Source organism: Theobroma cacao, chromosome 9 (genome assembly GCF_000208745.1).
Source record: "Theobroma cacao cultivar B97-61/B2 chromosome 9, Criollo_cocoa_genome_V2, whole genome shotgun sequence".
NCBI classification, from domain to species: domain Eukaryota; kingdom Viridiplantae; phylum Streptophyta; class Magnoliopsida; order Malvales; family Malvaceae; genus Theobroma; species Theobroma cacao.
In genome coordinates this window covers 31,385,030-31,456,333 of record NC_030858.1, presented here as the reverse complement: position 1 = coordinate 31,456,333, position 71,304 = coordinate 31,385,030, and the positions used below count along the sequence as shown (strand labels likewise).

Sequence of the window (71,304 nt, the reverse complement as noted above, 5' to 3'; positions counted from 1 at the left end):
ATAGACCAAAAGGTGATTAAAGGATGCTCATATTAATGACAAAAAAAAATCAAGTGTAAATTTCATGGATTCTAGATTGTAAAGACATTAATAAAATCTAAGGAAAAAGGTGAAAGTCGAAAGGTAGAGAAAAGAGGGAAAAACTAATGACTTTCATTTTATATTCAGCTGGTAAACAGTTATATTATGCTTCAGGTATTTGTACTATTAATGCAACATAATTTCTATATAAAAAACTCTTAGTAAAAAGAGAGTAATCTGATTTTGATAGCATAAAACCCAACTGCAATAAAGTTTTCATAAACTTAACACTTCATTGTTTGGATGCTTGTTTAAGACCATAAAAGGATTTTTGAAGTTTACATAATTTGTACCCTAGTAAACACTCCCTCTTAGGCTCATAACCTTGTGGAATCTCCATATAGACATTCTCAATCAAATCACCATTAAGAAAGCTATTATTGATATCTAGTTGTGATAATGACCAACCATGAACAACAGCCAATGCCAAAAATGTCCTGACAATGGTTTGTTTAACTACAAGACTAAAGGTGTCTTAATAGTCAAAACCTTTTCTCTAGGTGTACCCCTTTGCAACTAATCTTACCTCAAATCTATCAATACTCACATTAGCTTTAATTTTCACCTTATAAACCTACTTGCAGCCAATAGCTTTAAAATCAAAAAGTATAAAAATAATAGTATACGTTTTATTATTATCCAAAGCAACTCATCTTTCATGGCATTCCTCGACTAAACATATTGAACAACTTCTGAAAAAGAGTCAAATTTTGGTACTTGTGTAAGAGTAGTAGTAAAGGCTTTGTGGTTAAGAGACAATCTTGCAAGTGAAAGGTAATTGCAATAATAGATTTAGTGGAAGAAGAAAAATTACAATGGTAAATGTCTAGGTATTTTAGGGGTTTTCTAATCCTAGCACTCTTTTCTAAATTAGTTGGTGAAAATGAAGAAATTAAATAAAGGGAATTGGAGGATTGTAAGGGTTTTGGTATGAAATTATTATAGTCAAAAAATGATGTTGTGTTGAGTAGTAAAGAATGATTAGGAGAAGAAGGATGATTGGTACTCAATGAATGAATAAAAGTTTCATATGGTAAAGAATATGAAGGATGCGAATAGAAAAAAAGTGACAAGGTTGAGAACAAGATGATGATGCAGTATTTTTAAAGGGAAATACACTCTCATTAAAAACATCTTTGGAAAAAAAAAAACACTTGTGAGCCTCAATATCATAAAACTTATATCCCTTAACACCAATAGGATATCCAATGAAAATACATCTTTTAGCTCTAGGTTCAAACTTTTTTCTATTATGTGCAAGAGTACAAGCAAAGCATAATGAATTAAAGACTTTGAAGTATGAATATGTGGGTGGCTTATTGAACAATATTTCAAAAGGTGTCTTATTTTTAAGAAGTGGAGAAGGTACTTTATTAATAATATGAGCTGTTGTTAAAACTGACTTGCCTTAAAAAGAAATAGGTAAGGATGATTGAAAAAGGAAAGCTCTAGCTACATTAAGAATGTGTTGATGTTTTTTCTTTATAGTATCATTCTGTTGAGGTGTATCCACACATGACAATTGATACATAATTCCATTTTCAGAGTAAAATTGAACTAACCTAAATTCACTTCTATTATCTATTTGAATGCATTTAACATTTTTGTTAAACTAATTTTCAATCATTTTACAAAATCTAGGAGCAATTGTTGCAACATTATATTTAAACCTCATAAAAAACAACCAAGTAAGCCTAGAAAAATTATCTACAATGGTTAAAAAGCAATGATAACTTGTCAAAGTTGACGTAAAGTAAGGGCTCCATATGTCCATATAAGCAATTTCAAAAATATTTGGTATTGATTGAACATGTACAGGAAAATGTAGTCTATTTTGTTTTGTAAGAGGACATACATTGCATTGAAAACAATCTTGAAAGACTACATTATTACAAGACTCTTGAATTTGTTTTATTCTTTAAGCAAAAACATGACCTAACATATAGTGCCAAATATCAAAAGTATCACAAAGTTTATCACAAGAAAGTGTATTACAACTAGCTTTAGAAACTGAAGAAGTACTAGAAACAACATTATTTGTTTTTATAAAAACATCATTAGTTCTTAAAGGCATTTGTGCACTAAGAGTTCCTTACATGATATACAAGCTAGCAATGACTCTAGCATGACTAGTCAAAGTCTATGAACTAATATCATGAATTAGACAATAGTTATTAGTAAATACAAAAAAATATTTCTTCTATTGTGTAAATTGACTTACTGACAAAAGGTTAAAATTAAAATAGGGTACAAGTACAATATTATCTAGAACAAGATTTTTGGTTAATTGGACAATTCCTATAGACTAACAATTGCCTTATTTTTATTTGACAACTAGACAAACATGTTGTTTTCTAGTTTTGCTTGATTGAAAAAATATAAGGAACATGCTATATGATTTGTGGCTCCTGTGTCTATAGTCCATGTGTTATCTAATAAGAGTGTTCAAGGTTTTAATGTAAAATTGACAATGGATAAACATGTAGAGTTGGAAATTATACCTGCAAGAGCTGAATTTATAATGGAAAGCTTATCTAGTTGATAATTGGATTTTGATTACTCTTGTCCAGCATTTGTTCCTTTATGTTCAACACTGAGTGCCATAAGTTTATGAACTTGTCCTTTAATAAGAGAAAGTTGTGATACTTGACTGACAACATGACCCTCAACAGATTCTTCAGTATCAGTAGTAATTGTGTTATTGGCTGATGCCACCCCTTTTTTGAAATTTCCCTTCAATTTAGTGAACTTGAATCCCTCTAGAAATCCTATGAGTTTATAACACTTCTCCTTAATATGTTTTTTCTTGTTACAATGGGAACACACCAAATTATTGTTTCTTTTCTTACTCTCCGTAATTGTTGCCATAGCTAAAGTTTCAATTGGTGGTTATGACTACATTAATAATGACCTACACAACTTTTTTCAAAAGCACCAGATTATACGCCTTGTTAAGACTAGGAACCGGTTTCATCAATAACACTTATGACCTTAAGGCTGAATACGACTCATTTACGCCATGCATTAAGGAAATGAAACACACTATCTTTATGATATACATCAACAAATTTCTTATAGCTAGTTTTACACAAAATACATTCACAATATGAAAAAGGTCTATAAATACGCAATTCTTCCCGCAGTGCCTTTAACTCTGTAAAGTAAGCAACTATTGACCTGGTTTCTTAAGTGATAGTACAAAGAGTAAACTGAAGATTATATATTCATGAATCATCTAGTTGACTAAATCTTTCCTTCAAGGACTCCCAAATTTTATAAGCCAAGTTAACATAGAAGACCATAGAAGCTATATCTAAAGTTAAGGATTCCAACGAACACGCAACAATTAAATTGTAGCACCGGGTCCAATAAACATACAACTCACCTGTAGGTTTTGGTTGTTTGATAGTACCATCAATAAATCTGGATTTGTTTTGGATTGAAAAAGCCAAAAAAAAGTATTGGCTCCAAGCTAAATAGTTTATATTTGAAAGTTTAGGGGTTTATCACTACCGATCCATGATAATCAGAATAATGGATATAATAAGGTGAATGTAAATCTTCCATAAGAGAAACTGAGGTTTTTGTTGATGTAGATGACATCTTAGGGCTTCAATTTCAAGAATCAGAATGAAATTAAGAACATGATATTTATGATATCAAGAAAGAGGGATTTTCGAATTACTAGTGAAAGAAAAGGAATTACTACATATATTTTTTTAATCAAAGACAGAAAGATGAAGCCACTATAATACCATGTAAATTTCATGAATTTCATATTGTTAAGACATGAACAAAATTTAAGGAAAATAGTAAAAGTTAAAGAGGTAGAGAGAAAAAGGAAAAACTAATGAACTTCATTTTATATTTTTGTAAACAGTTACATTATGCTTCAAGTATTCATACTAAAATAGTTTTGCCAACTACACGAACTAATAACCAGCTAACCATAGTAAATTAAGTTAATATCACATATCAACCACGTGCTCAAGCTCTTTTCTCTTCTTTACTACTACCTATAGACTTTACTTTACACTGAGAATAAATAAAACTAAAATTTGATAAATATATTAAAACGACACATCTATGCATCAACTTTAACAAGAACATAACTATATGACTAAGGTTTAATTTGTTCCACTAATTAATGATGCACCAATTTAAGATCATTAAAGTTGGCTAGATTTAGACCAGCCTTCTTTCTAATTCATAATTTGTTCTTTTCTTTGGCCAAAAGTTATCCAATTCATAGAATATATTTCCTATATATAATATACAATCTAACTACAAGTTTTGGCCCATTTAAACATAACAACAATTAATAAATAAATTATGGTTTAAAATTATTGTGTTATACTATTAATTTTTTATCTTAAAAAAATCAATAACAATTATTGAATCAAATGTTCAAATACTTATACGCTATTATTATTATTATTGTAATACCAAATGTATTCCTTGGATACTCATACACACTTACACTCACAATTCACAAATAAAATCACAAGGATGCCAATTTTATTCTATATAAGAAAAAAGAATATATAATAAAAAAACACAGTCAAGTTTCTTTCAAAAATAAATAAAGTCAACTATAAAAATTCAAAATATGCAAAAAATTCCTATTAATATTAAAAACTCGTTCAATGTCCTGGTAAATGAGTTAAAAAGTAAAGAAGGCGATCTCGAACCCTCATCCTTATCACTTTCCTCTTCAATGGGATGACTGAAGTTTGAAGGTACAATGGTATCTAGGGCAAAATCATCACTCCAAAAATCAAGATTATTTGGAGCTAGGGTGTCATCTGGTTCTTTTAGGCTCCTGGGTAACCTTTGGCCATGAGTCACATTTATTTTGAATTGCTAACCATTCTTGGATTATTCACCATCATAATCATTGGAGAAAAAATAATTTATCCTTTCCTTCATCAAAGGAACTGCCACTAAGATTAGATAAGGCACCTTGGTCGATGGATTGGCCATTGACCATTTGATGTTATTGTTTTCTAAAGCATCATCATAATCACTAAGCTTGTATGTGGTGAAGTTGTATGTTTGCATTATTGAGTGGTTATTATCAGTATTAAAGACTATATTAACAAAATGAACACAAAGTCCCCTTAGAACAAATCTATTTATAAATTTTAATAGTAGAAAGTTAATTTTGGTTACTACTTAAGAATTGTTAAAATGTAGTGTTGTACAGAGAATAATGAAAACAAGTTAAACAATATTTACGCAGAATAATTAACGTAAGTGGAACAACTACTTTTCACTGAATAACTACTTCATACAAATAGCAGTGAAAGCAACCCAGTATAAGTGGCAGGATTCACAGGTTACTTTCACCTTGGGATGTTTCAGAGAGTTTGGCTTAGTGGCTTAGATATGGAGGTAGTTAAGAGGTTTTCCTCTTAACCTTTTCCTGAAGTACAAATGTTTTTCCCTCTTACCTTTTCAAATACACCTCTTTTCTCTTACCTTGTTCTTTTGTACCTTTTCACGTACATCTTTTTCTCTTAACTTGTTCTCGTATGCCTCTTCCTTTTACCTTCTACTCAAGAATAAATCTTATTATATTATTAATGATAATAAAACCCACTAATTCAATAATTACAAATGTGATTCTAACTATTACTCAACATTAAAGCTCAGTAACGGATACCCAACATTAAAGCCTAATCTAGAGTAATTGTCATTTCTGGCACTTTATATAAAGCTTTCAAAATTCATTTGAAGTATTCTTTTTCTAAAGCTGGTACCACATTCCACTCAAAGTTTTTCTTTCTAAATTCTCTCTTTAATTCTCTTCTACTCAATAATTCTTCACTTATTCTCTTCCACTTGCTATGACACTCAGTACTTGAAGAACTGCTCTAGTCATCCTCTCTGTCGCCTCTAGTATATCCTTTTTACTTGTTTGCAATGCTTCCTCTCTCTTTCATAAAGAACCTTTTTACATTTTGACAACTCCACTTAAGAAGAGTTATTACATTAAGTAAAATTTCACCAGCAAAACTTTGTGTTATTGGAAAAGATAGACAATTCAACTATATAAAGTGAAGGTATTCTGATTATCACCAAATAGTTACTCATTCATTTTTGAATGTAGAAACCATATAATATTCCACAAGAAGACACAAGCAGGAGAGTTATTAATTGGGAACAACAAGGTCCAAAACAACCTGTTTCCCACTTATGTATGATATTTCTATGACTTTAACTCTTCATTACTATATGTATTGAAATTTGACATTTGGAAGGAAAAGAAGTTCATATTCAACTATTAGCTTTATAGTTTATACTTTGGTTGAAATTATATTATACCATTGGTCGCAAGCTTTATCGCTCATTCTTTAGCAATTGTTCATCTTTTTTATTTCAGTTGCAAACTTTACAGTTTATACTTGGGCTATAATGATATTTTGCTATTGATTGTTAGTTTTATTGTTCATTCTTTGACCATAGCTCCTCATTCATATTTTAGTTGCAAGTTTTACCACTTATACAGTAACTGCAAAGATATCTTTTCTATCGGTCGCAAGCTTCACTACTCATTTTTTGACCATAAACTATCATTCATATTTTAGCCCTAGCTTTATCGTTCATAATTTGGCTGTAATGATATTATGCCATTGGCCGCAAGCTTTATTTCTCATTTCTTGGCCATAGCTTATTACTCACAAATTGGTCACGACTTTTAGCTTATATAAAAGGTTGAACTAATCTCCTTGACATCAGGTTAAAAGTTAACCTCTTTAATGTAGAGTTAAGGGGTTCCCCTTTGACCATATATAGTAATATAAAGTGTGAGCAAGTAACATTCATACAAATAGCATCACTCTGATGAGTTTACAAAACTAATAAAAGAGTAGCCAATTATAGAGTTTCATAGAGAGGAGTCGTTATTTTTTATGTTGGAAGAAGTATCTAAGGATGCATCTACTCATCTTCGTAATTCCTTTTCACGATTCTTTAGTAAAATAATCTTAGATGCAATCTCTCCCAACTTCAGTATCATCTTTGCTAGCATCATAAATGAATTGTAACTTTAGTTCCCATTTTTGAAGAAGTATTTACTTATGGAACATTAGCAATCACAAGTCAACTTTAAAATTGTTCTATTATATATGTGTTACACAAGTGTCAGAAGCACTACTAGCAATAGAAGTCTAAATACTAAAAGCCATACGAGTGCAACTTTTAAGCTTAGCTAAGTGTATGTAAAGCTCTTCGAAAGGAAACAATGAAACACAAGAGAAAAAGTTGCCAACAGAAAAAGACTCACGTGATAATCACACTCAAATTTATGCATTATATTATAAGGAATATGAGGAACTTCATCAATCTTGAGAACATCATGCCAAAAATGAGATAAATCCTCATATGCAATATTATATTTATTTCTTTATGCTCATTATTACAAATTTGACTTAGTCACTTTTACGTATTTTTAAAATGTGCTATAAAAAAAAGTAGTCACTTTTTTATAACATTTTTATGCATAACATTATAAAGAATGCAGTACATTAATAAAGTTTTTATATTGCTATGAGAATGTTATTAAAAGATTAAATAGTTACATTCATAAGATTTTACTACATAAAAAAAATATGTTGTCTAAAGAAATATCAAAATTTATTATCGTGGTATAAATTATAAATTTTATTATCATTCTTAATATTTTAAATTATTATTTATTTATTAAAAGGTGCAGCAAAAAAACAAAACAAAACAACAAGACTGATCAAAATTATAAATTTTATTATTATTATTGATTTAATTATTATAAAAAATTGTGCAGTAAAAAAATTTGTGTGCATAATGTCTTGATTACAGCTAGACCTGTCAATATGGGCCAACCCGACCCCAGCTTTTGTGGGCTGAAAAAATATGGGTCGGGTCGAGCCAGCCCATTTTTTATATGGGCTGTGAAATCCTCAACTCAACCCACCCCTTGCTAGCCCATGGGCTGGGCTGGGTCAGCCCATTTTTTTTCAAATAAAAAAATTTATTTTTATAATTTTACTTAATAAATTATCTATTTATAAAATTATTTTATGATTTAATTCATAAATTAAAATTATTAATTTGATAAGTAAAGATTAACTACATTAAAATATATAAAATAAGTAAGATTATTGATAATAATTATTAATTTTATATAGTTAAATATATAAAATTATTAATTTTTTTGACTTATAAGACTGATCCGCCCCAGCCCACTGATTTGGTGAGCTGACCCATTTAGGCTTGGTTTAAATATAGGCCTTTGACAAGTATAATTACAACTCTCTTGTCTTGGTCTCTGTTTTCCTAGTGAAACTGACTCCAGTAGTTCAAAGTCACCCATCTTCAACAATAGCCACTACAAAGCTACCAATGTGGTAGACATAATCAGACTTTAATCAAAGGCTTTACTAAACTGTAGAGGGGTCCACGGGCCTAGTTCACCTCAAGCCAGGCCTTGGACATGTTTTTTAAGTTCGGTTCGATTTTTAATTATTACTAGAATATTACCCATGTGCAACACAAGGACCTTTTTGCACCCCCTCTATTTTGCTTCAACATCTTTTCTCTTTCTCTCTATTTGCCCTTCACGTGGTTCACTCTTACCCTTTTGCACCCCTCTCTTTCTCTCTTTGCTTCAACATCTTTTCTCTTTCACTCTCTGTGCCCTCCAAGCGATTAACTCTAAAAGCTTCAGGCTTCCTTTTAAGTATGTTATAAAAGTCACAACTTTCCACATGACAGTTTATGAGAAAAAAATGTGGCCAAATATCTTCAAATTATATAAGTTATAGATAAAAGTAAAGAAATTTATTTTTTAAAAAAGAAAAGTAAAGAAACTTATAAACAACTAAAGAAATCTCTAGAAAGAAAAAAAAAATCTAACTAAAAGCGATAAGATCAAATGCAGTTCTGAATGGAAGAAGAGAAGTTCATCCAAATTAGATGTGTTGCACACTCAAACAATTAATTGTAATACCGAAGCCTGTAAAAGCCAAACATCAGCTTCCTTTTTTTAAGCTCATAACTTTCTAGTGGTATAGCAATGAAGGTACATATGGAGGCACTGCATAAGGTGTTGAAATTTCCAAAATTGAAAAAGTCAAAAGCTAACACTTTTTTATATTTTTATACCTTTCCAGATGTCAGTCTAAAAGAATAAAAACGTGGCTCAATGTAGAGCCAGATTTGGGTCTTCAAATTATATATGTTATAAATTATTATATTAACAAATAATTTTTTACTTAAATTTTATTTATAAAATATATTTAAATATATAAAAATTATTTTTTATATTGTAATAATAAACTTTCCTTAAATTAATACCTTTTAAGATTTCAAAGTGTTAACTAAGGTTGATCTCATTTATGGTTACCTCTAAGCAGAATACAAGTCTTTGAATTTAATGATCATTAGTTAATCGTTAGTCTATAAGTGACTTGTTCCGAATTTCTATCCACCTTTTCCCTACCATGTTATGTTAATTTGTATTAAAAGATAATGTATTTTTTTAATTTTATTTTTTAGATGATTTAAATTTTAAAATTATTATATTTATAAATTCTTTCTCGAAAGTTATAAATCATTATTTAAGCTGTCATTTAAAATTCTTATTTTTAAATGAATGGGGTTACTATGGTAGAAATTTTAAATGACATCTTGGAGCATAATTCTTATGTCGAAATATAATTAGTTATATTTAAAATCAATCATCTTTAATTACAATCAAATTAAATAATTAGCTTCAATTATAATCCAATTATGCATTAAATATATTAAAAAATATATAATTTAATTAGGAAAAAGTTACTGTCATCCACGAGTCTTATCGAAAATAAACTTACCTCGTTAGTTTGAAACATTATTTATCTCTCTAGAAAAAATAACAAATCTTAAGATTCCATCAGTAGAACTAATATTTGTTCAAAGTGTACTTTGAATATTAAAATACCCACAATTTTTCTCCATTTCCCTAAATTCTTTCCTTTTTTTTTTGTTTTAATCAATTTCATTGTCACTAAACCTTTTTCTTAATCAAATTAATGGTAATTAAGTTAGTCTAACTAATGACAGCATAATACATTGATTCTTTAAGTGCAAAAATAACCATACCTCCAATGCCTTCCACAAATAAAATCAGATACAAAATGCACATTGCCCATCTTCAGCTCATTCACAAAATTCCAAGTACATTCCATAGGAATAAGATGAATTTCATTATATTTTCTACCAAATATAAAAAGACAATAGCAGGAAAAGAAACAGATATAGCCAATACTATTAACTTTCATTATAGCAAACGAATTGAACAGCAAGGCTAGAATTCAAACATATAACAGAGTAATACAAACAGCTTTTCACATATGTTACCACTCAATCTAACAGAAAATTGCACTTTTTTACTCTCAAGCAGTATATCGAGGCATTACCACATTCCACAATATAAAGTAGCATACAGCCTTTACATCTCTCACATCTCATGAACACCTTCCTCCTCCTCATCCTCATATTCAAGTTCCTCATCAGCTGTAGCATCCTGGTACTGCTGATATTCAGATACAAGGTCATTCATGTTGCTCTCAGCCTCAGTGAACTCCATTTCATCCATTCCTTCCCCAGTGTACCAGTGCAAGAAAGCCTTCCTCCTAAACATGGCAGTGAATTGCTCACTCACTCGCCTGAACATCTCCTGAATGGAGGTTGAGTTACCAATGAAAGTTGATGCCATAGACAGGCCCCGAGGAGGAATATCACACACGCTAGACTTCACATTGTTTGGAATCCACTCAACAAAGTATGAAGAGTTCTTGTTTTGAACATTAATCATTTGCTCATCAACCTCTTTGGTGCTCATCTTCCCCCTGAACATGGCTGAGGCTGTGAGGTAGCGACCATGTCGTGGGTCTGCAGCACACATCATGTTCTTAGCATCCCACATCTGCTGGGTGAGTTCTGGGACAGTTAGAGCACGATACTGCTGAGATCCCCTCGAGGTGAGAGGAGCAAACCCAACCATAAAGAAGTGCAGACGAGGGAAAGGAATGAGGTTCACTGCAAGTTTTCGGAGGTCAGAGTTGAGCTGGCCAGGGAATCTAAGGCAGCATGTGACACCACTCATGGTTGCAGAGATCAGATGGTTCAGATCACCAACTGTTACAATCAAGAAAAGAAAGTTACTTCAGCATTAGCCTTAGAGCAATGTAGCATTCAGGAGAAGAGTATAGCACTTCCCACATAAATCTCAATCAATTCTTGCTTAGCCAGTAAGAAGAGGGAATTCAATTTTTATTTAGAAAAAAGGAATAAATTTATATTACTTACCCAATTATTTCAAAAGAACACGCCTAGCCAGCCAATACTATCGCATAGCATTAGTTAGGAACAAAAGACTCACGCTATAACCAAATCTGGGAAAAATACACTAATATGCTTGAATATAGATCACAATAATTCTCCTGTTCCCTTCAATATTATCTGATATTAACACTTATTTCTAAGATGTACATTTACATAATCTTTTAGAATGAAATCCAGACAATAAAACCAGCAATAGAAAACTTTAGGCAAACATTATTAAATAATTCAACTGAAACCAATTCCACAGAGTTATTCTGCAACTCAGTTACTGCTCAAGTTTTAAGCAGAAATTTAATGGAAGTAATACAAGATACCAAACCAACACACGCAATCAATTTTTGTACATTAAAAAGAAATTGTAGGCAATCATACAATATCAAGTCAAACAATTTAAACTTACAGCTAGGAGTAGTTAACTTCAGAGTCCTGAAACAGATATCATACAAAGCCTCATTGTCCAACACCATGCACTCATCAGCATTTTCAACAAGCTGATGAACAGAAAGGGTGGCATTGTATGGCTCCACCACTGTATCTGAAACCTTTGGTGATGGGAAGACAGAGAAAGTGAGCATCATTCTATCAGGGTATTCTTCTCTGATCTTTGAGATCAATAGGGTACCCATCCCGGAACCAGTTCCTCCACCCAGAGAATGGCAAACTTGAAAACCTATTCACACAAACAAATAAATATGTAAATAAAAACCAAAGACCAAATTAAAGAAACAAGATACCCCCAACATCAACACCAAGATCTCCAAAGCAAATTTCATTAGCATTATTATTTTATCCATTGACCAAGATGTTTTAATTACCGCATAAAGAACTTTGAATATGCTAACATAATTCTAATTCAATGTGGACTTCCTTTTCTGTAATTAAATAGACACATAGCCAAAATTTTATAGGTAGAGTATTCGACTGTCGGTCTATAGATTAAAACGTCACTTCAAGTATCAATATTATAAAAAAAAAAAACAGTTAAAATTTTATTGAAAGAAGAATTAAAAAATTATACCTTGCAGACAGTCACAATTCTCAGCTTCCTTTCTAACAACATCAAGAACAGCATCAATAAGCTCAGCTCCTTCAGTGTAATGCCCCTTAGCCCAATTATTCCCAGCTCCAGATTGTCCAAACACGAAGTTATCGGGCCTAAAGATCTGTCCGTAAGGTCCAGTCCTCACACTATCCATAGTCCCCGGCTCGAGATCCATGAGCACGGCGCGTGGGACAAACCTTCCACACGAAGCCTCATTGTAGTAAACATTTACGCGCTCCAATTGCAGATCGGAGTTTCCGGTGTAACGTCCTGTGGGGTCGATGCCGTGCTCGTCGCAGACCACTTCCCAGAACTTGGATCCGATCTGGTTCCCGCACTGCCCACCTTGTACGTGAAGGATTTCCCTCATTTTTGTTTTTGATTTTTTTTTAATTCCTGCGAAAATCAAGAAATGGTCAGTAAAAAAGCATAAAATGATTGAGTAAAAAAATTAGATCTGGGGATTGGGGCTTACAGTGGGCGAGTGCTAGTGGGGATGAATGTCGGAGGATGATAGATAAGAGAGGGAGGGAGTGGAGATTGGGGAGTGGCAGTGGCAGTAAGAAATGAGGATTTATATAATGGAGAACAGAAGGGCAAGGCTGTGAGATCGGACGCTTGATATTGTTTCCCTCCTTTTCCGTTATTGGGCCGTTGGATTTTGTTTCGGTGGGTTTTTCTATTTTTTTGAAAATTTGGGAGGGGTTTAGATTGACGGAAATGTCCTTTTCCCGAGTGACTTATTTACCCTTGAATTGTCATTTGAAAGAGAATAAGCAACAAGGAAGTTTTGGACAAAGCCAAGTTGATTTAGAAATTATTTAATATTTATTTAAGGACATTAAGTTATATTTAGTATATGAATTACTATTCTATAAGGTAAAATCGATCTTAATCCAAATTGGGTTTCTATATATTTTTAAAAAATGAGTAAAAATTTTCATTGAGAATATGTGTGTATATATAAATATTTTTTTACTTTTAAAGGCAAATGATTAAAACTATAATTAAATGAAACTAAATACAACCTTATTTTATTTATAGGACTAATATAAATTAAATCCATACTCGATATTTGCATAAGGTTCCGCCTTTTTATATGTGCAAATGATACGTATATAAATCTTTTGATATACGTAAATGTTTATAATTCAAATATATATACTTGCATATGTATAATATACTTGGTTGACCATAAATCCATAATCTCCATGTCAACTTAACCTCTTATTTCTTGATCAAATTGGGAATTGGTTTGTCACTTTTTAGTAGAACCACATTTGGTATTTGATTTAGCTAGTCAAGTCTGTAAATTACAGATTCACGCTCTAAACCCAAAAGTCATGTCTAATAAGTGATGGAAGGTTTATGTTTATATCAAAATTTATTTCATTTTTTACTGATATGGGATCCATGACATTCTGTCTCACTCAATTGTAAAACACTTTTGGAAGGCTAGTCTCTGATATGCAATCTTAAATTATGAAAATATAATTTAAATAAGTTTATAAATTATGAACTTACAATCTCAATCCAAAACACATGTTTAATAGGTAGTATAAGGTATATGTTTATATGACTAAAACCTATCTGATTTCTTATTAATGTGAGATCTATAACATGTAAAAATAACCTAGCCTGTTTATATGCAAAAATTACTCAATTCTAATTCAAAAGGTAGGGTATTTTTATTCTGTCATTGTATAAAACTTTATTCTTGTTTAAAACTAGAAAGGTAGAAAATTTTTGTCATGATATATTGGATGGAATAGGTAGTAATTTCATTTGTTGGATGAAGAAATGAGGAGAGATATTTGTTCGTTGCATCCACCATGGAGCAAATAAAGACCGATAAGGTGGAGAAGCTTTGCTGTAAGGGCCACATGGCCATGTGACCTGCCAACTATCGTCATGACATTTAGTCACACTTCGCTCTCACTAGCCAGTACCTATGCTTAGTTAAGACTCCCCTGGCCAATTCCTTCACTCGCTCATAACTCAAATTTTGCTTAGGTTTTAGGTAAAGCATATCCTCCTCCCCTCCAACTCATTCCTTTTTACTTATTGCTTCTAAGTTTAGGAGTGTTATTGTCCATAAATCTCAACAAATATGGAAGAAAAATAGTTAGCATGGCAACATAAGAGGCTTATTTTAAAACAAGTTGTCGGTCCACATTTAAGTTAGATTCACTCTAATGTTTATATGTTTATCATATATTTACTATATTAGATAGTAGGTTGTACTCGGATTGGATTTTATCCCACTAAATGAAGCAAAAGCAAACAAATGGTCAGGGCAAATTTGTTGAAAGATCAAAATCAAATGGATGAGCCAGCAATACTCACTTTTTAGAGTGACATTATCACTCATCACCTTGGAGGAAAAGCTTACTCTATATGTTTCTCTTATATTTATCGTTTTATCACGTGATAAGGTCAGTCGATTATTGGCTACGAACATGAATGGCATGTGCCGTAGGCTGCTATAAAAACTTGAGCAAATCAAAAAAACAAAATTGAGGCACATGGTAGTAACAAGCAGGCCAATACCATTTAAAGATTCAATTACTCTATAGACCTTATCTATATAACCATTCTACTGTTATTTAGGAGATGCTCATTTGATACACTTAAATTAGAATAAACTATAACGTGAAATAATAATTACACATTTGACTCGTTTTATTCAAAAATTTATATTCAAATTTTCGTTCTCCGATAAAATTAATTAATTAATTCATTATTACATCATACTTTCGTTTTACACAAAATAAGACCTCAGATGAGTGATGCCTAATTTATCTTCTTTGTTTTTCCAAATGCATAGAAAGTAATGTTGCTTTGTATGATTACTAAAGGGAAAAAAAAGAATATATAAATTAACTTTGTGAATATTTATTTTCCTTTGGGCTTAAAGCAAGTACATTTTTGTGATGTATAATGTTTTATCCCCAGCATAAAAATTATTTAATCAATTTTGTCAAAACCGAAGCTTATCTTAATTTTCTTTATTACTTTGCAGTTAGATGCGAGAGGCTCGGACCAATTATCAGGAAGGGGAAACAAAAAATTTAAAAAGGAAGGTCCAATATCTATCATACTTAGACAACACACTTCACATTAATATTCAAAAGGTATATTTGTCATCTCTATGGGAACATTGTTGCTCCACTAGATGCCACACAGATCCAGCGTACAACTTGATAACATTTGTGTGTTCAGACTGTGAAGATGCATCTAAGAGAAAATAGACAATAGGAAAAGGTTTACTGAGAGGGACAATTCAAACTCTTCTAATAATACATCCAATACTGTGATCGTAAAGTAAAATATGGAGATGCAAGAGATGGACACTTAACTCTCTATTTATAAACACATATGAATATTTATTTCAATAGTATTAAGAAGTGCATAAATCTTATATTTAAAATATGGTATTTGAATCTCTTTTCCTCAAAAAAAAAAAAGTTATATATTGGTTATGAGTAACAATCAATAATATTTAATAATGACTTCACATCACCGTTAGGATCCGTGGCGCAATGGTAGCGCGTCTGACTCCAGATCAGAAGGTTGCGTGTTCGATTCACGTCGGGTTCAAATTCCAGATCCTACCCGGATCTTCCTTTTTCTTATTGTTGACTCTATGGGTATGGGCTGTGGGGAAAGTGTTTTAAAGCTGCTTGACCCAATGTTCTAGCCCAAATAGTTAATCACAGTAAATGCATTTTATAATCGACAGTACCATTAAGCCCCAAGGGCCCATCTAGACTACTATTAGTTTTGGACTCAGGCAGATCTGAGTCCTCTAAGAAATCCCAGCCGTTGAATCACCTAATGAGCAACCTTACAAAACCCTATTTAACATTTTATCGAACCTCCTCCGCCCCCTCTGTTTTTATATCTTTGCAGAAACCCTAAAAACTTCTTTAGCTGCCGCATCCTACTCTCCGCGGTTCACAGAGGTAAGCCCTCCTCCTCTTCACTTTCTCTGTCAAACCCCTTCTGGTTTCTTGGCCGAAAAGCTCTAAGAAATGTACAATACCTCTTTGCAACTATCTGTATTATCATTGGTTGTTTGTCTTCTGTTGTGCCTAACATTATTAACTTATGCATTGATTTAGTTTTATCAGTCCTTGAAATTACATGGGTACTTGCTCAATTTCCATTTTCTTTAAATAATTGCTTATTAGGAAAAAAACTAATGAAAAATGCGTCTTAATTCTTACTTAGATGTGTAGGCTTTATTCAGTAATAAGCTTTATTAAGAGAACCCATTGCTTTGTTATACTCTTTTGTGTTTACGTTGAGTTTATTTTTTCCCCCTAAGACTGTGAGACTAGAACTTGTTTCCTGATTGGTTTTGGGTTGATGTATTTTTTTATTAGAGATGGGTGAGGAAGTTAAGGCTGTGATTCCTGAGTCACTCTTGAAGAAGAGGAAGAGGAATGAAGAATGGGAGCTAGCAAAAAAGCAGGAGCTTGAAGCTGCAAAGAAGAAGAAAGTTGAAAGCCGCAAGCTTATTTACAATAGGGCTAAGCAATATGCAAAGGAGTACGAGGCTCAGGTGAATGTTCTGTTTGGTCTGGATTTATGTTAATTTTTTTTATCAAATCTTGGCACCTTCTGAACTGTATTGTGTGGTCTGTAATCGTCAGGAAAAAGAGTTGATTCAATTGAAGCGGGAGGCTAAGTTGAAAGGAGGATTTTATGTGGATCCAGAAGCTAAGCTTTTGTTTATTGTTCGCATCCGTGGGTATGTGATTATTGTAATGTTACGTTGGTATATGAATCTAAATTCTAAATGGTAACATTTTTGTTTGGATTTTGTGAATGTTGGTGTTTTCAGTATCAATGCCATGCACCCAAGGACAAGAAAGATCTTGCAGCTCTTGCGTTTGAGACAGGTAGCTTACCAAATCTTCTCCAAAACAAAGGCTTATGAAAATTGATTTCCTCTTTTGCTTATGCTTGTCTTGGTGTGTGCGTGAAGTGAAGTTTCATTTGAGAGATGTGTAATGATATTTAGTTGAAAATAATCTTGTTGTTTTATTATTTAAAATTTGGTATTTCCTTGTGCTGGTGTTTGAAGTTTTTGTCCAAAATCAGATTTATAGTGTGTTAGACTTTTCATTAGTGTTGCTCATGTATAGTTTGAAGTTGCTGAAATGTTGAACAGTTGGTCCATTTTAGCATTGTAACTCAAAAAATGAAAGTTCATGCAGTAGCTTCTTAGTCATTGTGAGCATAATGTCAAAGCTTGTATGTTTTGCTAAGATGCTGCTTGGATATGGTACTGCTGGGTTTTCTTTATAGCACTATAAGGGGATGGTGGTCGTTAATTGTATTGGAAACTATTGAATATTTTTGTCAATTAAATAAATAAAAGTGTAACTTAAGTAGTTGTGTTTTGCATCTTACTAAATGCAGATTTTCAATGGTGTTTTTCTTAAAGTGAACAAGGCAACAATGAACATGCTTCACAGGGTTGAACCTTATGTGACTTACGGGTATTTTTCACCTTTTCCTGCTTCCTCACTTTCTCTTTCAACATTTTATGTACTTGCCTCCCTCATTTAATAGTGATGTGTGCTTTTAGTTACCCCAATCTCAAGAGCGTGAGGGAGTTGATTTACAAAAGAGGTTATGGGAAGTTGAACAAGCAGCGTGTTGCTTTGACTGACAATGAAATCATTGAGCAGGTCTTTATTTATATATTTATTTTTTTTGCATTTCCGAGTTATATTTTTGGTGGTGAACATTTATTTAGCATGCTTGCTTTTTTTCTTTTATTTGTCACAGGCTCTGGGAAAGTTTGGCATCATCTCTGTGGAAGATCTTATCCATGAGATCATGACTGTGGGACCTCATTTTAAGGAAGCCAATAACTTCCTCTGGCCATTTAAGCTCAAGGCACCATTGGGTGGTTTGAAGAAGAAGAGAAACCACTATGTTGAGGGAGGAGATGCTGGCAACCGTGAGAACTACATCAATGAGCTAATTAGGAGAATGAATTAAACTTGGCCTTGTTTTTTAATTTAGTAGTTGAGGTATTTTGGCTTATTTGAAAGGTTCTGATCTTAATTTCTTCCGGAAGTTAGAAACAGTTTCTCTTATAAGCATGAAAAATTGCATTGTGATACCATTATTCTACTTTGTGACTGAAGTTTCTCAAAGTTTTGTTGCCTTAAGAAATTTTGTTGCTAATACTTCAGATGGTTATTTAGTACTATAGTTTGCTATTGCCTTGGTGTGGATCATTTGAATCTTGAGTGCAAATCTTGCGTATGAGTTATTTTTAACTTTTGAGGTCCCATATTTACACCTTCAGTACAAATTTTTTGGTTGCTCTACATTAGGCAACATATTTTGTCAGGAATTGAGCTTGCTGTGTTCTAGCAGTTTGGGCCAAAGTGGACTGAGTAGGGTTATGCTGTTTGATGCATGCATTTTTATTCTTATTACTTAGTCGAGGACCATTTCAAATGTTTAAAGGGTTTGCAGATTGATCTAAGTTCAGTCTGTTCCTTTTAAGGTGAATGATTTTAGTGTTTGTTCGCCATTTAATGATTTTTGGGTGATGATGCTAAGGGAGGCTTATTACAACCGTTTTAATCTGAGCTCTCTTCTTTTAAGTCCAGCTCAAGTGTTTTTATGGTTCAATATGAGTAGTTTGGTTAGAAGGTTGGGTTGCCTTTCGACAATATGAAACTGGTTGTTGTTCGTTGGTTTGATTATTAATGAATCACGTAGACCTTATGAACTGATAGGAGGACTGAAAAAAAGATAAGAATTATTCATATAAAACAACATATTTTAGAAGGTTTTTTTTTAGGTCAAAATATTAAAACTTTGTTGTATAGAAAGAAAAAAAAAGGAAGAGAAATCGAATCAAATGAGAGAATTTATTTTCTTTGTAAATCAAAAAAATTAAAAACATGCTTGGTTAGGAGAATGGAAATCATTTTTGAAATAAAATTACATTTGATTCAATGGAATAATTATATTTTGGAATAGTTATTTTAAGAGAAACTTGAATAATTATTATCAAGACTCTTTTTGCTAATGGTTATTTCAAATTATTGAAAATAAAAAAAAATTAATTAGATAAATATATTTTTCTACAATTTAAAAAATTACTTTATAAAAAATAATTAACTTTTTTTCTCTCTCTTCCTCACTCCTCTCTCTAAAGCACAAAAAACACAAAATTTTTTACTTCATTTTCTAAAAAAAAGAAATGAAAATATTTAAATATTATTTTATATATTAATATTATTTAACTATAATAAATATTATAAAGAATATTATTTAATAATATTATTTGAATATAATAAATATAATAAAGAATAATATTTAGTATTATTTAAATTTAATGAAGAATATATTTTGTCTTTTAATTTTAAATATTATTTAATTATAATGAAAGGTTTAATTATCTTCTAATACAAATATTATTAAATTATTATAAAAATATATTTGTATTTTTATGAAAATATTATTTTAATTATAGTAAAAGTTATTTTGATTTTATTACTTAGAATATTTTTATCTTTTAACAAAATAATTTTTAATTTTAATAAAAAGTATTTTTTTTCTCATCATAGTATTTTTGTTTTTTAATTAAAATTTTTTAAATTTTAATAAAAGGTATTTTTATTATTTACTCATTATTTCTTAATTATTCTAAAAATTATTTTTACCAACGAAGTAAGTAATAATAATAATTTTTATTTTATTTTATTCTCATGAATCAATTTACATAATAATTATTATTTTTTTATTCTATTCTCATGAATAGTTATTCTATTCTCACTCTATTTCTTCCGATAAACAAAACATGTTGTAAAGGAAAAGAATAATGTAATTATCTCACAATTTTCGCCTCTCATTCAATAGTCAAAATATTTTAACAGTATTCGTTCATTTTTTTTCATTTTAGTTTAGCTTTTTTATTCAAAATTACAATAACTTAATTTTTTAATTTTGATAATAACTTCAATTTAGTCTCTCCAATATTTTTACATCAAAAATTCTCTTTATACTCAGGTATTTTTTTCATTTTAATCTCTCTGTTCAAAATCGTGAACCCAAGATCTTATGCAAGTACAACAAACTCCTTACCACTAGCTCTAAGCCCTTGCATTTGATTATATGTATTGCTTTTGTTTCGTCTTTTCTTTCTTATTTTTTTTTTCTTTTTTTTTCTTTTTCTTCTCTCTCTCCTCTCATCTTCTTTAAGGATCGACCGCCAGTCACTGGACGTCATCATCGGCGGCCGATCACTAGACACAGGCTGTCAATCAATGGTCCTTAAGGGAAAAGGTCAAAAGAGAGAAAAAAAATAGAAAAAGAAAGAAACAAATAAGAAAGAATAAGATGGACAAAAAGAAAAAACAAACAAGCAATATACTGTTAACCCCACAGTTCTAAACATAGCCTTTTCATATTGTTCCTCTCCTTGTGGATGTCTTTCTCATCTAGGTACAAAGTACCATTGCACAATGATCCAGAGGACAGCTCATTCGTTTCTCCCCGATGACTGTATCAATGTAATAATCGGTCTCCGTCTTTTATGTTTCGACCGATTCTCAGGGTTAGTTCGTAAGCCTGGTGAAGCGTCTGTGCTCTTAGTTATGTCAACCTTGCTTTCACCCTTGGTAAAACTTTTATCTCCTCGTTTGAATTCCAATAATTTAATGTTTCTGTAACTTGGAATGCCAATCCATGCATTTTCAGGGATGGGGCATCTCGAGTGCTATCTTAGATGGAAACTCCCGCTGAAGAAGTACGGAATCATACCAAAATACAGCTTTCTCCATGGCGTCTCTTCATGTCAAATAGCATTGTTGCCTGACATTTCCTTCAGCAAGTTGGAAGAAAGGAAGCATAGTTATAAAGAATTCACCAAGCTTTAGCTTTTGCAGAGAAGGTTTGATCATTGATGGAGAAACTAAGCCCCACGAAAACAGATGACCAATTTTGCAAAGACATGGGAAGTAAGGCAAGGGAGTTTTGGCAGAGTGTTTTTTAGAACCGCATGGAAAATCAGATTACAGATGAGTTAACTTGAAGCCAACCCATTGGAGAAGGCGTCATTGGCCAATTCTAGTCGATCTTTGGTGGCCTAATTCATGAATGGAAATGGAGGGAGGGGTGGTATCTGCTAGTTAATTGGAAACAACGATCGCATATCTTAACCGTCGTAGCCATGCCTTGTATTCAAGTTAATTTAGATTAGTTTTCCCTAATTTTACATTGAATTATTTTTTGACTAATAAGTCCAACTACCTTTACCTTGAGTCAAGCTCAATTTACTATAAGGTTTATTTTACATTTAGTACCTACATTATAGTAAAATTATAGATTTGATACCTGAAAAAAAAAAATCACAATTAGATAAATGAAAGTTAGAAAAAATTACAAAGAGTGACCAGCCAATTTGAGGCACATCAACGATCGATAAACCTCACGATTTACTCTGTCTTTAATTTTTTTTTCAAATTTTGGAACTTATTCTTTTTCTTTTATCAGTTTTCTGTTTTTGGATATTTCCTATTTTCTAGAATTTTTATTTTCTTTTTTTTTGAACTTTTTTACTTTCATCTAGAAATTTTTAATTTTGTTCTAATTTTAGAAATTTTATAATTCAAAAATAAAAATTAAGAAAAGAAAAGACAAGGTGGATTTTGATTTTATTGGTTATTTTTTCATCCTATCATCTATTTGACTAAATATGTTAATCAAAAGTGTAAAATATTTAATGAAACTAAATCTCAAATACATAATTATAAAAAAATTTTAAACTTCGACTACCAAAATTGATAGTTTACTATGGTACGGTAATCAAATGTATAATTAGCCCTTTATCTTAGTGCAGCAAAATTTTTAAAATTAAGTTGTAGTTTTGTATTGAATTTTGGGCGGATCACCGCCACAACCCCACAGCTGCAGTCTGATCCAGCGGATGATACGTCTCCATTTATCGAACTTTGGGTCTAGATCTTCGCATTCAGAAAGCATCCATCGCCAGCCCAGGCAAAAGCTTTTTCTAGCGTTGTAGAGGTCTATGAAATCTCCGGATCTAGTACAAAAACCCTGACCCGCCCGAAAATGGTGGGCCCTCCAAAGAAACACTTCCTCGCCTTCCTCCTCCTTCTCTCCCTCTGCATCATCCTCCTCCTCCTTTGCTCACCCCACCCAAACACCATCTCTACCCAAACCTTTCCTCTAAATGCCCACTCCATCCTCAACACCCCAACCTTTTCTCTCACCATCAAAGTCCTCACTTTTAACCGCCTCAACTCCCTCACCCGCTGCCTCACCTCTCTTTCCAAAGCCTACTACCTTCCGGACCACCCCGTCCACCTCCACATATTCATCGACCATTTCCCAAACCAATCCAAATCTGGCATCGATCCCAAACTTCAGGACTCGCTTGGAATTCTGCAATTTGTTGATGGGTTTGAGTGGAAATGGGGTCAGAAGATCGTTCATTACAGAACCACCAATGTGGGTCTTCAGGCACAATGGTTAGAAGCCTGGTGGCCAACTTCTGATAATGAGTTTGCCTTTGTTGTGGAAGATGATTTGGAGCTTTCACCGTTGTTTTTTAAGTATTTGAGAGCTTTGATTCTGAACTATTATTACAATGCTTCCAATTTTAGTCCTTTTGTCTATGGGGCTTCTCTTCAGCGCCCAAGGTTTGTTCCAGGTACCATTTTTTCTGGGTTTCCTTTGCTCGTTTGATAGTTTTAGTGGTATTTTTTTTCCCTTTCTTAGTTGAGAAACGATTCATATTTTGCAAAAAAAAAAAAAAAAGAAAGTTTATTGGTTGATGGTCAATTTTGAGGTTCCCATTTATTTGAATTGTATATGAATTAATACAGCAATGATTGGATTGATATGAATTGAAAAGAAGATAAATTGGACTCTCTAGTTGAAGCTTTGTCATAAGTGTGGCTTCTATAATGAAATTGTTCATTAGAAGTTTGGACTTTGGATTAAAAAGCATGCAATATTTTTTAAAAGATTTAAAAATTTAAAAATCATAATCGTTTTAGGTAACAAAATACGCTATTTTATTTTATATTGACTAATTATACTATAAACTGATATTACATTTTGTCATTTATTCATTGTTGGAAAATTATTCTTTTGCTTTTTGTTTTTTGCTCAAAATTTGTATTCTTATTCTTTATTCTTTTGCTTTATAATTTTTTTTTAAAAAAAGCAAAAAACAAATACTGAAAACAAGTAAGAAAAGTAATAACCTAACAGAGAAGATGGCCACTTCTCTTGGAAATCACTAGAGAAATTAGTCCTTTGCTTTTAAAGTGCATTGGCTTCCCAATTCCCATGTTTGTCCATATTTTCACAACTGACTATGTGGCTGTTATCTGATTTAATAAGATTATATTGTTTCGAAAACCACATTATTGTTTTTCAAATCAAGCCATTTCTCACTCAAGCCTCTAAAATGCCTTTTTAATCATGGTAAGAGCTTGACAAGGTGGAATGCATTCAACAAGCTGATTGAAGGGCTGTATTAGTAACGTTTCCTTCTGACTGCTTTACTTATATAGTTTATTCATCTTTCCCCATTTGGTTGGTGGCTGAGTTCCACACTGCTGAAGATCTCTGTAATATTATAGCCTGGCTTTTGTATGATTGTTGCATGGTTGATTGGTTTTCGCTGCTTTACTTGTAAGTTGTAACTGTAGTGAGCATGCGTAATTCTTTCTGATGGAAATCGTGTAATCCATCTCTGTGCTTATCATTTTGTTACCATCCATGGGAAGATTTTTGAGTCAGCAACCATTAATATATTATCTAAAATCGTTTTTTTGTGAATTTTCATTGTTCCTCCATTTATTTGCTTGCTAACTCCAGGTAAACATGGAAACAAGATGCTACTAGATAGCACCTCAGGACTTTTCCTGTACCAACTGGTTGGCACCTGGGGTCAGCTTCTCTTTCCAAAGCCTTGGAAAGAGTTCAGGTTGTGGTACGATGATCACAAAGCCAAAGGGATCAAGCCATTTCTTGAGGGGATGGTAATTTATGCTGCTTTAGCTCTTTCTTTTATTTTTCCTTGTTCATATATTTGGGCTTTATTTTCAATCTAATAAAATCTACAAGCTATGTACAGGTTACCACAGGATGGTACAAAAAGATGGGAGAAAAAATATGGACTCCTTGGTTCATTAAATTTATTCACTCTCGTGGCTATTTTAATATCTACACTAAATTTCCGGATGAGAAATCACTTAGTGTCTCCCACAGGGATGTCGGTGTTAACTATGGAAAAACAGCAGGGCCAGACTCTCAACTATTGGATGTAAATTCTCTTGATTCCAATTCTCTGGAAATGAAATCTTTGAGTACTATGAAGTGGTATGATTTCTGTTTCAGGGAAGTAGTTCCAGGAAGAGTTGTAAGGAACTTGAATGATCTTGGGTCTATTCTTCCTTCTGTGCAGACCAGTGGAACTGTTTTGCTTGTCAGCCTATTTGCGGCATCAGAAGCAGTCACTAGAAACCTTCTTTGCCACTTTGAGAGGCTAAATATTTGGAATTACATTTTCATTGGTCCTGCTACTGACTTTCTGTTTGATCTTGCTCAAAGAGGACATCCTGTTATTGATGCAGACCAATTTCTCAACAATATCAGAGCATATAAATCAATGGGAATTCAAGATTTGAAAGCTAGGTTTAAGAATGACATTCTGTTGAAGGCTTATGTTGTCAAAAAATGTCTAGAGTTCAGTTATAACGCTTGGGTAGTGGATGGAAACATGGTTCTTGTCAATAATGATCTGTTTCTTAAGTCTATTGATTCCACATACAACTTCTATGCAGGGGAGAGCTTGGACCTTTTCTTTGTCAAGAACTCACCTTCAGCTCACAAAATTTTGGCTGATGATTTTCTATATGATGTTGCAGCTCTGCTGGATAAAAACTCACTACCTACAGATAGCAGAAAGTTTGTATCTGTAATGGCAAAGTTACTGGAAAAAAAGGGATTTAGAGTTAAGCGTATTGATGAGAAAAGCTTTGGCGAGAAAATTGGTAACCCAAATCTCAATCGAACCTTGGAGACTGATAAAAGGGTGGTTTATTGGTCTAGAGAGTCAGATATAGATTCCATTCAGATGCGGCTTCAAGAATTGAGTCTATGGGTCATAGATAATGACTCTTCCTGCACAGCTGTAGTTTGTCACAAGTCATAGCAGTCACAGCAATTTTCAAACTTCCGTCTGATTCTAACTTTATTGTACTTAGTGCGAGACAGGTCATTGAAGCGCAAGGTATGGTAAACGCTAACCATGGCTTTTGACAGAGTGTGAGGCACTAGCATTGAAACAGAAGAAATTTCATGTATCCTCTCTTTAGTGCTGAGATGCGCATTGCAAGCAATCGGGAATCCAAGTATGGCAGCACATTTGACCACTTTTTGATGTCTGTGCTAGGAATGATAATGCTAAAAGAGTTCTAGGAGATTGTTCATAGATAATCTCTTGGCTAAAGGAGGCGGCGGATCAAGTCAGAGGTGATAGGAATCTCACTGTATGCATGAATCTCCGAAACCGAGCAAGCTGAGTTTGAGGTCAAGCATGGAGGCCAAGGCTTTGGAATTTTGCTGGAATTGTGAGTTTCTCTAAATTCATTGAGGCAATTTTATTAGCAGCAATGCTAGAGACATTCTTAAAACTATGTAATCATTTTATTCCTTTTTTCTCTTATGGAAGTGAAATCATAATTACAGCTTCTGATGTAATTATTGCTGTTCCTCAGCAGTTTGAAATCAGAGACGGTAATTTGAGATAAAAGAGGTGAGTTTTATGGAATTGGAGAGGATGATCTCTTATGATGTAGTTCAAAATCACATGTGCAAAACAAAAATGAAAATACACTTACCTTGAGAAGGATGCCTAAAAGAGGCATAAAATGGTTGACACCACGAGCATGGCCTGCACTTACAAAGATAGTGGATGAGGAGAGTGATAAAGGGAAAGGATACTGCTCTTTACCCGAAGATAAATTCTTTTTCGGGACAATTTCAAGTCTGCCTTTGTGTGTAGTCCTTGCTCACAAAAGACAACAGAAGGAAGAAATACAGGAGGAACAAAAAGAATTGCATCAGACCATGACAAAACCAAGTGAGCCAAAATTGAAGCCATTGAATTTGAATGTGGAAAAAAACACTACAAAATATGAAAAAAAAAAAAGAAAAAGAAAAAAGCATGTTATATAAGCTAAATATTTTTGTTCACATTCAAATCCAATGGATTCAAAATTTTCTCTAACCTTGTCTTTGCTTATGTTTTGATGCTATCTCTCCTGTTCCTCATTTATTCCATCCCTTGTTCTCTTGTTCCTCATTTCATTCCTCTTGCTTAGTGCCATGCTTCAACTCACACCTGTCCTTTTAGCCCACAACCGCTTTCATTCCAAGAAAAGAAATCAAGTGCTTGTCTTTCCTCTCCAACACTTTGCAGCTAATTTATGGACAAAAATTACGCGGTGAGAGGAAAATCTCACCGATGAATTTGATTGGCTAGAAACCTTTCTTGTTCTTCTTTGCTTGTTACCACGAAACCCCCTTTGGTCATTCTTTATATTGTTGAACGTTTACTAAGAAACTTTCACGCAATAGACGATCAAGGAAGTAAGAATCACATAAATTTAATACATATAAAAACAAAATGCACAAGTTTCCATGCGTTCGAGGGATCGCTTAAAAAGTTTTGCAATACCCTTTAACGGAGGCCTCGGTGTGGCGGCTAAACCCATAGTCTTTCTTCCGTGAATTGCTGCCTTCCTTCTTGTTTCGTGTTAAACTAGTCTGCTCTTTCCTTGTTGCTCCTTGTCAATCCGTATCACAGTCTCTTTCTCATTTATTACCTTGCTCCTTTCATTCCTTCACCACCTTACCTATCATACTCTGAGCACGCAGAACTTAGACTCTTATAATTTAATTCCAATCCTTCTTTTTAGTATTTATTTGAATATCCTTTTTAACTCTTTTTTTTTTTTGATAAATATAGAGGACAGAGAATATATAAATTATCATCTTAATGAGAAATTTTTTTTTTCAAGGCTGCAAAAATAAGAAAATACTGGTTCTTGAGAATTTGGAAAAACAGAAGGAATAGGAAATGTTGGGGTTGATGGAGGGTGGGTCCAACATGTCAAATTTGATGTGAAGACAAACTTATGTGCATATATTAATGTACTTCACTATAATAAACTAAATTGCAGAAATTATATTATATTGGATGAATATTCAAAGGAATTTACATGGCATGAACAATCAAGGTTAGATTCCCTAAAGTGCAATTATTTTTGTAAGAAAAAAAATTCTCTGAATTTATAATTTTATTAAATAAACATGAATAAATATTGTGTATTAATATAGAGTGCTTTTCATAAATGGGCCCCAAGCATAAGGCGTTTTTTAGAATGATCCTCTTTATAATTTTAACTGTTTTTATCCAAGAGAAAAAAAATTAGACAAAATTATCCTTAATAAAACCGACCCATTCGCTAGGCTCCGCACCTCAACCTGAAACCTATTAATGGGTCAAGTGTACCCTTTATGTGGACCACAACTCTTCGGTTTCATCGAGAAACCGTACATATCCTCAGAAGCAAGTCTGCAAAAGCATTCCTCGACAGTTCAACTTCCGAGCATTTTTGCAGTAGTAGGAGCCTTTAGGAGTGGTTATTATTCGCACAAAGGTAGTTCACATATTGAGTAGTGTGAGGAAGTTGACATTACGCTAAGAAAGGTATAATATTTTTTTTATGAATTTTTTTATTTTATTTTGAACCATGTGGAGGTTTTTGACAAAATGGTTATCGTTCATGTTTAGGGTTAAGGTTTTTGAGTATAAACCTATACATATTGCACGTTCATATTGATATTTTTGTTGTTTGAAATTTTTGAATATAAACATGAAGGTGGTATTGTTGGTGTTTAGGGGTGAAAAGGTGACCGGTCATGCGTGACTGGTTGATATATATGTATTAAGAATTCAGTTGAGGGTTTAGATATTGCGTGAGTGAGAGCGTACTTAGATGGTTGGCACATTTTGCGTGAGTGGATTTTGGCATGGGGTCACGTTGGGGTTGCGTGATTGAAAAAGGATTCAACTTAGTGTGACTGATTGATAGGTTATTACGTGACTGGTTTCTATGTTATCAGTTAGTGTGTGTGTGATTTGATTAGTTGTTCTTAGAATTGCGTGACTTGTGTGATTTAATGTTAGTAATTGCGTGACTATTGTTGTAAAAAATTGCACGAGTGTCATAACTGCTTGAAATTTATCTGCATGGGTTCATTCTATATTATTTTTGGTCAACTGTAATGCTTTAATGTGTATATGTTGATTTACTTAATAATCCATGCTCCACACTTGGATTAATTATTCTGTTTCAGGGATGTCTAAAAACAGTTAAAAATATTGTTATGATTATTTATTTTTTGAGTGAGCTTATGAGGAGGGTCATTTCTCAAAAAATCCTCTAGTTTTTTTGTTAATCTACAATGATGGTATTGACATGACTAAAATGGGAATGTTATCTATTTTATGTTGCAGTTGGCCAGCATAGGAATAGAGTAGGAAAACGTGGAGTCCTTGCTTTGTGTGCCGAAGCACTAGTGGGGGTTCAATGCGGGCATTAACATCCACTGTAAGTGGTCGCATCTGCACGTGATATGTGATATGCTGTGTCAAGTGAACGAGCTGAAAAACTTTAAGAGAACATGCTTCGAGCACATGATGTATGTCGAATCAAACAAAGGTTGTTGTCGCTAGTCGAGAACATCGTCGAGTGGAATGCATTCCCATAGGGCACATACGCGTGAAGTTTGACCGTAGATTACTTACTGAGGGGTTTCGAACCTCCTGCTGCGGGAGAAGTGGAGAAAAAGCGCTACCACCTAAAAAACAAGAGGTGAACTGCACAAGTAATCCACGGTCAAACTCCAAACATATGTGTAAGCTTAAAAAACTCTGAACAAAAGCCTCAAAACAACACATGAATTGCACAAGTCATGCACCACCACTCTCGCTTCAACAGGTAACGCAATATATAAAAACCAGTCACGCACTGCCTAAAAAACTACTGAACAAAAGCATCAAAGCAATACATGAATTGCACAAGTAATCTACGGTTAGACTCCACACATATGCGCAAGCCTAAAAAACTACTGAACAAAAGTCTCAAAATAACACATGAATTGCACAAGTCACGCGTCACCACTCTCGCTTCAACAGGTAACGTAATATATAAAAACCAGTCACGCATGCCTAAAAAACTACTGAAAAAAAGCCTCAAAGTAACACATGAATTGCACAAGTAATCCATAGTCAAACTCCACACATATGCGCAAGCCTAAAAAACTACTGAACAAAAGCCTCAAAACAATACATGAATTGCACAAGTTACGCGCCGCCACTCTCGCTTCAACAGGTAACGCAATATATAAAAACCAGTCACGCACTGCCTAAAAAACTACTGAACAAAAGCCTCAAAGCAACAGATGAATTGCACAAGTAATCCACGGTCAGACTCCATACATATGTGCAAGCCTAAAAAACTACTGAACAAAAACCTCAAAATAACACATGAATTGCACAAGTCACGCGCCACCACTCTCGCTTCAACAGGTAACGCAATATATAAAAACCAGTCACGCACTGCCTAAAAAACTACTGAACAAAAGCCTAAAAGCAACACATAAATTGCACAAATCAGTCACGCACCGTCATGCTCGCAACACCTAAGAATAAGTCACCCAATGAATAATAAGCCTCTAAACAATAGGTGAATTGCACTAGTCACGCACCATTAGTCTCGCAATACCTAATAATAAGTCAATCGATGCCTAATATCCACTCACGTTATGCCAACTTAAACAGTCACGTACTGGCCCAACGTCACGCAATACATAACACCACGTCACCATAGGTACTCTATTCTATATACATATAAACCACTCACGCAATGTCTCAACAGAAGATATGCATAGCACAATTCACGCACCGCGTATAACCCATTCTCCCAATACCTAATAATAAGTCACCCAATACCTAATAATAAGTCACCTAATACTTAATAATAAGTCACCCAATGCCTAACATCCACTCACGAAGTTATTCAGCATAATATAACTTAAACGAAGAAAATAACTCAACAAAATATGTGCTCAATGAAAATTTAAAAATTGCTATAATTTTATTCAAATTTTATTAAAAAGACCCCCCCCCCGAGAAATACAAAGAGATGATATAAAAAAAATGAACCGTAGTTCATTTCTTCATAAGCTCATCTACTTTGAACTCTATCTTGGCGAGAATATTTTCGTTACTCAAGATGATAGCCTCCAAGTCAAAAGTCCTTTGCATCAGGTTGTCGATGAGGACTTGAATCTCTTGCTGGAATATGTGCAACTGTTCCCTCACACTCAAAGGCACCTCCTCCTCTTCGGAGGCTGCCTCTTTCCCTTTCTCGACTCTTGAATCTTTAGAGGTCATTTTTCAATTATTTGAGATTGATTAAGATAATTGAATTTGATTCAAATGGTTAATGGTTCCCTTTATTTATAGGTATGAAAGTTGACTCTTCGTTTTCTACAACCATATCAGTGCAATGAAGGAGGGCTGAATTGGTTATTAAGTACTTGTTCGGCCTGCCCTTTCATCCTATCTACCTCTTAAAAGTAAAAGTCAGGCCAAACATCATTTTTCAAGAAATTCTCAACAAAAAGCAGCTTAAAGGTTTTCTCTCTTTTTCACTAATCAAAAAGGATTTTAATGTTACATCTTTTCTCTTTTCCAAGAAATTCGTTATCATTTTCGCTTTTCTCTTTTTTTTTTTTTTAATTTAGGTATCATGGTAAACCAACCAAAATCTAATACTATTGCTACTATACAAGTCTGAAATTATATATAAACTTCAAGAATTACATTAGAGCTTATTAGGTTATTGAAGATAATCAGTAGAGAATCACCTTCAGCATTAGGTAGCTAAAGTCACGCAATGCCTACAAATAGATCACACAATGCTCAACAAATATTCAATCACGTAACGTCTGTCATGCAACGCTAACAATATTCAGTCACGTAATGCCTATAAAGAACTCACGCAATGCTCAACAAATATTCAGTCAGATAATATTCAGTCACGTAGTAACTATCACGCAACGCTCAATATATATTCAGTCACGTAATGCCTATAAAGAGCTCACGCAATGCTCAACAAATATTTAGGCACTTAATGCCAAATAAACAGGTAACGATTCCTAATATCCAGTCACATACCTTAATATCTAGTGACTCAATGCCTAACAAATATTCACGCATCGCCTATAAACTGATTGATTTCGCTACCCCCAGCCAGATTTAAGTTTCCAAACTCATATAATTTACCAATCAACTTTTTCGTTCTATGAATAACCCTAAATAAACGTAAAAACCCATAACAAATACCTTGATGTCATCTCTGCACTTTGAGATCGTAAGAAAGTTGGCTGCCGATATAAACTTCGATGGCGTAGGAGAGCTGGACGGAGGGATAGCTAAATCTAAATGGAGATTTAATTTTGAAATTTTAAGCTGAATAGCGAGAGAGCAAAAAGAAAGAAACTCAGACGCCCCGTCATTTGAATTAATTGGATTAAAGAGTATTGTTGTCAAGTCGTGTCAAAAAATGACTAAAAAAGTCATTTTTTAAATCACCTTTTTATGAAAGTCATTTTTCACAATTTTCTCATTGATATATATCAGCCAAAATAAATTACAAAATCTTATATGTTAATACAAAGAAGAATATTTAAGTCAATTTTTGGCTCTAAATAAATTAACATAACTCAACCTAATAAACTAAACTAAATATAGCTCAATCGCAGTTAAAAGAAAATTTAATTTTAATAGACTAATTAATTAATTAATTTTACAAACTATTTACACTACCTTGATTTTTCTTTTTTGGCCTCCCATTTTTGGCATTTAATTTTCCCTTTCCACCTTTTGCCAGTTGGCAGTTGCAGGCCAGAACTGGGGAGATGTAGGAGCTCCTGCGGTGTCAAATAATGCTGAACAGTGTGGAACCTAGTCCCATCGGGCTTTGGCCGACAGTAACTGCGATCAGAACTCTCCATCTCTGCCCCAGTGAAACAACCTTACAGCATCGAATCTGGCCGCCGGGTGTGGCCATGCCGACCGTAAACTCTCCCTCCTCCCTCCGCTCGTCTCTCTCTCTCCCTGACAATACGCAGAAAAGAATAATGTGATACGTTAATAATGCCCATACAAATCACAAAAAACAAAAAATGATAACCGAGTTCGCCAGGACTTACTTTTCAACTAAGGTAGATTAAGAGAGATGGATAGATTTCCATGCACACCTAAAAATTCCTTAACAAGAGAACAAAGAACTGCTGAAGCTCTCCTTCAATAAAAATCTCATCAGATGAACAGCCAAACTAAATCTTAAAATGATCACAACAAAATTTAACTGTACTCAGCAAGCCAGAGAGCTGGATCCAATTTCTCCAGTCTTTGTCCAGCCACAAAAGCATGTACTTGGTCCTGGATATGAACCCAACTACAGCCAGGGTTCTTCCTTGCTCCCCTCAATTTCATCAGTTCCCTAATCCTGTTTGCGTCATCCCATTTCCCTGCTTCAGCAAACAGGTTTGAAAGAATTGTATAGTATCCACTATCCTGGGGCTTTAACTTGAACAAATTCTCAGCAGCCCAACACCCTAGCTCAACATTTCCGAAGATTCTGCATGCTCCAAGTAAAGCACCCCAAATATTAGCATCTGGGGTAATGGGCAGGCTTTTAATAAGTTCAGCTGCTTCTTGCAGTAGGCCAGCCCGGCCAAGTAGATCGACCATACATGCATAGTGCATATGTGTTGGCTTAATTTTCTGAGCCTTCATTTCTTCGAAGTATTCCCTCCCTTTCTCTACTAATCCTCCATGGCTACAAGCTGATAGAATTGCAATATATGAAACTGAATCATATTCAATGCCATCTTTCCTCATTGCTTCAAAAAGGCTGATGGCTATATTTAATTGACCTAGCATTCCATAACCTAATATCATAGCATTCCATGACACTATGTCCTTGCATTGAATCTGGTCAAAGACCTTACTAGCTAAGTCAATTCGTCCACATTTAACATAGAAGTCCAAAAGGGAGTTAGCAACAAAGAGATGAGTATGAGCATGCTTTCTTACTGCCAGTCCATGAATCTCTTTCCCTTGCTTGAAAGCAGCTTGATTTGCACAGGCCGAAATAACACCCATGAATGAAACTACATCATGGTTGATGCTGATGAGCCCCATTTCTGAGAATAAACTCACAGATTTTGACCAATCACTAGTTTGAGAATAGCTTACAATCAAAATATTGTAAGAGACTACATCCTTAAGGGAGTTCTTAAAGACATTTTCAGCAAGATTTAAGTATCCACATTTTGCATACATGTCTGTCAGAGCATTGGAAACAAACAGATCAAAGTTGGACCCCAGACGAACTGTCCTACCATGAATTTCTTTTCCATTTTGAAGAAACCCTACTCGTCCACAAGCTGGAAGAACATTTGTTAAGGTAATAGAATCTGGAAACTCACCATGAGTTTGCATTTCTCTTAGTAGTGCTATAGCTTCTAATTCAAGCCTATTTTGAGCAAAATTGGCAACCATGGCATTCCATGAAACAACATTTCTCACCTTCATTTTCTGAAACACATTTGAAGCTGCACTTGAATGACCTGATTTTGCATACATATCAATCAATGAGTTCGAAATGAAAACATCATGTTCAATAGCAATTCTCAAACTGAAACCATGAATCTCCTTTGCTAAATTGAAATATTCTAATTCAACCAGCACCGGTATCATACTTGAAATAGTGATGGAATCAGGTGTCAGCCCTACCTTCATCATTAACCTAAACATATCCAACGCATCCTTATTAAGTCCCACGTAAGCTAGACTAGTAATTCTGGCATTCCAAGAAACCACATTCTTTTCCACCATTTCATCAAAAACTCGCTCCGAGTCCTTCGCATTCCTACATTTCCCATATGCATCAACCAATGCATTCCCAATACCAACCTCAAATTCTAAACCAACCTTAACAACAGTCCCATGAATCTGCCTCACCAACCCGTCATCTCCAACCCCTCCACAAACAGGCAACAAACTGACAAAAGTAACCGTGTTGGGCCTAATCCCAGAATTCAAATTCATCTGGGAGAACAAATTAAGCGCCTCCAAGTAACTGCCATTAATGGAAACAACCCCAAGAACCGTATTCCACGACACAACATCTCTGTCACGCATTTCATCAAACACTTTCCTCGCTTCGTTCAAACCCCCAAAATTACCATGAAACAACAAAAGGGTATTCCCTAATAGAATATCTGAACCAAACCCAGTTTTAATAACAGTCCCATGAATCTCCAAACCCTTTTGAAAACAAAAGGCATCGGCACAGGCCTTGAGAATAAAAGGAAAAGTATGATCATCCGGTTTTATTCCGGTTCGAAGCATTGTATTATAAATATGAAATTGAAATCCGTCGTGATAAATTCTAGCAACGGACAAAGCACGGATGAAGGTATTCCATAAGAAGGGTGTTTGAGAATACGGAAGAGTTTGTTGGAATAAAAGGTGACAATTCGAAGGGGAATTGAAGGTGGCGTAGCGGAGAATGAGAGCGGCGGAGAGAGGAACATTGGTGGGGAGGACGCCATGGAGAATGGCTAAGGCGTGAGTTTGTTTGATGTGTAGAAAAGAGTTGGATTTGGAGCAGAGTGAGAGTAGAGTTTTGGTTAGGTTACAGTGACACGGTTTTACGTGCATGCTTTTGTTGTAAATTTGTATTAGCTTGAATATTGCTGCTTTCGTGAAAATAATACGGGGAATTTCAAGTTGTTTAGAATATCTCAGTATATAAATATAATTTCATAAATTATCATCGACTAAATAAATAGTAATTAACACAATATTGAAATGGAAATTTATTAGTATTATATACAATATAGATGCCATTATTTGAATTAATGATAGCATTTAAAGACTGGAATCCAAATTTTTTTTAAATTAAAATAAAAATATAATAAATAATTATTAACATAATATTTAAAAAAGTTCATAAATTATTTAAAAATTTTTAAATAAATTTTTATTTAACCTTCAATCAAGTTTTTATATTTTTATTTTTTATTTTAAATAAAATAAATTTTTATGTTAAGTAAAAATAAATTTTTATAACTAACGATTTTATATTTATTTTAAACAAAATAAATGTTTAGTTATGATTATCAATCATTAGTCAAAACATGTCTTATTATTTTATAACACTTGATGTTGACATGATGACACTTGACAAGTTGATATAGCATAGTTACATGATTACGTTTTATTTTTTATGTTAATGTCATATTAATATTATATAATTATAAAATAATAAATAATGTTTTGATTACTGAAAATTGATGAATTATTAATTATAAAAATCTATTTAATACAAATTAACAGTACAACAACTTGATGTAAAAGAGAAATAAAAATTTATTTAAATTTTTTAATAGTTCAAGACTTTATAAATCATTATTATACCATATGTATTCGTACAAGTATAAACTTAAAAGTCTGTACATGGCTTGAAACCAAGGATTAAGCTGATGGTGCAGGGCATAGGCCGCTTGCGAATCCAGCCCAAACAATAGTTTGAGATGCTTAGACAATGCATTTGGACTTGCAAAAGTTAATATGAACAGGTAATGCTACCAAGCAATTTCAGAGTTTTCCATCAAAGTTAACTTCTTAGTAAAAGCAGCAGTTTTCTTTATTCTTTTTTTTTTTTTGGGTTCCTTTTCGACTCAATTTTTTCAGATCAATATTTCAACTCCATTACAATTCCAAACTAAGTCGAAAGTCACTTTATTCTATCAATCAATATATAGAAATATTAAAAAAAAAAAGAAAAAGAAACTAATGCTAATGCTTGTTCCTAACAGTTAAGATGCCTTTCTACTATTTGAGAAATATGTAGGGTCTGGAATGCCACTTAAGGCAACCATTAACCTGAGGGGAAAAACTTAAAAAGAGAAGAAGATATAATAACTAAAGAGGTACAATAATCTTTCCCATTTTCAACTACCCTAACCCCGCAATCGTTTTAATAACCACTTTTTTCTTAACCTCTCATCCAATTTCACAAACATCATGGCTCTCTTCTCATCAAAAGAAAGGTACTCACATGCATCGATTATAAGATCGTCATCGAACTCAGGAATACTCTGCACCATTTGAAACAGTTCATCCAAGCATACCGCCTTACTTTCTGTCAATGCATCAGCAATCCTACCAATATTTGCTGCCATATCACTCATCATCTCTAACATTACATCACTAGTACGCCTCCTCTTTAATGCCTCCTTGGCATGCGAAGAAGAAGAAGGTCTGGCTCTTGTCTGCTGAGATGAAACTTGCATGTCATCATCAGTATTATCATGGCCCATTTCTTCGTCAACCACGACTTGTACTGGGGCGTCCACAGGTTCTTCATTATTTTGAATAGGATTTACAACTCTATCACCTGCTTCAGACCAGTGTCCGACTGCCAGCTCATTGCCAACAATAATATTTAACTCACTGAAATTATCAATACACCGTCCTCGTATGCGGCTTACATCAGGATTTCTCTGGAAAAATTTGCAGATCAATTGAGAAGAGTGAAATGAAAACAACACATGCATATAAAGCAACTCAGCCACAGGAGTTGTTATTAGCCGTTCAGAATTCTACATATATGCATAATACTTTACAAGTTTTCTTTTTTTTTAAAAAAAAAGGAGAAACTTTTTGCCAGAAATCATTCAATTTGACATTTCCAAGAAACTGGAAAGTAAAATATCATGATCAACGAGGCAGTTGCATACTAAACTTGAATGGCATGTAAACTTGACTGATCCATGAATAGGTTTTAAAAGTTCTCTTTAATCAGTTTAATGAACTGTACCTTGATGCACTCTCTCCATTCCGAGTCATTAGCAATAACCATCTTTTGTCCCTCATCCCATTCAAATCCACGTTGAGAGAGGAGTTCTTTCACAAGCCTGTATTGTTTCTTCCAGGTCCTGAGCCTGTTTCCAATATTTTCTGTTGTCAAGTCCAATGAAAACTTTTTGTTTAGAACAGAAAGAGCAGCTCTAAATGCCACAGGCTTAAAACTTTTCTGATGCTTATTTCCAATAGTCACTTGCTGCACCAGCTGTTCTGTCAAGCACTGGTCCATCTCATCTGTCCATAATATGTACTTCCCTTTGTCTTTTGCAACATCACTCTGTCCGTAAAACAACTCCTCAGTATCTGCAGCTTCATTATTCGCAGTCAAATTTACATCATCATTAGAACTATTTAGTGAACTTTCGGGCAGATCATCACAACCAAAGATGGCAAATAGCTCGTAGTAGTTTCTGATGACACGTCCTCGAAAAGACCTAGCATCAGGAGTAATCTGTTCCAAAAGAAGAACAAAGACCAAAATAAAAGAAAAGGCTCAAACAGTATATTATAAAGGGAATCATTATCCAAATTTACCAGAATGTCCTTTACCTTAATATATCGATTCCATGCAGAATCATTTGCAATGACCATATTTTGTGTTTTATCCCATTCAAATTCACTGTGATGCAGAAGCTCTTTCAGAATCTCATACTGTTTCTTCCACGTTTTGAGACGATTCCTTATATGCTCTCTTGTCAAATCAAGCTGAAACCTTTTACTCAAAGCTGATACAGCTGCCTCATAAGCTAGAGGTCTTAATTTGTTGTCTAATTTACTCTTATTCCCAAGTTTGACTTGCTCCACCAGAACCTTGCTGAGGTATTGGTCCATCTCATATGTCCACATCATGTTCTTTGCTTGATCTTTCACCTTGACACCATTCTGCAAAGGGGAGATATCAACACCCTCTGCAACCTCATTGTCGCTGCCAAAGATTGTGCACAAGTTATCATAGTTCTCAATAACTCTTCCACGGTATATCCTGGCATCAGGGTGAGCCTGTTAATGAAGCAGGAAAATTAGCCAGATGATAAGGACAATAGATGTTGCACTACAGTAGGAGTAAAACAATCCAACTCAATTAAGGCGCATTAATTGATTGTTCAAAGAACATTAGATGGATGCACATGCACAAGCAAACCAATTTACATGCATAAACTCATATGCATGTACACACCAAGCATGAACATGGGCACGAACTCACAGACACTGCTGGGATGCATGAGTGAGGTAGGAGTAGGACACATTAACATATAGATATTTTATGTTTATTTCAGTCCATGTTCTGTTAATTTATCATAAAATATAAATATCAAGCGCTGCAAAATTTTTGTTTCTTTTTTCAATATCAAAGGTGTAAGGCATTCATACATATGGCATAAATCTTTTATTCTTTGACAGAAATATTCAAAGTCAAACCTAAGAAAAAAGGCATAACATAAACTAGCCCAAAAATAAAAGGAGACTTTAAATGAGTTGAGAAGCCCATTAAAATGTAAGAAAAAGGAAGCTCAACCCAAATGAATAATGTTCTTTGCAATTGCCAGTAAGATAGGTAGAAATCCAGAAGAGGAGAATAAATTGAACCAGAGGAAGCAGACGGGATGTTTCTCAAATGGAAATAAGAAGCTTGTACAACAAGAAATGAAGCCTAATCCAAAGAAAGGCTTATTCCTCTCCTCTCGAGTTAGGGTGCAAAATGCATTGACCAGCGAAGAGACTCTTTTATTGTCAATGCCATCAAATGGTTTGCTCTTAATTTTCCTCCATTCTTAAAGTGCATTTTTTAGATTAAACTGAACTCAAATTCTTTGACAAAAAGACAATTCTTGTCAAATTCTGCATTGGTTCGCATTGCATTTTACTTGATACTCCAATTTTGTTGTCTCTAGCAGATATTCTGCTTATTCTATACAAAACCAAGATTTGCCATGTGAATACATCCACGTAAAGACAAACATGACTAAAACTGCAGTTTTCTACTATGACACATCATGCTAACATCTAATAAAATAAGAATGGCTACAGCTACAAGCCTAAGTTGAAGAGAGTAACCTAAATAAAAGGAAAAATAAGTTTCATTAATGAGTTGGAGGAAAAAGGAAGAACTAGAAAAGAAAATGAATGGAAACAAGGAGAATAAGAGAAATGGTAGAACATTTAATGTTTTTTTTTTTTAATAAGAAAAAGACAAATTGATATGCAGAATATTGTTAGCTTTGAAGTAACTTGCAAATGTTTTTCACTCTATCGTACACATTCTACAAGCTCAGTTCAAATCCAAGTTAAATTCTTGTTTAACCTAGATTGTTAAGACCATAAGCACGATTGAGCTTCTACAGTACTCTACATCCCAATAGAGATCTGACAATAATTTTATGCCCTAAGATTCTACATTAGGTTCTGAAGACTCTTGGATTGGAGATTAATAGAACTGCAAGATCAAAATCAGAAGTTTAAGAACCATTCTTTTGATTAAGACTATCTAAAACTAAAGCAAATATGTTAGAAGCTAAAGAGATTACATTCCACATACTTAAGTGATACTGACTACTGTTTGGTGAAAGAAATTCTTACTTTAGCGGAAACCACATAGATTTGGTGACTGCCACCAAAAAGGGTTTTGAGAAGAATGTAGTCCTGAACTTTGGCATTTTCTCAAGAAATGGAAGCTACCAAGAATGAAAAACCACACACTCAGAACCAGCGCCACACAATTTTTTGTTTTTGTTTTTTTATCATTTCACCAGGTAACAACCCTAGCCATCTTAATCATACTTCAAGCACATTTGACTCATTTTTTATACAATTATTTCAAGTTCTAAAGAAGAACCCAACTGCAGGTATACTAAGAATTCAATGAGGAAGTAAGTAACTTTTAACAACTAAAAAGCAATTCTCATCCGCCATTAATAATGGAATACTTAACAAAAATAGAAAATTTACTAAATTAACATTTTTATTCATAATAATAGTCCGTATAAAATTAATCTGCAGGCTCATTTTCTAGCTGCACTGTCCTCACCCCCAAACACCAACACTCCTGCACAAATGCATGCAGGGTAGAAAAACATGGCAAAATAGCAGGAAGACAGCACCTGATAGTGAAGAAAACTATGGGACAGCAAGACCAGAGTAGGTGTGCACAAATAAAATAAGGATTTCTCTGCAGCAGAAGAGTGATAGTGGCCTTCTGACAGAGTGAACCTGATGACTCTTGTGGTCATTGAGAAACAGCACATCTCATTAGGATTATTTCAGAATTATTAAATCAGGTGGCAGAAATTCGGCATAACCCAGAATGTGGAGGAATGTTGTACATAAAACATAAAGAAGAGAGCAGCATACTCTTACCAGCATAGAGTAGCAGAGCATACACACTTAATTCTCTTAGCAGTTTTGTAGAAAAAGGTAAACAAAATGAAATGCTATCAGCAAAACTTTTTTAACCTGTTATTCTCTTTCATGAAGCATGTTTGACATGGTTTAATTATGTGCTAACTGCTAGTATGGAATAATGCTACTTAAGAAATAGGTTATAGAAATAGTATGGACATCATTTCCCTTTCCACCCCAAAACTACAATTGATTGTTACTTACATAAAGTAGCAGTGACAATGACATGGCAGCCTTGGTCAGGAAGAACAATATTCTATTAAACTCCTCGCATGAAAGAAGAGCTCAAGTCTTGATACATGATTAACCAACTGTGGTCCACAATTTATATATCAGCCTAAAAACCTCAAATTTACCAATAAATTATTTAAATTCTGTAAAATAAACATTTCTCTAGTTTAATTCTTCTCTCAACTCACTTCTTAACACAGTCTAATGCCCCAGGCCCAAACACCACTAGCCTAACAACTTTTCATACCTATACTACATGACCCTCAAAACCTTAAGCTCAAGTTACTAGTAGTGATTGACTTGAACCTTTATTAATGTCTCATCATTTACGTTCATATCCAATGTTTTTTTGTTTTTTTTTTTTGAAAGGCAGTATTTATTATTCACAAGTGATCTCGCAAGAAGAGACTACAAAAGGCACTTCAGGTATGCCATGCAAAAGAGTCGCAGATTACAAACATTCAGTGGTATCCAAACATTCAGAATGGCATAAAACCATTACACAATTTGTTTAGAATGTGATCTGAATTAAAGTCAATGACAAAAAAGTAATCATCTTGCCTTCACTCTCTGTTATTTCTCTCCTCACAATCCACGATTTTTATTCTTTTTCCTCATCTAAAGAGTTTTCAAATGTTGGTAATTTCAAAAATAAAAAAAATCATGTCTATACACATGTAATTTTTGTCTAGTAAATGAAAAGCCTTTTACAGTGTCATCAACAAGGGTCGTTGCAAAACCATATATTAGAATTTATAACACATTTGAAGAAATTAGGCTTTAGAACCTGGAATCAACTGCTAATTAATTTATTAAAAGTTTTATGATATTAGAACATCCCAGATAAAATCTTTTCTTTTCCAACTGACATTGCAGCTTTGAAAGAACTCAGTTCCATGTGCTTGTAATAGTCCTAAGGTATCTCATGTGTAAAATTTTTTGTTATACTGGACATACCTTGACATAGGTGGTCCATACTGAGCCATCTGCAATGATCATCTTCCGTGTTTTGTCCCATTTGAAACCAGGATGAGAAAACAGTTGCTTTAAAACAACATACTGTTTCTTCCAAGTTCTAAGCCTATTCCTAATGTGATCTTTTGTCAATTCAAGCCCAATTTTTTCATTTAAGGTTGAAAGAGCAGCATCATATGCCTCCCGCTGTAAGGTACCGTCCAGTTTATACCCCTCCTTCACTTTCTCCACAAGACTCTTACCTAGGTAGTAATCCATTTCAACAGTCCACCTCAAGTTTTTTATGTGGTTGTCATCACTCTGAATGTCAGATGAACTGGCAGTGTCTAGACCATCTATGTTGGCTGCAGACTGCATATGAGTTACTGCACCATTTTCCAAACAGCCTGCTATATCTTGATCATTGCCAATAATAATACATAACTCATCATAATTGTCAATCGTTCTTCCCTGGAACTGCCTAGCATCAGGTTGTGCCTGAGAGACACAAAAGACCATCACATTATTCACAGCCAAGTACATAATAGTATTTGCAAAATCCTGGATGTGATATTACGTAACTGCCTCAAAGTGCATGAAAAATACCTTGATGTAATCATTCCATACAGAAGCATCTGCAACAACCATCCTTTGTTTCTCATCCCACTGAAATCCTTTTTGAGCAAGAAGCTCCTTTAAGATCCCAAACTGTTTCTTCCATGTTTTTAGCCGATTTCTTAGATGTTCTTCTGTCAAATCAAACCCAAATTTTTTGTTTATAACAGTTAGGGCGACTATGTATGCCGCAGGCTTCAAAGCATTGTCGGTCTTGTTACCCTTCTTCACTTGCTCAGCTAGTATCTTGGCAAGGCAAGAGTCCATTTCGCTTGACCACTGGAAGTAACTTCCCTTTTCTTGAGCATTGGAACGACACCTCTGATATGACTTGCAATACATTTCTGCAAATTCAAGCACACACAATAACACCATATAACAACATAACCATGATTGACAGGAAACTCAGTAGCAGTATACAACAGGGTTGTAATTGAGCTAAGTCAAGTCAATACAGTACAAAATTCAAGCTCTAATATAAACTCAATGGTCGAGCCTGATCAAGTTTGATTTCTCAAACTCAAGCTCAACTCAATTTGGCTTGATTAATTTAAAAATAGATTCATACAATTTTATTTATACACATATTATATAGTTGAATATATTTAAGATATTAAAGAATAAAGAAACTTGATTAGACTTGTAAGCCACTCGAGCCAAATGTTAAAATACTTGAACTCAGCTCGAATGACTACTAAAGCTCAACTCAGCAGTGAACGAGTCATTTATGGCTCGACTAGTTTACACCCCTAGAACTATGGAACACTGACAACATAGTCCACTCCCTCAAGCCATATTTTACATATTTGAATTTTGAATCAAAGTTGATGGTCTGTAAAATCAAAGGTAAAAACAGATTATTCATTTTCATTATTTCATATTCCCAAATAAATAAATAAACGGATACACACAAAGTAAAACTCCCCAACAAACAAGTCAAAGAAAGGGAAAAAATTCAGCAACTGGAAAATGCTCTGTAATTAGCAGCGATAAAAATCAAAGGTAAATTCTTGGTTTTATAAGACCTTCAGCCTCCAATTATTGCGTCTTTTAGGAGTCGAATTAAATTTTTTTTTCCCATTCTTGCAAGCGTAATTAACTCCAAAATTTGAGATTTTCTAACCTCCCTATAAAAATTTAAACTAAATTAAGGAGGAGGGAAAAGAGAAGCGTGATCGAATGACGTTACCTGCAATTGGTTCAGGTGTCTATTTCTTCCTCCGCCGCTTCTTTTCACGGCAATGGCGAAATTCTCATATTAAACAAGAATCATTAGTTATTTTTGTTAATAAAATGTTGCCGGGGTTTTCCTTCTTTTTTTTTTTTTTTTTTTGTTTACTTTGAAATATACCATGTAATAATTTTTTAAAAACAAAATAGGAAGAAATAATTATGTATTTACTATTTTACCCCATGATTGTAGTTTGAGCAATAATGCTAGTATTGAAATTTATAGACTAAATAGTCAAATAAGCCCCTAAACTGTATAAAAAAATTAATAAAGCTTTTTATCTTTTTATTGCATTCAATTAAATCTTTTAATTTTTATTTTGTAACAAATAAGCTACTCTCATTAACGGTTGATTAACTTTTTTAGTTATAATTGGCACTTTTATATTATATGATTCATTTACCATGAGACAAGTTAACATATCATTTTGATGATGTCACTAAATCATCTTCAAAATCTAAAATCAAATAAATCTTTCAAAGAAAGATTAAGCACAAACTGTTTTGATTTAAATTTTTAAACCAACAAATTAAGGAATAAAGTAATTAGTTTTTTTAATCAGCAATATTTAATCTCATGCCATTTGCCAGTTAGTAGTAACATTATCAAAATGACATTTGAACTTGATTAACGAAAGTTAATCAACAATTAATGAGAAAGGTTTATTTGATTAAAAAAAATTAAAGACTTAATTGAAAGCAAAAAATATATAGAAGCTTAATTGACTTTTTAGTATAGTTTAAGAACTTATTTAAATATTTAGTCAAATTTATATATGTACCAAAAATATTTACTATTTATTCACGTGAATATTTAAATAACAATTCACAATTTAAAGAATTAACTTAATTTGATATTATTAAAATTAGGAAACACCAATAAATATTCATAAAAATTTTAATTAAATATATAACAATGATTACAAAAACAACAACAATATAATAAAACTCTAATGTCCTTAATGTTAAAAAAAAAAAAAACAAAGTTTTGTCGACATTGATATGGACTCTTATGTTATATATTTATACATATTGTCACATTTATTGCACATGAATATTTGTATTATTATATTCAAATATTTAGTTTAATGATCATTGTATTGTTCTCTTATTTAATAAATCATATTTCTTAATATAAAAAAATTGTCATTAATATTTTTAAACTTTTATATGAAACCCACGATTCAGCAAGTTTTCAACCTTTTGCCAAATACTATGGATTTGTAAGATGGTATGTGTACCAAGTACAATATCCTCTCGCATACACGAATTAAAATAATCGAAATCCTATTATGTTACTATTAAAATAATGGACCTTATTAAAGTAGTGACCATTAATGTACATAATGGGTCGGGTTAGATGCAACAATAAGACCTTGTAGCCCATTTTTGGATGTGTCTAATCCTAAATTCGCTGTGTTACAAAAATTGCGTCAACTTCACTACAATAGTTTTTATAATAATTCTTTATGAAACTAACTTTTTTTTTTTATTAATTTCTTCCGTGAGGAGGTAGAATCCATTAATTTTTATTAATCATTTTAAAACAAATTAAAATATTTAGATGAAAAATAAATATTCAAAACAACAGAAAGAACTATTTTTTTCCTAATAAACAATGAACTATATGTAAAAGTGATCAGTAATGCACTAATATGTGTTCATTATAAAACTCAAAACTTGAACTTCATTGAGTTTTTTATTTTAATTTGAATTTATAAAAGTATTTGAATGATTTAAATTTAATTTAAATAAACTCGTTTATTGTCATTTTAAATGCGAAATACAAAGCTCAATTCAAATTTAAAGTTGTTTTATAATTCAATTTCCATTACAATTACTTCACTAGTAACTTAACTTATTTGGACGATTGAGGTTACCTATTTATTTACAAAAAAGAGTATTTATTATCTAATATAATATTTTTTTTCTAAATCTTACTTTGTATTTACTATTTGAATTAAAAACAAATAAAATGATGCGGGAATGAGATGATTTTTTTCGAATCTTTTAAATTTCATTTATGAAAGTTTGAACTTTTGGCACAATATTAACATTTTAATATAAATCATTATATTGTTATGTGATGATAGTTTGAATTTGAAAAGATTCGGTGCACCTCTAAACGAAAGGATTAGGAGTCGTTGAATCCAACGAACTTGACATGCAATAATTAATTTACAAATCCAATTTGAATATTTTGATTAAACATTTGGAATAAAAAAATGATTTGATTCAGACAACCAAAAAAAACCTCGAATCAATCAAAAACGAAAAACCGGTCGTCCCCAATAGAAACCTGATCCAAAACCGACAAAATCCGCCGATTGACTCCGGATTCTCTCTTTGTTGTTTTTTTTAATATTGATAATTCGAGAACAAACAAAAACCCAATGTAAATCATATGTCCACGCTTGGCTTTGACTAAGATCCAATATGATACCATCGCCAATACGGCTAGAGCGATTTGAAAGTGATAAAATAGAAACAATAATAATAATAATAATATAGGAAGTAAATAATAGCATTATCGATTTCAAGAAGAAAATTTTTGTAAAGATATGTTAAGATTGAAGTAAAATGAAGTAAAATATTTCTAAATCAAATATTACAATGTGATTTTTAAAAAATTTTAATTAATATTTATATATATAAAATGTTATAATATTATTAAATAAATAATTAAGGGTTTTGATTAAAAAAAGAGGGTGTTCTTTTTTTTTTTGGGCCAAGAACATGGAATGAATCTGCTGTCGTTTTGAGTTTTGACTAGAAAACAAAGGAAAAAGCTATTTCGGTAGTTTGGGACCCAATGCTACTTTGTCAACTAGGGAAGCAATCACACTCATTCTCGAAATTTCCACCGGCCAAGCCTCCCCTGCCTGCTATTTTATTTTCTTCTTCTTCTTCTTCTTATTTTCTCTGTTTTAAAATTGTTTCAATTTATTTGCTTTGGAAAAACTAGTAGGAATGTGTGGGGGAGGAGTGAGGAGATAGCATAATGAAAATAATAAATAATAATTGATGGGTGGATGGGTCATTCCCTCTTTTATAAATGTTTCTTCTGTTTGATACGCCGCGTGGCGTGGGTCCATTTCAAAAGGAGTTTTGGGTTTGAAGCATAAGCATCATATTCAACAATTCCCAATTCATTTATCTCCATAAACGGAAAATATTTATCATTCCCATTTCACCCTACACTTTAACAAGCCTTTTGCCCCTTAAGGTGCGAATTTTCCTTCATTCCACCGAGGACAATGAGTGAATTGGGTCGATTTGTCCTGTTTTTGTGTTAGATAATTTGTCAGTAATGTTTGTATTTTAGTTTTTTACTATCTCATAACAAAGAGCAAACAAGTTGTTGATATTCAAACACACAAAATATTTATTTTAAAAGACTTTTAATTTTTTATTTTTACATATTTACAAAATAACATTTTATAATTAAATGATAATGAGTGCATCCAATATAAATTTTTTTAAAAATTATTTTCATTTTAATATAACATTATATGATTAATATGATGGTTTTTACTAAATTGACAAAGGATTTTATTTTTAAATAGTAATCTTAAGTTTAAAAAGTGTCAAACAATTGTTAGTAGAAATGAAAATAATAATTAATATGATGATTTATAGTGAATTAATGAAGATGCTTTCGTAAATGTAATTTTAAATCTTTAGCAAGTGGTGATAATTTTTAGTAAATTAGTTTCTATGTCACCTGATTTAACAAGTTAGTTGCTTTTTTATTTTTTAAAATTTTAATTATAGTATTGACAAATCTATGGAATGTTGGATACATAACCGGATTATAAAAATAAATAAATGATTCTTAATTATTGTAATTAAGTTTATTTTTTATTTGAAATTAATTTTTAATTTTTTTCAACTTAATATGACACCATTTAGAAAAAATATAATAAAAATTTTGAATTCAAATAACTATTTTTTTAATAAAAGTGATTCAATAGAATTAAAAAAACTCTTATGCAAATATGGATAAATCCTAATATTATTAATTTATCATTACAATTAAAAATAATAAGCAATAAAAATTATTCAAAATAATAATTTTAAAATATCATAAATCAAGATATCTATTTTTACCAACAAAAAAATTTACATGTATTTTGATTTTATATATTATAAATATTAAGAATTAAATGCATATATATAATATAATATATATATATATTTGACATAAGAAATGAAAAATAAAATTTAATAGGTAATTAAAAGCAATGAGACAATGGACAGGGTCAATCTGAGGATCCGGTGAATTAAAAACATTAGATACTGTCGAATTTCTTACCATTTTCTTTGACGAAAACAAAAACTAAACATAAAAAAGGAAAGAGGAAGTCGTCAGTCCACAGAGGGCGGCTTTTTCTTTCTCTTCTCCTCTTCTTTTTGCCTTCCCTTTTCAAAAAGCAGGACAACAACCCAAAAAAAAAAAAAATTCCTGCATATTCTCTTTATTTTTCATCTTTAACTATTTGTATTAATTTCTTCAGATAATTCAAAACCTTTCCTTCCATTGCAACCTAGCTGATCCGACAATCTCATTTTGCTATTCCATTTTTCCCTTTTCTTTTTTCTTTTTCACATATTTTTCATGATCTGTAAGTTCCAATTCTCCCTTTTTTTCCCTTCATTGTTTACTTTTCCCTTTTTCTTTTCCCTTAAATTAGGGTTTCCTATAACCAAACACTATCTGTTTTTATTTTCTTTTCTTATGCCCCCTGCTTTGCATGTTTGTCTTGTGGTATTTTATTTTGTTTAGACGTTAGAGAATTTTCTGATAGTTTTCTGATTTTGATCTATACTTCATTTTTTAATTTTTTTGTTCATATTAGCAAAAATTGAGTGAAAACATTGTTTTATTTTATTTCTGCTTAGCGTACCTAACTACAAATTATCTGATTCAAATTGTTTTTTTTTTTTTTTGAGTTAGATGTTTGGTAACTAATTTAGATAATTAATATACCTAATTGAAGTGCTTAGGTTGGTTAATACTGACCCACATTTTGGTTTAAGCTGTTTACAGTTTTTTTTTGTATTTAAATAATTAATTCTTTTATTCTAACTTAAAATCCTTTTTCAGCACCCGAAAAATAAACCCCCTCTTTTTGGTGATCTGACAGAGTTTAGTTTCAGAACAATGACGAGGGTAAGTCGAGAATTTGGTGATACTATGCAAAAGGAAGCAGTTCCAGCAGTATCAGCTGATGTAATATTTGCGTCTAGTCGGTTCCCCAATTACAAAATTGGGGCAAATAATCAGATTCTGGATGCCAAAGAAGATCCTAAAGTTTTGTCCATGAAGGAGGTTGTTGCGCGTGAGACCGCGCTGTTACTGGAGCAGCAGAAACGCCTCTCTGTTCGTGACCTTGCTAGTAAATTCGAGAAGGGCTTAGCTGCTGCTGCTAAGTTGTCTGAAGAGGTCAAATTCATTTGAAGTTCATTTATTTATGCGTTGCGGTTTTTTTAGAAAGATTGCTAAAGACATTTCTTTAAATTCCCTAAAATTAGATTGGCTTATTTAGCCTTATGAAGAATCCTAGGAATTGAAGATAGTTTGATGCAAACTACTTATAAGTTATAAGTTGCTTTTTATTTTAATTTGATAATAAAAGGTTAGCAGCAGTAGCCCAGTTATGTGAGTAAGTGGCATTCAGATTAATTGAATACTAAATTTTTCATTATGGTTTGTTATCATTTTGTTTATGCATCTTGGAGGAGAATTACTGGATTGAAGAAATAGGTTGGGTTAGTGAGTAGTCTGTTCATGCGAATGATTCTTCTATTTTTCTCTGTTGTTTCTGTTCGCAATTGAGAAGCATCACGACTATTATTAATTTGTAACCAATACGGTATTGTCTTGTAAACAAATTTTAAGCTAGTCATTTATTGGATTCAGGCTAGACTCAGAGAGGCAGCTTCACTGGAGAAACATGTCCTTTTGAAGAAGCTTAGAGATGCCCTGGAATCTTTAAAAGGACGTGTGGCTGGAAGAAACAAGGATGATGTAGCGGAAGCTATTGCCATGGTTAGCGCTCTACATTTTGCTTCTACCATTGAATTTATTACCTACAGCAGTGATATGCCAGACCTATTTAGTATAGTTTTGAAAGTAAAATGCTATTTAAAATGCATTGCTAGGGTTTTACTTTAATAAAACTTTTCTATTAATCTTGGTGCATAGAGAACTAATTTTCACGGTGAAGGATGAGGAGAAAATGTATGCCGTAACTTTAAGGGCATGATTGCCTATTGTTGCCTCAGTTGGCACTTTTTGGTGCATGGATGATATTATTGTTGTGTCAATTGTTCCATACTGTAATCATTGGTAAAGTGCTAGGGAAGCAGTTTAATTTGCCCTTAAATATGATATGCTGTATACATCCCTGCCTTCTAGTAAGGAAGGATTTGGTTTTAGAAATAACATGGCATGTTGGTCTTCTGCCTTATGTAATAATATTGTAAGTCTTATTGTTATCATTTATAGCATGGTTAGTTATGAAGCCAACTTTTCTGGGACAAAACTGTTCATTTTGTTTGAATATATTAGCTTTGAGAATGTCTTTCCCCCAGCTTTTGGGTGGAAAAGAAATGGATAAAGAGAAAAAACAAAAGGAAAAAAAATCCGTCAATGATGTTTCTTTTGATCCCTGGGTTATATCTTTTCTCCTTTGCAGTGTTTCATCTAGAATTATCTATCTGGATTCTTGGTTAATGTATATTGCCTGCTAACTTTCAAGTGAGGCAATAATAACATTTGAATTATGGTTGCTTCCCCAGGTGGAAGCTTTGGCAGTTCAACTGACTCAAAGAGAAGGAGAGTTGATTCAAGAAAAGGCAGAAGTGAAGAAACTAGCAAATTTCCTTAAGCAGGTAATATAACTTATGATTAATGCTGGATGATGTGTCATCCCTTTTTCTGGATTTCACAATAAGTTTGTTTGGTGATGTATATTTGTAGCATCAATATATCTGAAAATGCTGAACAATTAAATGCATTATAGGTTATATATATATGTGGTGCTTCCATAAGTGTGTTTTTGGTTTGAGATTTACTGTAATAGCTTATACATTGTTTTGATTAACATTTAGAAAGTCCGAATGTATTATCTTCACTGAGCCAGTGATTTTTTACAGTCTTTTCTCCTGAGCTTTTAGAATTTCTTGTTAAGGTACCTTTACAGATTATTTTGGCTGAATAGGACAGGGGCCTTTTGGTCAGTTATTATTTTCAGTGGAAGAATGCCTTTTTCTTTATTGAAGTAGTGATGTTTTGGCTGGGGTGACGTAGGTTATGGTTTTCTGAAGTTCCCTTGTATATTTTGGAATTGCAGTGTGAGGATATTCTAGTAATGTTTTGAATAAGAAAATAGTTGAGGAACGGTTGTCTTTCTTTTTCTAATCATAGTAAAATTTGATCATTTTAAAAGTGCGGCATTATTTTAGAGCACTTGTTTTTATGACACCTGCCAGAACTTTAATCTTTTTTCTCCTCCTTTTAAATTTGTATATTCACTGATATGATGGTGGTATAAATGCTCAGTTTGCTGCTTTCTTATTATACTGGCCAGACTTTTATTTTCCTTGCCTGCTTTTTCCTAATTATTAAGCCTCATATAGGCAAGGGATGAAAGGACTTACTTTCTTGGTTCTAAAATGTTTATGTTTCTAATAAGTAATACATCACAATCCCTCGTTATCAAATCTGTTTTCTAGGGAAGGCTGGGGTTTGATTCTTTTTTTCGGAAACAATTTTTCATTCTCAAAACCTAATGTTTTTCCTATGGCAACAGTTTTAAATAGAATTGTTCTCAGGCCACCCCATGCTCTCAAAAATGTTTTTATCTGTTTTCACATGCTTTCATTTTAGTTTTTCAGTTTAAGCTATTCAAATGTAGTTATACCTGAGAATAAAGGCGCCTAACTAGATCCTGTTTTGTTTCGAAAATTTGTTTTAAGAATGAAAGACAGAAAAGAAAACCAAACATTCACTGACCCTGAACAACCTGTAGCATTTTAAAAGGAAGGCTACTCTGATAATTTACTGGGAGTAATCTAGCTATGTTGGGCCTGGATCCTTAAATTATTTGCTTGATTAATATTTTTGTTCTTTTCTCTACTTTGAAGCCTAGAGTATACTAATATCTATGTTACAACTTTACTTTTGCATATTTGTGTCTTTCAAAGGCTTCTGAAGATGCAAAGAAACTTGTTGATGAGGAAAGAGCTTTTGCTCGTGTTGAAATTGAGAGTGCAAGAGCAGCAGTTCAGAGAGTGGAAGAGGCCCTTCAGGAACATGAACAAATGTCTCGAGCTTCAGGCAAACAGGTTTTTGTTTTTTCTGTATTCTGTTTATTGACTTTCAGAGTTTTGTTATGGGAAATTGCATTGTTGACAATCTACCAGCTAAATGCATCTAGCTTTATATTGATATTCTCTCTCTTTCCACATTGCATTAACTGTGAAAAATGCTTAATGCTTAGACATAACTTAATTTTATTATTAATTTTTCTATACAAATTTCATATGTATACTGTTCCTCTGTGAGGCTCTCATGTTCACCATAGCAGTTTCTACTTTCTACATTTTTATTGTGGCAATTTTATCTATATTTTTTAATTTTTTTCTTTAAGAAAAATTATTTTGCTTGGATTTTAGGACCTGGAAGAATTAATGAAGGAGGTTCAAGAGGCAAGACGGATCAAAATGCTGCACCAACCAAGCAAGGTTTATCTCTGATCTGCGATGTGAATTTTTTTTTTCATCATAAGTACAAAAATATTCCTGTAAATTATTTTAAGTCCCTGATAGGCTTATAGCATGCTGCTGTCTCTATTTTCTTATCCATGAAAATTGGTTTGTTTTCTTACATGATGCAAGTTGGATGTTTTGGGAATTCATGATCAATTAGCCTGAAAAGCTCATAATCTTATATAAACTGCTAGGAAGTTAGCATATTTTTGCTCCAATTGTATTTTTTAAAGACATACAACAATATTTTTGGAGTAGTTTCACCATCTCTCTGGAGGTCAGAATGGTTTACAGGGGTTGATGTGATTTTCTGTTCAGTCCCTGTTGCGTAACTCTAATCTTTTGAGGTATATTATAGCTTAAGAGTTAAGTCTGTTAATTCTTATTTTTTTAAGGGGAAAAATCTATCTGTAAAGATGAAAAGAAATAAATTACAAGTGAAAATAGCACTAAATACAAGATGAAGTTGTTTGTTAGAATGTGCATGGTTGATGCATATCTCTTTTTATCTTTTAAATATAATTCAAATGTGTGCTTGTCTGGGCTATGCTAGTGTACTTATATTAGTTGAGGTTTTTGTTGTTGCTGCTCTTACTGTTCTTATTTAAAGATCTGATTACCGAAAGTAAGTCTTAATGTGATGTGATTCCCTCTTCCTGTTCAAATGAAGCAATAAAAGAAAAAAGAAATGGACTTGTGTAACGAACACCATTCTTCTCAAGAAAAAAAAAGGGCAAGTCTGCCTTTTAAAGATATGATCACCAGAAAGCAAGCTTAATATGGCCATGGCCCCCTCTTCCTCCTCTCCAAACAAAAAAAATAAAAGAAAAAGGAAATGGACTTGCTAGTGATGAATATTGTTCTTCTGAACATGAAAATGACTGCTAGAATACCCTCTTTCTTCTGTGGCATTCCTCCACAGCTAGGGTGAGGAAACAATGGAGTTGGATGCATAGTTTTAAATGATGCAATTTGACTTGATCATGTATATTGGAGTCCTACTTTCTAGGGAGAGCAGATTCTCAGGATACCCTTTGGGTCTATATTAATAAAAGTATTAGGTTGAAATGTTGTGTTTTTGAGTTTCCTGTTTGGTCTCTTGCATAGAGTTTTGTAATTTAATAATGGCTTGTTTTTGGCTCCAAAATGAATCAAGCAATGGATGGGCTTGTTTAATATTGAGGTTGTTTGCACAAAAACGCAAATCTTAGCAAGTCTGTTATGTTAATATATGCTTCTACATCGTCTAAAGTATGTATGCTTTTGCAGCATGACAATTTGCAATTGAAACAGTAGATGAGTTCAACTAATATCAATTTGCAGGTCATGGACATGGAACATGAACTTCGAGCATTAAGGATTCAACTTGCAGAGAAGTCTAAGCATTCCATACTGCTTCAAAAGGAGGTTTGGCTTTCACCTTTTAGTTCTGTAGATTTTATTAATAAGTTTCTTTCAGCCATTCTTGTTGCGATAGCTGAATTAATGTTCATAGATTTTTAGCATCTTCTTGGATTTTCCAAAGATTCTTTGTACAATGTTGAGCTACAAATTTTTACATTTCTTTTCCCTTTCCATTCAATTTTGCATATTGGTATTTAATTTGTTGTGGGAATATTGTTTGAAATTGAAAAGTGAGCAAAGTCTATGCATTTTTGGGATAATGCATGGATCTGTAATTCTTGTCGTTTCAATATATTGAAGGCTTCATATGTTTGGGTTCTGATGCATATTTCAAATATTTGAACCAATTTTAGTTAGGGATTTGCTAAAGGGTGCCCTTAGGGCACCTGTTAAGGAGCTTTAATGCACTACTAATTGCCACCAATTTTCTTGGTCAAAAGGAGAGTTACATGAAGGCTAACGGTTCTCCTTAAAAGCTTTATACCTTTTCTTACTTTCTCCATAATACCCTTAAGCATTTTTTCCTCTTTTGTGTCTGTCACTTTTCCAGCTTAAAAAGCTAAGCTGCAAAAAGACTGAAATAACCTTTTTACGCATTGTCTCTATTCCCTCTTAAAATGACACACCATTCACATTTTGCTGATTTCCTATTTCTTTGCTCCTTGGGTAGTTCAATTACTTTTAAAGTGGTCTACCATAACAATGGAAAAAAAAAAATCTCTTCTTTTAATTATCAATTTGATCTTTCTAATTGAGAAATCATATCTCTTTGCAAACTTTTGATAGAAAACTAAGCTTATTCTTCACTAAGAAAGCATTGGCCAACAAAAGGTTCAAGCTTTTCATCAATTTGTCCATTTGTTTATATTCCTATAGGAAGCTCTAGACCTTCATTAGGTGATGATATGACTTCAATAAGTTTTGGTGACTTTTTTAAACCAAATTCTCTTTCTTCAAAATTTTCATGATATTTTTTGTCATTGGGAAATTCATTAAAGTCAAAACTTTTTACTTTTGTACTTTGAGACATTTCTTCATTCATCTGAGATTAACTACTATTAAAAAAGAAAGAAAATTGTTCTAACAATGTTAAACATGTAAGAAGAATTATATAGCAAATTATTCTAACACATAATAACATCCTTGCAAACAACAAATAAAATTATATTTCTAGGAATAGTTATGTTAAACATGTTAAAAAAAAAAAGATTCAGAAGATAAAATATAAAATAAAGAGAAAGTGTTACCCTTTAAGCAATTTGGTTTACTTTAAAAATCATATTCACTGAATATGTAATGCCAATAACATTGGGAGAAGAAGCAGGTAAGATGGTATATACACGAAGGTCTGAATATTTTGTACTATACTAAAGTATATAGAGGCTATATGAGTATCTCCATCTTTACTACTAGCTCTTTGGAGTGTCTTTCTGGGAGGGAGGTATATGCTTGAAAAGTCTATTTCGCTCTTTTTGCGGCTTAGCTTTTTTGGTTGGAAAAGTGGAAGAGATATAAACAATAGGGAAAGATGCTAAAGGGTATTATGGAGAATTTTCCTTAGTATTACATGTTTAACATTGTTAGAATAATTTTTTTTTCTTTCCTAATGGTAGTTCAATCTCGAATGAAGGAGAAATGTCTCAAGTACAAAAGGAAAAAGTTTTGACTCTAAATGAATTTCTCAATGATGAAAAATATTTTGAAAAATTTGAATGAAGAGAATTTGATTTGAATGAGTCTCCAAATATTATTGAAGTCACATAATCACTTAATGAAGCTCTAGATATTCCTATAGTAATAGAAGAAAATGGACAAGTTGATTAAAATTTAATAGAGATCGAGCTTGAACCTTTTGTTAGCCGATGCTTTCTTAGTGAATACGAGGTTTTTGTTTTCTATCAAAATTTTGCAGAGAGATGTGGTTTCACAATTGGAAAAGATTGAATTGATAAAAAAACATGGAGAAGTTAAAAGAGAGATTGTTTTTGCTATTGTTTCGGTAAACCACCTTTGAAGGTAATTGAACTATCCAAGGAGCAAAGAAATAGGAAATCAGCAAAATGTGAATGGGCATGCCTTTTTGGGAGGGAAGGGACGCGATGCTTGAAAAGGCTATTTCAGTCCTTCTGCAGCATAGCTTTTTTGGCTAGAAAAGTGGAATATACAAAAATAGAAAGAGATGCTTAAGGGAATTATGGAGATAGTAAGAAAAGGTAATAAGTCTTTAAGGAGAATGATTAGCTTTCATTCAATTTCTTTTACCAAGAAAATTGGTGGCAGTTGGTAGTGCATTAAAACTCCTTAGGGCATCTGTTAGCAAAACTCTTTTATTTATTTCATTTCAAATACGCAAGGAGAAATAGTACATACTGAGTGCCATTTCTTTTTCTAGTTTGCAGTGGTATACTGGTATTCTTTCTGAAGGATTTTCAATTTAACTGCTCTGATACTTTCTTCGCATAGGCATTTGCTTGGACATGCACTGCTGCATATTAGTATAGTTCTATTGTTTGTGTTGATCAGTGACTTCTTTAACCTTTTGCTTTCCTTAACTGATTTTTGCAGCTAGCAAGAAGCAAGAGAGTTGAGGAAAATTTATCTCATTTATATGAATTAGATGGTGCTGAAACTTTGGGTTCATATTTTCGGATTAAACCTTGCTCTGATTTTGCTCCGGAACTTTCCAGATGTTCAATTCAGTGGTATCGTATTTCATCTGAAGGTGGCAAAAAGGAGCTTATATCAGGTAAGATAGGCATTGATTCTATCCTCTTTATGTTTAAGATTAGGTGGTGGTTGGTAAACCGGGTTTCTTGATGTAAGAAAATATTAATGTCATAACACGCAGATTAGCATTTGTATTTGCTTTCTTATGCTGATTCTTGTTAGTTAATATGTTTAAATCATGATTATTCCCATCAAGCAGTATTTCATTACTTGTCAGCCCATTGTTGGTTAACACTTCCTTTGCCTTAAAGCTAAACATCATTGTGGCTGTAGATAAATATAATTTTGTTAGTTTGTTAATTAAGGTTGGAGGTTAAGCATCCAAAATGTTTATTGCCCATGTTCAAGTATCCCATTAAGTTGTCTGAAATGCAAATGTTATCAAATGGAATAGCATGTTAATTTATGAGGTTAAGCATGCAAAATGTGTATTACTCATGTTCAAGTATCCCATTAAGTGGTCTGAAATGCAAATATTATTAAATGGGATAGCATGTTAATATATGATATTGAAAATTTAATAGTTGTCATATTCAAATCAATTGAATTGGTCCCCCTAATACAGTAATTGTGAACTTTCAAAGATTATGCTTACATTGTCCATTCAGCCCATGGATTCTATATATTTACGGTAAACACAATTTAATATATGTGTGTGTGTTTTCCTGGCAGGCAATATAGTTATAGCTGCTTTAAATTTTACTTTTTTTTTCTTTGTTTTAAAGTAAACAGAAGTTAGCTATGATCGCTAATTCTGTGCTACTTTTTAGTTCAAATCATTTAGGCACTGGGTTTCTATTGCTTAATAAATTTAGCTAGATTTAATTCAGGGCTAGATCCTTTCTGCCTTTTAGAGTTTAGGGTCAAGTTAGCTATATAGAGAATTTGATTACAAAGTCATTGTTTAGACATTATCTATGTTCATGTGATGTTTTATTGATATTTGCATTAATGACTTAGCGTTCATATATACTTCTCACATAAATGAGTCTTGTGAGAACCATAGTATATTTAAAAAAGATTTTATAATGTGGCTGTTTTTGAACAGCTTTGGATCCAATTTTGATGAAAGTTTTGAATCTACAGCTTGAAGTTTGCCAAGTTTTTCCAATGCCTTTAACTCCATGACTAGTTAGATGCTAGAAAGAAGCACACTTAAAGTGTTGTTAGATCAACATGTTAGTGATCTGAGACCTATTAAAAATTATGGGCTTTTGACCTTGTTTTTCTATTGAATAATTGTAGCTTGAACTCTTATCTGAAGATTTGTTTTCTAAGTGAACTACCTTAAGAGGTTCATGCTTGGCATAAACATTTGTAGTAAAAGTATCACAGAACATTTAAGTTGAAATATTTTAGGAATATGGTGGATAATTTAAGAAGAGAGAAGCACCAATGCAGGGTTTGCTTATCCTCTTTTTCCTGGAAAATTTGAATGAACTCAGCTAAACTTGGTATAAGTGGCATGTTTTAGAGGTAAGCAGACTAAACAGTTGAACATACGGGATTCATTATACTGAAACAGTGTGTTAACTGATTACTACGGTACAGCCAATTGTAGGAGAAAGAAACTATGGTATGGATGAATTGACTAATAAGTTAAAGACAATGTTACTTGGCATTGATGAAGTAGACACACTTCTTTTTCTCTGGCATATTTTCTTTGGCAGGCTAGTTTTGGTTAAAAGTAGTTATTTGTAACCAAAAAAGAAAAAAGCTACTAGGAAATGAAATAAGCATTATTCAGATCAAGATGCTAATACTTGACTCTTGTGAGCAACAAATATTCTCTTTCCTTTTGGGATCTGATTTTGTTCATCTGCCTTGCTTTTTCCAGGTGCTAGCAAATCAGTTTATGCTCCAGAGCCTTTTGATGTTGGTCGAATTCTGCAGGCTGAGATTATTTATGATGGCCAGAAAATCATTTTGAAAACTACTGGTGCTATTGATCCAGGTTTGCTATGCTGATGTTTTTATGCCTATTTTTTATTTACTTATGAATTTTTGAAATTTCTATTTCTCATTATTTATTGAAATTTTATAACCTTTGTTTTTTTGTTTGTGAGAGCAGCTGCTGGTTTGGGAAACTATGTGGAGGCACTTGTGCGGAAACATGATGTTGAATTCAATGTATGTTGTCCTACGTCCAAAAATTCACCTATATATGGCTAATTGAACATTTTTATGTTTGGTAAAATTTATAATTCAGAGCAGAGAATTCTAAGTTTCCACTCTGACTTGACTTTTCTTTGTAATTAAGATGTGATGCGATTTCAATCTCATTAACGGTGGTTGCATAGAGAAATGATTTCTTCTCTGTTTATTTTCTTGATCTGGATGTCGCAACGTTCTATGAGTAGTCTCTTATCTTGTTGCTGCTCATTAGGCCATTGAAGATCTTAAATTTTTCCCTTATCCTTGCTAGAATCTTAACAATACATGTACCAAGCAGAACTTCCTGTTAGCATTTTTCTGATGCAAATGTTTGTTGCTTGGTTACCAATAAAGTTGAACTTGCTTGCTGTTACCCTACTGCTCCTTGATCAAATGGGCACTACAATCTTGCTAGCACTCGTTTCATACATGTCTGACAGCACCTGGTTTTGGTCAAAAAGTTAAATGCTGAATAGGTTTTAAAGCTGTGTAGGACATGTTTGATTGACTTATTTTCGTCTCATGAATGTTTTACTGGGTTGAGATGCAGTTGGAAACGTTGAGAATATATTGTATCTGCTACTTATTTCTTCGTTTTGGCTTCTAATGTATCCCTGTACACATGGATGGCTAATAAGTTTCTAGTATCTTCTGTAATGGTTTTAACCACTTATTTCTTTTTATTGGCATCTAATATTATATTATTACTCATTATTTTGTAGGTGGTTGTTACCCAGATGAATGGTGCAGATCATCCATCAGAATCTATTCATGTACTACATGTGGGAAAGATGAGGATGAAACTTTGCAAAGGAAAGACGGCAATTGCTAAAGAATATTATTCCACCGTAATGCAGGTATTAGGGCATGCAAAGTTTCTCATTAATGAAAAGTGCTTTGATGTTTTCTAATGGTAAAAGGGGGAAAAGAGGAATTTTGTGGATTTTGACTAGTTTTGCGTATATCCTGCACATTTTTTCCTTTTTGGCATTTCTTTTATCTGATATTGTTTTAGAAGAATTTGTACAAACTAAGCACTGAAAGAAGGAAAGGGAAAGGGCATAGAATGAGGTCTGCATGCGAACATGTGGATAATGCTCTCTCTCATACTTCTAAGAATCACACATTTATTTAAATAATAACAGATTGATATTGAACATGGTATTTCTGATATATCCAATGTGTTTACTGTCTTGGGTTGGTTATTTCTTATACTTTGTGATTATGGTTTAGCTGTGTGGAGTTAGAGGAGGTGGAAATGCTGCTGCCCAGGCATTGTTTTGGCAAGCAAAGAAAGGGCTTTCAGTTGTATTAGCATTTGAATCAGAGAGAGAAAGAAATGCAGCCATTATGCTTGCCAGGAGATTTGCTTTTGACTGCAATGTAAGTGTTTGTCCAAATTCTGTTTGTATACACCCAATATATATGAGCAGAAACCTTGGAAGTTTTCTCTTCTTTCACTGTTTTTCCCTCTGTTGAATGATTTTGTTTTTCTGCAAATGCCAGATCATGCTGGCCGGCCCGGACGACAGAGCTTCTTTAGAGACCTAATAGAACTCCTTAGGATTCTGTTTTGCTAATTGTAATTATGTTGAGTTGTTATCATATATCATGTATCATAAGTTTGTAATAGTAGGGCATGACACTGTTTGATTCTGTATTGGGTTTCCAATTCCACCAATTTTTTTTTTTTTTTTATGGTTAGTTTGCCTTTCACTTTCCATTATCCTGTCCAACACCAAGGCATTGTTTTTTGTCTGCCTTTTGTATTAATGTAACATTTTCAGACATACATTTGGGGGATTTCGGGAGCTGTCTTATATTTGTTGAATGGTTTATGCATAGCGACAGATGTGTGAGTGATGATTTTGTAATTTGATATAAGCCAATCAACTCGGTTTTCCTTTGAAATTTTCCATAAGAGTTTATTCCCTGCTTCTTATGTGCCATTGGTATCATCCAAACTCATTCTGAGAGTTGGTAGTCATAAAATATTTGTAGGCCTGCTCCTCTTGATGTTGCACTATCATGATTCTATGTTAGGAACCATGTATTCGTTCAAATCCTAAGCATTGTATTCATTAAGTAATATAAAAAGCAAGCTTGCGAATAAAATGAAGATTTGCTCAACCCAAATTCATAAAACCTTAAGATAAAAAAAGAAGTTCGGTGAGATTCTTCCTATTTTTTCATTCAAAACACGTTGCATATGTATATATAATCATGCAACCCTGCCAGAGCTTATACTTGTTTGACTTGTACTATCAAATTGAAAAGTGGTCAAAGTCGGAATCATTTAGTTTAAACTAAGGTTGCCAGATTAGTTGTAATAATCTGGACGTGGGCTTCATCAAAGTATTATTTGGGAATGTAATACGCATGCAATTGGGGACGAGTTTTTGGGTAAATGGAATTGAAGAATTGACTGTCCTGAAAACGATGACACGAAAGACTTATATGGAGAGAGTGAAAAGTTATTTTGATGAAGATATGTTAATTCATAAAAATTATTCACGTCAAAAGCTGTTCTTCTCTTTCGAAAGTCATGTCTTGTGCAAATATTTTGTGTCTCTTTCTGTAAATATGTGTGAAAGATCACAACCTTCGACCAAAAAGTAATTCTAACTGATTTTATTCTGGTTATGGCTTCAGCTTTTAATTACCAAATATTGGGCCATACTCTTATCTTTGTTTTCATCGGCTATCGTAATTAATTAATTAGTGTTTTTAACGCGTCTGTGTGTGATCCATGACCAGAATTTCTGAACATTAAGCTAATCATTTTACACCCATTGCCATTTGATTAGTTGCAGGTAGAAATGGACCCTTCTACCTGAAGGCAGCAATGCCATTTTCTAATGCTGATTTATTATAACAATGAACTTCCATAGCTGGAGCTCTTCTTGTGCATTTTTTTCCAGGTAAATAGCAAACACTTTGTTATTGGTTGAACACGTGGATGACTATGGTGATGCCGTCCTAGCCAAATTTCTATTACACAAAATGGATGGCAGCCGAGAGAGTTAGTCAAACTGGCGGAAGAAGTCATAAATGTGCTTGTTTATGTCGTCTGCTTTTTCCATGTTGATGAAGTGCCCAACCCCTTCCATTACAACTACTTGCTGCAGATGTGGCACATCTTTCTTGAACCCACCGTTGTGAATGTATTCCTTAATGCCCGGCATATGATAAACCAGGTCCTGATCACCCACAATGAACTTAGCTGGTACTTTGATTTCACAACCACCCCATGGTGCCAACAGTTCCCAGTTTCTGTAAAGAGAATTATAGGGTTCATTATCACCCAATCCAAAAATGGGAACCATAAAAAAAACATGAGATACTGCCTAAGGTTTTGGAGATATGGGCAAAATGATTTTATATCAATTAAGAGAATATGATTCCTCTCAACACTCAAATCCAATATGCAATAATACTTTTATGATTTAATTTTTATTTATAAATTAATTGATATATCTCTTCTTTGAAACATACCGGTTAAAGTTTCGGTAATAGTTGATGCCACCGGTGAAGCCTTTCTTGTCAAATTGAGTGACGTAGTAGTTAACTTCTTCCTGTGTCAGCCAAGAGGGCAACGTAATTGGGGTATCTGCTGAATGTCCGAATAGTTTGCCTTTGGGTAACAAAATTGGACCTGGAACCCGGTACGTTAGGAATTCCTTTACAACTCTTTCTGTCCCAATCTCTGCAAACTCAGCTTCAATTTCTCCAGGTTCCTATTAGATTAATATATGTGTAAATATATATCAAGGAGCAATATATATATCAAGTTCACGCAAATACTTGATCAGACGTTAATTCAAGTAATTTACCTGAAATCGACAAATGTAATAATCATTCCCATAGAAAGCTCTCCAGCCATCAATGGGATTCATTTGGCGACCAAGTTGAATATAGGGCACGCTGAGGTTCAACAAAGCTTTCACTTTGTCAGGCCTAAACAAACACAGATACCAAGCCATGGAAGCACCCCAGTCGTGTCCTACCACGAACACCTTCTCTTGGGGAGGAGCCACCGCATCCAGAAGCTCAACCAAATCCCCCACCACGTGGAAGCACGTGTAACTGCTCACCCTATCTGGGCCATCCGTGTCTCCGAAGCCCCGCAGATCAGGGCCACAGCTCGGTAGCCGAGGGAGGACAAAGCGTTGATCTGGTGACGCCAGGAGTACCAGAGCTCGGGGAAGCCATGGAGGAAAAGAATCACTGGGCCTTGCCGTTTTTCTGCTATGTGCATGTTTATGCCATTCACCTTCAGTGTTCTGTGCTCTACCCCTTCCATCCTCCCAGCTCTCAGAACCCTTCTTCTTTTATCTCTAAGTTCTTTGTTGTTATATCTACCTCTTTTAATAGTTGTAATTGGTAAGGGTTGATTGGCTTATACATTGTCTGAACTAAAACTTGCCTGTTTCGATCCGTAGAAAACGATGTGAAGAGTACCTAAATAGTATATCATACAGCAAATATTATTGGAGTTTGGCAAGACACCTAGTTAGCAAATATTAACACGGCAACTGGCAAATTTCGGGAAAATCAAAGCTATCCATCCTCTTTCTCTCTTATGAAGGAATGTAGCATACGGCTCTTTTTCATGTCTGCTTGGCTTTTTCTCCAATTCATTACCTTTGTTGAGACTTTTGATTTGTCAATGCTCAAGGTTGGGGAAATTGATTTAAAGCCGGTTAAGCTATAATAATTTGATAAATTGTTTAGCAAGATAAATTATAAAAACTCTAATTTTGATTAAAATTTATCATAACGGGTACTCATGTTATCTTCAATTACCTAATAAATCAAAACAGAATAAAGTTACTTTTAGTTTATATACGATTTTATATATTAAAAATAAAAAAACTCCATAAAGAAACGAAAAAACTCAAAGTTGTATAGTAATAATAGCATTAAATTTTTTAGTAAAAAGAGAGAAAATTTGTAAATAGTACCTGAATGCAACTTTATATTTTGGGTTTTCCTTTCTTTTAATTTTTATAAAAATAAAAAAATCTTAGATTTTGTTATTCTGTTGCTGAATCTTTTATTTTTTTTTATAATCTTTGTAAAAAGAGATAAAGAAGAGAAAGGTGATTTGCAAAAAGAGGGACAAGAGAGGGAGATTGATTGAGACATAGGGGTATTTTCTGAAAAATTAGTGTGTTTTTAAAGAAAAGAAAAGAAAGCTCCTATCTAGAGCTTTTTTTTTTGTTAATTTTATTCTTTAAAAAAAGTTAATTTTTTTTAAAATTTTTTAAAATCTTGTTTGACTTGACTTTTATTTTTAAGAGATAGATATATTAAAAAAAAAGTAAGGCCAAATAAGCACTTAGCTTAATTTTTAAGTTGGCATCGACTTTAAGAGGATTTGGTAAATTGGGGGAAAAGGCAAGGCAACATTAATATATATTTCACTTGCATTTAGTGTTGCCTTTTGAAATGTCTTATTATGATAAATTTCCTTTTGTTTAGAAAAGAAAAAAACCAATGTATTATCTAGGATGAAAGTTTGCAAGTGATATAAATTGATGTCCAGAGTTTGTAATCTTTTGAGATAAAAAATAATTCCTAACATAATAATTGTAAATTCAATCAATCAAAATGAGGAATTGTGCACGTGAGTTTAAATAAAACCATAACTAATCACACACATACATTCATATATATATATATATTTGGGCAAGATTACTATATAAAACGTTTGGTCTGTATTTTGGCATGTGGGATGAAGAACTGATGTGATAAGAAAGGTGGGGGACCAGCCCTGCAAGGCTTAGCCACCCTCAAATCTCAGCACTATCTGTATGTAACCTAAAAATACAGGATTAATCAAGTTTGGAGTACCATGTTAATTTTATCCAAAAAAAAACACATGAATGGATATGTTAGCTAATTACATGAATGGACAATTTTAAACTTAAGCTACATAATTGTTACACCATTATACTTAACATTTATTCAAAACTTTATAAAATATCTATAAATTCACAAGCCCGTAATGCGTAAATTTATAAAAAAAATATTAAAATATTTGACAATCTAACTACTCACGGAAACTAAACAACCATACATTTGTTTTTTTGTTATCTCTACGTTAATTATGTATAATGCATCAACCATACATTTAAGTTATTCATCTAATTTAACTTTAAATATGAAATTTTTTAAAAAAATTTTTATAGAAGGAGAATTCAAACTTAATTTTTGTAAAGAAGATAAATTAATTTACATATTTTAAAATCAAATAATCAAGTAAGAAAATATTTATATATATTTTTTAACATAATAAATCTTTTACACTTAAATATTTAACTTATTAATAAGCATATCAATAATCTACTTAAAGATTTATATTTTTCAATATAGTCCCTTAACATCTCAATTTTGTTCAATTTAGTCTCTATACTATATATTTTTGTTCAATTTAATACGTATGACATGGTAAAATTTTTTTTAAAAATTTTTTAATCTATCACGTGACATTGACATGTAAGCATGTCAGTGTCACATCAACATTACCATGTTATCGTATAGTGCCACATGGCATTGCTACGTCATCATATCAAAATACCATATCATCACAATGTGTATACGTTAGAGATGACGTTATCTTTTAATGGCAAAATTGGATGTCGTTAAGAAGAGGGACTAAATTGATGTAATTTTCAAAATCAAGAGATTAAATTGCTTCGATTTTGAATAAAAGGATTAAATTGAACAAAATTAAAAAATATAAAAACTGGATATGTCTTTTAGTCATTGATCTATATATTTTAGGGGCATTTTAAAAAATAACCCTTAAAGACAAGATGGTTTCAAAAATAACATTCTTTATAATTTTAACTATTTTTAGCGAAGTTGGACAAAATTACTTTTAATAAAATTACACGCTATGATGTTACATGTCATGGTTAGGTTGTTACATGCCATGTATAAAAATATGTGATAAGTTATGGTTAGATTGTTACACACAATGTACAAAAACATGTGATAAGCCATGGTTAGGTTGTTACAAGCCATGTTGAAAACAAATACTATTGTTACACGTCATGGTTAGGTTGTTACACGCCATGTACAAAAACATGTTACATGCTATGATTAAAAAATATTGTTACACATCATATTGAAAAAAATATTATTATTACACGCCATGTTGAAAAAATATTGTTATTACACGACATATTCAAAAACATTTTGTTACACTTTAACGCTTCAAATGTTGTTGTTACTTACGAACCAAAACTTCAAATCCTCTCAACTTTTTTCATTTTTTTAACAATTTAGCACCGATTAAAGTGTTTTTAACATGTTTTTTGTCATGACGTGCGGGTCCGGGAACCCGGCCGCTAGACGCCGGTGAAAATTAAATGGTTAGGGAGTCGCCACCAATCTTTTTTATCTAGGTGTGATTGGTCACCTATTAACTCGATTCTAATCGATGAAGTCCTAAATTAATTTTAGGCCCGTCGAAAGAATGAAAACTGGTCTACATTTTTAGAGATGGGTTCGGGAATGCGGTTACGCACGGAGAAGGGTTAGCACCTTCGTAGCGCCCGTTCCACGAACGGTACCATTTAATCTTAAGTTATCTTAATATAGCCTTTTCTTAATTTAATCCCTACTTTATTAATTAAATTTTTATTAAATTGACAGACTGAGTTTTTTATTTGGCTTTTCGTATGCACATGATGCGAGCGTAAAATGATGTCATGACTTGTTTATTTTAAATGATGGAGTCGGTAATCTTTTATTGGAAAATTATTCGAAAACCATTCCAACGCTTTGGTGAAGTCTCGAAATTCTCCTCACCTAGAGATATCCCTGGAAGAACTCGTCTCTACGAGCTCCTCGAGGAAATCCCATCATCGGGATTCCCGCGCCATTTGCAAGGTAAATATGGCATGCTATGACAGGATAAAATGATGATATCTACATGCACGCGTTTATTGATTTAGGTGATTTATAATTCACCCAATTATGTGTTTAAAAAATTTTGGATTATTTATTATTTATTATTTTTTTATTTTTTGTTTTTTTCTATTTTTTATTTAGATTCGTATCTTTTAACTAACATTGTTGATTAACATTTAACTTGATTATATAACTTGTCGAATAAATAATTCATTAAATTAATGGTTAACTTAATTTTATTTAATGATATTTATTTGCTAATTAACTAACTACACTAACCTAGATTTAAATGTAATATTATGTAGATTTATTTTTCTTAATATATATTATTATTTTAGCAATGATTATTTGAGTTAATGAGTATTGGAGTGCTGAAGTTGGATTCATCCCGACGCTTCGGTGAAAATCCTTTTGAACTCCGCACCTAAGAAATCCACAAAAAAAAAAGCAACTCTTTGCCCTTTTTTAAGTGAAATTTCATCATCGGGTCACTCAAAATAATCATTGTAATTTTATAACAATTATATTTCATTATACTTACAAGTATCTAATATATTTATACTATAAATATTTCCTTCTATTTAAACCTCTCTCTTTTTTTTTTTGTTATTAATACTATACTTTAAAATATTATCTAAAGTAAATCTTAAGACACTATACTAAATAATTTAGCTTAATTTTATGCCATCTAATTACATATTCAATCAAATAAATTGGACCAAACCCAAGTAACATAATTCATAATGCATTCATAAAAAAAGATTAAATTTTTACCTGATTTGGATTCTAACAATAACCTAAACAATTTGTGTACAGCCCACTAAGCTTTTCAATTAATTGAGCTGTTGAAAGCCCAAAAAAAAAAAATCTCTCTTCCTTAAAAAGAAAGCCCAATGCCGTTTGAACCTTTCTCCATTTTTTTCTTTTTTCTTTTCTTTTTTTTTTCTTTCTCTCTTTCTTTCTCTCCCAGCCGCTCCCCCTTTCTTCTCTCTTTCTTTTTCTTTTCTCTTTCTTCTTTCTTTCTCTTTTTCTCTTTCTTTCTCTCCCAGCCGCTCCCCTTTTCTTTTCTCTTTCTTTTTCTTTTCTCTTTCTTCTTTCTTTCTCTTTCTTTCTTTCTTTCTCTCCTAGCCGCTCCCCCCCTTCTTCTCTTTCTCTTCTTTCTCCTTCTCTTTCTCTTCTTTCTCTTTGCCGGGGCGTCGCACTCTTCTCCTCTTCTCTCTCTCTCTTCTTCTTTTTTTCTTTGCTCTCTTTTTTTTTTTGGTTTTTCTTTTTCTTGCTTGTGGCTAGGTAGCTTCTGGAAGATTTTTTTTTTTTGGTCCCCTTTTTTTGCAGGTTGCAGGTGGTTTTTAAGGAGCCGGGTTGTCCAAAAATTTGGACAACCCGGTGATGGGGTTCTGGCACCCCCTGGAGTTGGTGGCCAGAACCCCCATCACGCGTAGTGGGCAAGGGAAGGGATGGCTGGGCGTACGCCCAGCCATACCCTTTTTTTTTTATTTATATATATATTTTTATTTTTTTATATATTTTATTTGGTTTTATTATAGTTTAAATTTTTTGTTTTAGGTGCCTACATTTTCATAAATCAAAATACAATTTTTTTTTATCTAAAACACCTACTTTGACTAAAAATAAAAAAAATCCTTTGAAAACCTAGGTTTATAAATTTCAAAATTTTGAGTTTATTGGTGTCTAGGTCGCGAATTGATTCAATTAAAAGTTATTTCATACATCTGTGATTATTTCTACCGTTTTCGTTTTATCCAAAATACCTAAAAATCAAATTACCCAAATAGCCACCCACCCAAGCACGTCAAAACCATTGCTTGGTGTCTTGAAAGCGCAAGAAAGAGAAATATGAAAATGTGGGAGAGAGAAATCGAAAGTATAGCAGATGAATGCCGAAGAGAGAAATCGATAAAATTTGAGAGAGTGGGATAGTGAGAGAGAGAAATCCGAAGCATAAATGGGGAGAAATTATGATGAATGGTTTAATTTATTTGAAATAGTTTAAAGGGCATTTTTGTCAAGTCATAGCTAAATATGGTTAAAAACAGTTAAATTTATTTTGATGATTATTTTTAAAATGTCTTTATCAAGAAAGGTCATTTCTCACAATTTTCTCTATATTCTATTTTACAACTTACAAGGCCTACTAATAGTGGTAATTGATAGGAACAAGTAGTAAAGCTTTTTTCGAATAATTTGATAAACCAGCTGCCTCTTCCAAGTTGATATAAGAGATTCGCAAATGGAAGCTTTATAGTCAAAATTGCCCTATAACGTCCAGGGAATCGAAGGGTAAAATTAAACTCGAAATTCTAGACCTTTAAATCGATAGGGTTATCCATAAACCTTTCCGGGTAGAATTGCTCGAGGTTTTCCCAGCTCTCAGTTTAGAATCTCTTCCTGTTGCCCAAATGTCAACTTGGATGTGAGTTTTGGTCTAAACGTTGTAGCCATTTATGTTGAATTCAGAGATGGATTCTCTTGGAAGTAAAAGTGCCCATGGAGGATTGATGTAGTCTCAAGGATTCCTTAACCACCATCTTTAGGTATTGAAGCTGATCGATGCATGTCGCATTCAGAGACCTTTCCTTTCCTTTCTTTTCTTTCCTACGCAGTTTCTGATTTTCATCTTGTGCTTTCTTGATCAATCTTGGCTTTCTAGCAAGCTCTGCCAGAACCCACCTCGCAGTACTCGAAGTAGCATCAAATCCACCCATAAATGCCGGATATATTCTAACAGCAGGTAATTAGTCGAGAGGTTAGCAAAATCGAAGACAAACATGCAATACTCTCCAAGAGACATGGTTAAAACTTTTTAAACTTTTAAGAGGAAATTATGAAGAATAATCTTTCTTGATAAGGACATTTTAAAAATAACCATCAAAATAAATTTAACTATTTTTAGCCATATTTAGCCATGACTTGATAAAAATGCCTTTGAAACTATTTCAAATAAATTAAACCATTCATCACAATTTCTCCTCATTTGTGTTTCTGATATCTCTCTCTCACCATTCTAGTCTCTCAAATTTTATCGATTTCTTTCTTCGACATTCGTCTGCTATGCTTCCGATTTCTCTCTCCATCATTTTCAAATTTCTCTTTCTTGCGCTTTCAAGATACCAAGCAATGGTTTTAATATGCTTGGGTGGGTGGCTATTTGAAAATTTTGATTTTTAGGTATTTTGGATAAAACTAAAACGGTAGAAATGATTATAGATGTTTGAAATACCTTTTAATTGAATCAATTTGGGACCTAGACACCAATAAACTGAAAAAATTGAAATTTATAAACTTAGGTTTTTAAAGGAATTTTTTTTTATTTTTAGTTGAAATAGGTGTTTTAGATAAGAAAATTTATATTTTGATTTATGAAAATATGTTAGAAACACTTTAATCGGTGCCAAATTGTCAAAAAAACAAAAAGTAATGAAGAGAGTTGAAACGATTTGAAGTTTTGGTTCGTAAGTAACAATAATATTTTTTTAACATGACGTGTAACGATAGTATTTTTTTTTCAACATGGTGTGTAACAATCTTTTTTAACAATGGCGTGTAACAACAATATTTTTTTTAACATGACATGTAACAACCTAATCATGACGTGTCATATGTTTTTGTACATGGCGTCTCACATGTTTTTGTACATGGCGTCTCACATGTTTTTGTACATAACGTCTCACATGTTTTTGTACATGACGTGTCACATATTTCTGTACATGGTGTGTAACAACCTAATCATGGTGTGTCACATGTTTTTGCATATGACGTGTAACAAGCTAATTATGGCGTGTAACATATTTTTGTACAGGGCGTGTAACATCATAGCGTGTAATTTCATTAAGGACAATTTTATCCAACTTGATTAAAAATAGTTAAAATTATAAAAAAGGGTTATTTTTAAAAACATCTTATCTTTAAGGGTTATTTTTAAAAATGCCGTAACTTTTAACTTGGAGGTTTCTTGTTTAAATTCTGGAAAGAAGGGTTACCATAAGTTACGCTGGGTAAGATAATTTTATTTACGTAGATACTTGACAAAAAGATTTATTAGCTTAATGTGTAAGAGATTTATTTGGCATGACATGCACTATCATTCCAACTAATGACAGCTGCCCTTTTCGTATACTCTCTCTCTCTCTCTCTATATATATATATATATTGAATTTTATAACCTTGGTCGTTGAAAATCATTGTAATTTTGCCTTTCATAACATAAAGAAAGCATTCATTCTAATTATGTCTTTGCTTGTAATAAAGGTTTGCTTAGTCCCTTCAGCAACTCAAATACTAGATATGA

The 71,304-nt window shown here is 32.8% G+C and overlaps 6 protein-coding genes, 1 long non-coding RNA gene, 1 other non-coding gene and 1 pseudogene across 12 annotated transcripts; 5 read left to right on the top strand and 4 right to left on the bottom strand.

Moving 5' to 3' along the window:
- Positions 10,344-13,055, bottom strand: LOC18590034 (tubulin beta-5 chain). Its single transcript, XM_007015305.2, has 4 exons — positions 12,966-13,055; positions 12,467-12,886; positions 11,849-12,118; positions 10,344-11,241 (listed from the first exon to the last, which is right to left on the bottom strand). Exons 2-4 carry the CDS (start codon positions 12,858-12,860, stop codon positions 10,562-10,564), a joined length of 1,344 nt encoding a protein of 447 aa, XP_007015367.1. The 5' UTR covers positions 12,861-12,886; positions 12,966-13,055; the 3' UTR covers positions 10,344-10,561.
- TRNAW-CCA lies at positions 16,019-16,090 on the top strand. The gene has a single exon. It is a non-coding gene; the product is annotated as a tRNA-Trp (tRNA).
- Positions 16,297-18,750, top strand: LOC18590033 (60S ribosomal protein L7-4). The gene is made up of 7 exons (XM_007015301.2): positions 16,297-16,455; positions 16,879-17,057; positions 17,149-17,246; positions 17,340-17,397; positions 17,921-18,000; positions 18,090-18,192; positions 18,293-18,750. The coding sequence occupies exons 2-7, from the start codon at positions 16,881-16,883 to the stop codon at positions 18,506-18,508; spliced, it is 732 nt and encodes a 243-aa protein (XP_007015363.1). The 5' UTR covers positions 16,297-16,455; positions 16,879-16,880; the 3' UTR covers positions 18,509-18,750.
- On the top strand, positions 20,970-21,797 carry LOC108663364. The gene is made up of 2 exons (XR_001929336.1): positions 20,970-21,150; positions 21,230-21,797. It is a non-coding gene; the product is annotated as an uncharacterized LOC108663364 (long non-coding RNA).
- On the top strand, positions 22,384-26,719 carry LOC18590032. 2 transcript variants are annotated; one of them, XR_001929588.1, is made up of 4 exons: positions 22,384-23,204; positions 24,383-24,546; positions 24,642-25,951; positions 26,008-26,719. XR_001929588.1 is itself a non-coding variant. In XM_007015299.2 (3 exons), exons 1-3 carry the CDS (start codon positions 22,604-22,606, stop codon positions 25,719-25,721), a joined length of 1,845 nt encoding a protein of 614 aa, XP_007015361.2. In that variant the 5' UTR covers positions 22,384-22,603; the 3' UTR covers positions 25,722-26,719. The 2 variants fall into 2 exon arrangements, 1 of the variants encoding a protein (XP_007015361.2); XM_007015299.2 differs by having other exon boundaries at positions 24,642-26,719.
- LOC18590031 (pentatricopeptide repeat-containing protein DOT4, chloroplastic) lies at positions 32,419-35,418 on the bottom strand. Its single transcript, XM_018127240.1, has 2 exons — positions 32,858-35,418; positions 32,419-32,762 (listed from the first exon to the last, which is right to left on the bottom strand). Exon 1 carries the CDS (start codon positions 35,376-35,378, stop codon positions 33,012-33,014), a length of 2,367 nt encoding a protein of 788 aa, XP_017982729.1. The 5' UTR covers positions 35,379-35,418; the 3' UTR covers positions 32,419-32,762; positions 32,858-33,011.
- Positions 36,446-44,108, bottom strand: LOC18590030. Of its 2 annotated transcripts, none has more exons than XM_007015297.2 (6): positions 43,975-44,108; positions 42,777-43,129; positions 42,174-42,668; positions 38,139-38,588; positions 37,543-38,040; positions 36,446-37,225 (listed from the first exon to the last, which is right to left on the bottom strand). In XM_007015297.2, exons 2-6 carry the CDS (start codon positions 43,125-43,127, stop codon positions 36,683-36,685), a joined length of 2,337 nt encoding a protein of 778 aa, XP_007015359.2. In that variant the 5' UTR covers positions 43,128-43,129; positions 43,975-44,108; the 3' UTR covers positions 36,446-36,682. The 2 variants fall into 2 exon arrangements, with proteins under 2 accessions (XP_007015359.2, XP_017982730.1); XM_018127241.1 differs by having other exon boundaries at positions 42,777-43,106.
- LOC18590028 (stomatal closure-related actin-binding protein 1) lies at positions 48,367-61,012 on the top strand. Of its 3 annotated transcripts, none has more exons than XM_007015293.2 (13): positions 48,367-48,640; positions 49,176-49,461; positions 49,939-50,067; positions 50,820-50,912; positions 52,227-52,367; positions 52,698-52,766; positions 54,114-54,197; positions 56,760-56,940; positions 58,759-58,875; positions 58,993-59,051; positions 59,798-59,932; positions 60,309-60,458; positions 60,582-61,012. In XM_007015293.2, the coding sequence occupies exons 2-13, from the start codon at positions 49,180-49,182 to the stop codon at positions 60,624-60,626; spliced, it is 1,485 nt and encodes a 494-aa protein (XP_007015355.2). In that variant the 5' UTR covers positions 48,367-48,640; positions 49,176-49,179; the 3' UTR covers positions 60,627-61,012. The 3 variants fall into 3 exon arrangements, with proteins under 3 accessions (XP_007015355.2, XP_007015354.2, XP_007015356.2); XM_007015292.2 differs by having other exon boundaries at positions 49,163-49,461; XM_007015294.2 differs by having other exon boundaries at positions 49,123-49,461.
- On the bottom strand, positions 61,819-63,514 carry LOC18590027 (annotated as a pseudogene).

Coding starts and splice junctions, on each gene's coding strand:
- LOC18590034 (XM_007015305.2), bottom strand. CDS start 12,860: ATGAGGGAAATCCTTCACGTACAAGGTGGGCAGTGCGGGAACCAGATC. Junction 12,119..12,466: donor GAATTGTGACTGTCTGCAAG/GTATAATTTTTT, acceptor TTGTGTGAATAG/GTTTTCAAGTTTGCCATTCT. Junction 11,242..11,848: donor GAAGTTAACTACTCCTAGCT/GTAAGTTTAAAT, acceptor TGATTGTAACAG/TTGGTGATCTGAACCATCTG.
- LOC18590033 (XM_007015301.2), top strand. CDS start 16,881: ATGGGTGAGGAAGTTAAGGCTGTGATTCCTGAGTCACTCTTGAAGAAG. Junction 17,247..17,339: donor TTTATTGTTCGCATCCGTGG/GTATGTGATTAT, acceptor TGGTGTTTTCAG/TATCAATGCCATGCACCCAA. Junction 18,001..18,089: donor GAACCTTATGTGACTTACGG/GTATTTTTCACC, acceptor GTGTGCTTTTAG/TTACCCCAATCTCAAGAGCG.
- LOC18590032 (XM_007015299.2), top strand. CDS start 22,604: ATGGTGGGCCCTCCAAAGAAACACTTCCTCGCCTTCCTCCTCCTTCTC. Junction 23,205..24,382: donor GCGCCCAAGGTTTGTTCCAG/GTACCATTTTTT, acceptor TGCTAACTCCAG/GTAAACATGGAAACAAGATG. Junction 24,547..24,641: donor AGCCATTTCTTGAGGGGATG/GTAATTTATGCT, acceptor AGCTATGTACAG/GTTACCACAGGATGGTACAA.
- LOC18590031 (XM_018127240.1), bottom strand. CDS start 35,378: ATGCACGTAAAACCGTGTCACTGTAACCTAACCAAAACTCTACTCTCA.
- LOC18590030 (XM_007015297.2), bottom strand. CDS start 43,127: ATGTATTGCAAGTCATATCAGAGGTGTCGTTCCAATGCTCAAGAAAAG. Junction 42,669..42,776: donor TATGGAATGATTACATCAAG/GTATTTTTCATG, acceptor TGTGTCTCTCAG/GCACAACCTGATGCTAGGCA. Junction 38,589..42,173: donor TATGGACCACCTATGTCAAG/GTATGTCCAGTA, acceptor CTTCATTAACAG/GCTCACCCTGATGCCAGGAT.
- LOC18590028 (XM_007015293.2), top strand. CDS start 49,180: ATGACGAGGGTAAGTCGAGAATTTGGTGATACTATGCAAAAGGAAGCA. Junction 58,876..58,992: donor TACTGGTGCTATTGATCCAG/GTTTGCTATGCT, acceptor TTGTGAGAGCAG/CTGCTGGTTTGGGAAACTAT. Junction 59,933..60,308: donor ATTATTCCACCGTAATGCAG/GTATTAGGGCAT, acceptor ATTATGGTTTAG/CTGTGTGGAGTTAGAGGAGG.